The 60,948-nt window shown below is 68.2% G+C and overlaps 6 protein-coding genes across 8 annotated transcripts; 3 read left to right on the forward strand and 3 right to left on the reverse strand.

Annotated features, from left to right (window-relative positions):
* Nucleotides 1–9,260: 9,260 nt before the first annotated feature.
* On the reverse strand, nucleotides 9,261–14,537 carry C2CD4C (C2 calcium dependent domain containing 4C). 2 transcript variants are annotated; one of them, XM_070058434.2, is made up of 2 exons: nucleotides 11,826–14,537; nucleotides 9,261–11,584 (listed from the first exon to the last, which is right to left on the reverse strand). In XM_070058434.2, exon 2 carries the CDS (start codon nucleotides 11,568–11,570, stop codon nucleotides 10,317–10,319), a length of 1,254 nt encoding a protein of 417 aa, XP_069914535.1. In that variant the 5' UTR covers nucleotides 11,571–11,584; nucleotides 11,826–14,537; the 3' UTR covers nucleotides 9,261–10,316. The 2 variants fall into 2 exon arrangements, with proteins under 2 accessions (XP_069914535.1, XP_069914534.1); XM_070058433.2 differs by having other exon boundaries at nucleotides 11,896–14,535.
* A 1,119-nt stretch (nucleotides 14,538–15,656) lies between these two features.
* Nucleotides 15,657–30,660, reverse strand: SHC2 (SHC adaptor protein 2). Of its 2 annotated transcripts, XR_011382808.2 has the most exons (14): nucleotides 29,306–30,660; nucleotides 26,533–26,603; nucleotides 24,749–24,809; nucleotides 24,199–24,318; nucleotides 22,790–22,843; nucleotides 22,647–22,698; nucleotides 22,441–22,567; nucleotides 22,064–22,220; nucleotides 20,221–20,287; nucleotides 19,045–19,191; nucleotides 17,834–18,129; nucleotides 17,215–17,348; nucleotides 16,646–16,758; nucleotides 15,657–16,208 (listed from the first exon to the last, which is right to left on the reverse strand). XR_011382808.2 is itself a non-coding variant. In XM_070058435.2 (13 exons), the coding sequence occupies exons 1-12, from the start codon at nucleotides 29,759–29,761 to the stop codon at nucleotides 17,220–17,222; spliced, it is 1,737 nt and encodes a 578-aa protein (XP_069914536.2). In that variant the 5' UTR covers nucleotides 29,762–30,313; the 3' UTR covers nucleotides 15,657–16,208; nucleotides 17,215–17,219. The 2 variants fall into 2 exon arrangements, 1 of the variants encoding a protein (XP_069914536.2); XM_070058435.2 differs by lacking the exon at nucleotides 16,646–16,758 and having other exon boundaries at nucleotides 29,306–30,313.
* A 134-nt stretch (nucleotides 30,661–30,794) lies between these two features.
* Nucleotides 30,795–35,012, reverse strand: CIMAP1D (CIMAP1 family member D). The gene is made up of 4 exons (XM_070058438.2): nucleotides 34,776–35,012; nucleotides 33,121–33,228; nucleotides 32,618–32,731; nucleotides 30,795–31,794 (listed from the first exon to the last, which is right to left on the reverse strand). Exons 1-4 carry the CDS (start codon nucleotides 34,900–34,902, stop codon nucleotides 31,310–31,312), a joined length of 834 nt encoding a protein of 277 aa, XP_069914539.2. The 5' UTR covers nucleotides 34,903–35,012; the 3' UTR covers nucleotides 30,795–31,309.
* A 7,784-nt stretch (nucleotides 35,013–42,796) lies between these two features.
* Nucleotides 42,797–45,472, forward strand: MADCAM1 (mucosal vascular addressin cell adhesion molecule 1). The gene is made up of 5 exons (XM_070058436.2): nucleotides 42,797–42,948; nucleotides 43,037–43,309; nucleotides 43,453–43,770; nucleotides 44,405–44,974; nucleotides 45,241–45,472. Exons 1-5 carry the CDS (start codon nucleotides 42,888–42,890, stop codon nucleotides 45,354–45,356), a joined length of 1,338 nt encoding a protein of 445 aa, XP_069914537.2. The 5' UTR covers nucleotides 42,797–42,887; the 3' UTR covers nucleotides 45,357–45,472.
* A 611-nt stretch (nucleotides 45,473–46,083) lies between these two features.
* Nucleotides 46,084–49,076, forward strand: TPGS1 (tubulin polyglutamylase complex subunit 1). The gene is made up of 2 exons (XM_008253863.5): nucleotides 46,084–46,469; nucleotides 48,348–49,076. The coding sequence occupies exons 1-2, from the start codon at nucleotides 46,099–46,101 to the stop codon at nucleotides 48,883–48,885; spliced, it is 909 nt and encodes a 302-aa protein (XP_008252085.3). The 5' UTR covers nucleotides 46,084–46,098; the 3' UTR covers nucleotides 48,886–49,076.
* A 2,843-nt stretch (nucleotides 49,077–51,919) lies between these two features.
* CDC34 (cell division cycle 34, ubiquitin conjugating enzyme) lies at nucleotides 51,920–55,215 on the forward strand. Its single transcript, XM_051830593.3, has 5 exons — nucleotides 51,920–52,335; nucleotides 53,562–53,648; nucleotides 53,714–53,811; nucleotides 54,048–54,182; nucleotides 54,903–55,215. Exons 1-5 carry the CDS (start codon nucleotides 52,159–52,161, stop codon nucleotides 55,114–55,116), a joined length of 711 nt encoding a protein of 236 aa, XP_051686553.2. The 5' UTR covers nucleotides 51,920–52,158; the 3' UTR covers nucleotides 55,117–55,215.
* The last annotated feature ends 5,733 nt before the right edge of the window (nucleotides 55,216–60,948 follow it).

Here is a 60,948-nt window from a genome sequence, read left to right on the forward strand (position 1 = left end):
TCTGCCTTCCTCATGTCCAGCTCTGCTTGGGAGGGTCACTTCCTTTCCCTCCTGGGGGGGACCCACTGAGTAGCTCGGGGCAGCCCTGCCTGGTCCTGCTGGCACCTCACTTTTGGAGGCTCAGCCAGGGAGGGGCGCATGCCCCTGCACATCACGGCTCCTGAGCTGGACCTGTCAGAGGACCCCTCTTCTGGTGGGGTCCAGCTGCAGGTCCCCACCCTACCTGAGAGTCATGGGGGGTTTTCCCAGCAGTGTGCCTCAGGTTCTCCATCTGTGAGCAGGAGGACAAGTGTCCAGCATAGTGCCCTTGCCCCACAGGGGTCAAGGTCAACTTTGTCCGTGGGTCAGATGGCCAAAGTCCACCGCATTTGCTGGCCAAGTGCTCTGTGTGCCTTCCTCACGCTTAGCAGGGGGTGTCTAGGGGCTCCTGGGACTCCCACTCATCCCATGCCCCTCCCCGGGGCTGGCTGCAGCCCAGGCTACATGGTTGCTATGGCTCCTGCGTGAGCCGCAGCCCTGCCAGCCCCAGCAGGCGAGACCTGGAGGCAGACGCAGGAGGGGGATGAATGTCCAGTGGACACGAGCCCCCTTGTCCTGACGGCTGCACGGGCTCTCCAAGAACCCAGGAGTGTAGGGAGCTCATGGTGATGGCTTACCTGTGAACAGGCATCACAGCCAATGCGGCCTGAGCTGGCCTGGAGGAGGGGCAGGTGCAGGTGTGGGTGTGGGGCAGGTGCGGGTGCAGGTGTGGGACAGGTGTGGTGCAGGTGCGGGGCAGGTGCGGGTGTGGGGCAGGTGCAGGTGTGGGACAGGTGCAGGTGTGGGGTAGGTGCAGGGCAGGTGCCACCTGCCATGCACCTGCACCTGCCCCACACCTGCACCTGTCCCACACCTGCACCCGCACCTGCACCTGCACACACACAGGGAACAGGCACACGCAGCGGGAGGCCACCCCTTGGCGAGCCTTTAGGTGGTCCTGGTCCAAACCTGCAGCCTTCTCATGACGTCTGATTTACATCAAATCAAGCTAAGACCCCGACTGGCAAAGCCCCCTAACCCCCAGCCCCGCAGAGCCCTCGCCCTGCAGGTCCTAGCAGGAGCCTGAAGGGGGTGAGCAGTGGGAGGGAGGGTGGAGAATGAGGGATAAGCAGTAAGACGGAGTGAGCAGTGCGGGAGAGTGAGGGACGTGCCAGGGGGTTAGGAGTATGTGGGGGCTGAGCTGTGTATTGTGGGTGAGCAGGGTGTTGTGTGTGAGGAGTGTGTTGTGGGTGAGGAGCGTGTTGTGTGTGAGGAGCGTGTTGTGTGTGAGGAGCGTGTTGTGAGTGAGGAGTGTGTTGTGTGTGAGGAGTGTGTTGTGGGTGAGGAGTGTGTTGTGTGTGAGGAGTGTGTTGTGGGTGAGGAGTGTGTTGTGTGTGAGGAGTGTGTTGTGTGTGAGGAGTGTGTTGTGTGTGAGGATCGTGTTGTGGGTGAGGAGTGTGTTGTGGGTGAGGAGTGTGTTGTGGGTGAGGAGTGTGTTGTGTGTGAGGATCGTGTTGTGGGTGAGGATCGTGTTGTAGGTGAGGAGTGTGTTGTGTGTGAGGAGCATGTTGTGTGTGAGGAGCGTGTTGTGTGTGAGGAGCGTGTTGTGAGTGAGGAGTGTGTTGTGGGTGAGGAGTGTGTTGTGTGTGAGGATCGTGTTGTGTGTGAGGAGTGTGTTGTGGGTGAGGAGTGTGTTGTGTGTGAGGAGTGTGTTGTGAGTGAGGAGCGTGTTGTGGGTGAGGAGTGTGTTGTGGGTGAGGAGTGTGTTGTGTGTGAGGAGTGTGTTGTGTGTGAGGAGTGTGTTGTGAGTGAGGAGCGTGTTGTGGGTGAGGAGCGTGTTGTGGGTGAGGAGCGTGTTGTGAGTGAGGAGTGTGTTGTGTGTGAGGAGTGTGTTGTGTGTGAGGAGTGTGTTGTGAGTGAGGAGCGTGTTGTGTGTGAGGAGTGTGTTGTGTGTGAGGATCGTGTTGTGGGTGAGGAGTGTGTTGTGGGTGAGGAGCGTGTTGTGGGTGAGGAGTGTGTTGTGTGTGAGGAGCGTGTTGTGGGTGAGGAGTGTGTTGTGTGTGAGGAGCGTGTTGTGTGTGAGGAGTGTGTTGTGGGTGAGGAGCGTGTTGTGGGTGAGGAGCGTGTTGTGTGTGAGGAGTGTGTTGTGAGTGAGGAGCGTGTTGTGGGTGAGGAGCGTGTTGTGGGTGAGGAGCGTGTTGTGAGTGAGGAGTGTGTTGTGTGTGAGGAGTGTGTTGTGTGTGAGGAGTGTGTTGTGAGTGAGGAGCGTGTTGTGTGTGAGGAGTGTGTTGTGTGTGAGGATCGTGTTGTGGGTGAGGAGTGTGTTGTGGGTGAGGAGCGTGTTGTGTGTGAGGAGTGTGTTGTGAGTGAGGAGCGTGTTGTGGGTGAGGAGCGTGTTGTGTGTGAGGAGTGTGTTGTGGGTGAGGAGTGTGTTGTGTGTGAGGAGTGTGTTGTGTGTGAGGATCGTGTTGTGGGTGAGGAGTGTGTTGTGAGTGAGGAGTGTGTTGTGGGTGAGGAGTGTGTTGTGAGTGAGGAGCGTGTTGTGGGTGAGGAGCGTGTTGTGGGTGAGGAGCATGTTGTGTGTGAGGAGCGTGTTGTGTGTGAGGAGCGTGTTGTGAGTGAGGAGTGTGTTGTGGGTGAGGAGTGTGTTGTGTGTGAGGAGTGTGTTGTGTGTGAGGAGTGTGTTGTGTGTGAGGAGCGTGTTGTGGGTGAGGAGTGTGTTGTGTGTGAGGAGCGTGTTGTGTGTGAGGAGTGTGTTGTGGGTGAGGAGCGTGTTGTGGGTGAGGAGCGTGTTGTGTGTGAGGAGTGTGTTGTGAGTGAGGAGCGTGTTGTGGGTGAGGAGCGTGTTGTGGGTGAGGAGCGTGTTGTGAGTGAGGAGCGTGTTGTGTGTGAGGAGTGTGTTGTGTGTGAGGAGTGTGTTGTGAGTGAGGAGCGTGTTGTGTGTGAGGAGTGTGTTGTGTGTGAGGATCGTGTTGTGGGTGAGGAGTGTGTTGTGGGTGAGGAGCGTGTTGTGTGTGAGGAGTGTGTTGTGGGTGAGGAGTGTGTTGTGGGTGAGGAGCGTGTTGTGGGTGAGGAGTGTGTTGTGAGTGAGGAGTGTGTTGTGTGTGAGGAGTGTGTTGTGAGTGAGGATCGTGTTGTGTGTGAGGAGTGTGTTGTGGGTGAGGAGCGTGTTGTGTGTGATCTGTGTGTGGTGTGTGAGGAGCGTGTTGTGGGTGAGGAGTGTGTTGTGTGTCAGGAGCATGTTGTGTGTGAGCTGTGTGTTGTGTGTGAGCTGCGTGTTGTGTGTGATCTGCGTGTGGTGTGTGAGGAGTGTGTTGTGAGTGAGGAGCGTGTTGTGTGTGAGGAGCGTGTTGTGTGTGATCTGCGTGTGGTGTGTGAGGAGTGTGTTGTGAGTGAGGAGCGTGTTGTGGGTGAGGAGTGTGTTGTGAGTGAGGAGCGTGTTGTGTGTGAGGAGTGTGTTGTGTGTGAGGAGTGTGTTGTGGGTGAGGAGTGTGTTGTGTGTGAGGAGTGTGTTGTGGGTGAGGAGTGTGTTGTGTGTGAGGAGTGTGTTGTGAGTGAGGAGTGTGTTGTGGGTGAGGAGTGTGTTGTGTGTGAGGAGTGTGTTGTGTGTGAGGAGTGTGTTGTGTGTGAGGAGCGTGTTGTGAGTGAGGAGCGTGTTGTGTGTGAGGAGTGTGTTGTGTGTGAGGAGCGTGTTGTGAGTGAGGAGCGTGTTGTGTGTGAGGAGCGTGTTGTGAGTGAGGAGCGTGTTGTGGGTGAGGAGCGTGTTGTGGGTGAGGAGCGTGTTGTGTGTGAGGAGCGTGTTGTGTGTGAGGAGCGTGTTGTGAGTGAGGAGCGTGTTGTGTGTGAGGAGTGTGTTGTGTGTGAGGAGTGTGTTGTGGGTGAGGAGTGTGTTGTGTGTGAGGAGTGTGTTGTGAGTGAGGAGCGTGTTGTGTGTGAGGAGCGTGTTGTGAGTGAGGAGTGTGTTGTGTGTGAGGATCGTGTTGTGGGTGAGGAGTGTGTTGTGAGTGAGGAGTGTGTTGTGTGTGAGGAGTGTGTTGTGGGTGAGGAGCGTGTTGTGGGTGAGGAGCGTGTTGTGGGTGAGGAGCGTGTTGTGGGTGAGGAGCGTGTTGTGGGTGAGGAGTGTGTTGTGGTGAGGAGTGTGTTGTGGGTGAGGAGTGTGTTGTGGGTGAGGAGTGTGTTGTGGGTGAGGAGTGTGTTGTGGTGAGGAGTGTGTGGTGTGTGAGGAGTGTGTTGTGGGTGAGGAGTGTGTTGTGGGTGAGGAGTGTGTTGTGGGTGAGGAGCGTGTTGTGGGTGAGGAGTGTGTTGTGAGTGAGGAGCGTGTTGTGTGTGAGGAGTGTGTTGTAGGTTAGGAGTGTGTAGTGTGTGAGGAGTGTGTTGTGTGTGAGGAGTGTGTTGTGAGTGAGGAGTGTGTTGTGGGTGAGGAGTGTGTGGTGTGTGAGGAGCGTGTTGTGGGTGAGGAGCGTGTTGTGTGTGAGGAGCGTGTTGTGAGTGAGGAGCGTGTTGTGTGTGAGGAGCGTGTTGTGTGTGAGGAGTGTGTTGTGGGTGAGGAGTGTGTTGTGTGTGAGGAGCGTGTTGTGAGTGAGGATCGTGTTGTGAGTGAGGAGTGTGTTGTGGGTGAGGAGTGTGTTGTGGGTGAGGAGTGTGTTGTGGGTGAGGAGTGTGTTGTGGTGAGGAGTGTGTTGTGGGTGAGGAGTGTGTTGTGTGTGAGGAGTGTGTTGTGGGTGAGGAGCGTGTTGTGGGTGAGGAGTGTGTTGTGAGTGAGGAGCGTGTTGTGTGTGAGGAGTGTGTTGTAGGTTAGGAGTGTGTAGTGTGTGAGGAGTGTGTTGTGGGTGAGGAGCGTGTTGTGTGTGAGGAGTGTGTTGTGTGTGAGGAGCGTGTTGTGTGTGAGGAGCGTGTTGTGTGTGAGGAGTGTGTTGTGAGTGAGGAGTGTGTTGTGTGTGAGGAGTGTGTTGTGAGTGAGGAGTGTGTTGTGTGTGAGGAGTGTGTTGTGAGTGAGGAGTGTGTTGTGTGTGAGGAGTGTGTTGTGGGTGAGGAGTGTGTTGTGGGTGAGGAGTGTGTTGTGAGTGAGGAGTGTGTTGTGTGTGAGGAGTGTGTTGTGGGTGAGGAGTGTGTTGTGGGTGAGGAGTGTGTTGTGTGTGAGGAGTGTGTTGTGGGTGAGGAGTGTGTTGTGTGTGAGGAGTGTGTGGTGTGTGAGGAGCGTGTTGTGGGTGAGGAGTGTGTTGTGTGTGAGGAGTGTGTTGTGGGTGAGGAGTGTGTTGTGAGTGAGGAGCGTGTTGTGTGTGAGGAGTGTGTTGTGTGTGAGGATCGTGTTGTGAGTGAGGAGCGTGTTGTGTGTGAGGAGTGTGTTGTGGGTGAGGAGTGTGTTGTGAGTGAGGAGCGTGTTGTGGGTGAGGATCGTGTTGTGGGTGAATCGTGGGTTGTGGGTGAGGAGTGTGTTGTGTGTCAGGAGCATGTTGTGGGTGAGGAGCGTGTTGTGTGTGAGCTGCGTGATGTGTGTGATCTGCGTGTTGTGTGTGAGCTGCGTGTTGTGGGTGAGGAGCGTGATGTGTGTGATCTGCGTGTTGTGTGTGAGCTGCGTGTTGTGTGTGAGCTGCGTGTCACTAGTCTTTTCTGTGCCCATTCTAGGTGTGTGCATTCCCAGCTCTGGCAGGCGTGAGCAAGCCTGACCTGGCTTCAGGGGTCTTGTGGGCGCGGTGCACCCACGTTGCCAGACGGCAGGGGGGTCAGGATCCAACCACAGACCCTGTCCTGGGCGGGTGTGTGCTGGGCAGAGAGAGACAGTGACAGGCCCTCGGCGGGTGTGTGCTGGGCAGAGTGAGGGACAGGCCCTGGGCAGGTGTGTGCTGGGCAGAGAGAGACAATGACAGGCCCTGGGCAGGTGTGTGCTGGGCAGAGTGAGAGACAGGCCCTGGGCAGGTGTGTGCTGGGCAGAGAGAGACAGTGACAGATCTTGGGCAGGTGTGTGCTGGGCAGAGAGAATGGATGACCCTTTGACCGTCCAGGAGGCGGCTGGGGCCTCCCTCGCCTGGTGGGAGGTCCAGCTAGGGGCATCTGTGGGGACACCGGCCCCTCCCCCAGTCCTGGGCTCCTTGCAGCACAGCCAGGCTCCAGCTAGGAGTGGAGAGAGGGCCAGGTGGGACTGTCCGCACACGGGGACAGCTCGGCTCCCCCAGCCCCAGCAGGCCCCCAGGGCACCAGGATCGAGTGCCATTTGTGCTGGAGAGGACCATGTCACACACAGGAGCAAAGCCCAGGGCTGGCAGGGGATGGAGACCCGTGTGTGGGTACAGGTGCAGGTGCAGGGGCCGGTCCTCCTGGGGGCTCAGGGCCGGTCACTCTGTGCTCCGCACCTCTGCCTCCCCAAACCCAGAGACGAGGCCGTGACCCCCCACCTAGGGGCCGGGGCTGCAGCTTTGGTGGCTGCAGGAGGCCCGGGCGCCCCCTTCTCTCTGCTGAGCCAGCCCCACACAGCTCCCCCCTCCCACACGGAAAGGAGCCCGAAGAAAACAAAAGCTTCACTGAAGCCCACAGGAGGGGCTTCCCGCTGGAGGGAGGGGCTGGTGCAGGCTGCAGGCCACCCTGCTGGCCCGGGACCCCAACAAGCTCCTCCTGCACCTGGGGTGCAGCTGCTTGGAGGCAGGCGGGTGGTGGACAGGGTGGGGTGGGGGCTGGGAGCCAGCGGGATCGGGGCAGCAGGTGATTGCAAGGGTTCAGATGTGGACGGGTGAGACCCTCGGTCAGGGCTGGACTCGCAGCCTGCCCTGTCCCCTCCCTGCCTCCCCGCCTTAGTCAGGTCCTGCTCCCACGTCCGTGGGGGTCCCCTTTCCGCTAGGGTCTCCCCAGCCGGCCGCAGCCTGCACCAGCCTCAGCCCCAGCGCAGTCTTATCCGCTACTTGCCTGCCCCACACCCGCACCCGCACCCGCACCTGCACCTGCACCTGCCACACACCTGCACCTGCACCTGCCACACACCTGCCCCACACCTGCACCTGCCCCACACCTGCACCTGCACCTGCCCCACACCTGCACCTGCCCCACACCTGCACCCGCACCTGCCCCACACCTGCACCTGCCCCACACCTGCACCTGCACCTGCCACACACCTGCACCTGCCCCACACCTGCACCCGCACCTGCCCCACACCTGCACCTGCCCCACACCTGCACCTGCCCTGCACCCACACCTGCACCTGCCCCACACCTGCACCTGCCCTTCACCTGCACCTGCCCCACACCTGCACCTGCCCCACACCTGCACCTGCCCCGCACCTGCACCTGCCCTGCACCTGCACCTGCCCTGCACCTGCCAGCCGGGGTGCCCAGGGCAGCCCTGCTTCTCCTTCCCACTGGAGACGTGGGCCTCCATGGCCTGGCAGAGAAAGGACCACGTGGGCCTCAGAAGGGCACGGCTGGACCCACACGTGTTCCCTGGGGCCCCTGCTGTGATCTGCACCAAGTCAGGGACCCTGATGCCCACGGCTCAGAGGCTCGGGGCGGTGGCCAGGCTGCAAGGACAGCACACACTGCCTTCCTCCTTGCACAGACCCCAGCTGGGCTGCTGTGGCACAAACACTGGATTCTCTCTCCGGGACCCCTCACAGGGGACGCACAGGGCCCCCCGAGGAGGGGTGGGGAGGCAGCGGGGCCCAGACAGGAAGGCAGGGTGCGCAAGGACCTGGCAGGGCAAGGAGGGCACTGGAGGAGGAGGACCATCCTGCTGGGGCCCCTGGGTGCTCCCTGGGTGCAGGAGGGCCAGCAAGGGCAGGCACAGGGACACACAGTGACACACGGGTGCACACGCCCCCACAGACCTGTAAACACACATGTGCATACACCAGGCAACATACAATGCACACCCAGCCACGTGTGCATGGATGCATTCTCATGGTTACATGCTCACACTGACATGCACCTACTCGCATGCAGTTCCATGTGCACACATGTACACACGATGCAAACACGCATGCACGCACGTGCACACAGGCAGCCCAGGGATGAGCCGCTGGTGAGAACAGTCGAGACAGTGCCTGGTTGCCCTGGCAACACATCCTGGGACCCAACCAGGCCTCGTTAGCATGGCTCATCTGCGGCTCATCTGGAGGCTGCGCCAGACCCCAACTCCACAAAGGCTCCTGGTCTGGGCCCCATGGGGAGAGGAGAGAAGACAGCCCAGTCCTGCAGGGTCTGAGGGGGGAGGCAGCACTTGTCCTGAGGGCTCCTGGGGGACAGGGTCTGAGGGGGAGGCGGCACCTGTCCTGGGGGTTTCTAGGGGACAGGGTCTGAGGGGGAGGCAGCACCTGTCCTGGGGGTTTCTAGGGGACAGGGTCTGAGGGGGGAGGCAGCACCTGTCCTGGGGGGCTCCTGGGGTGCAGGGTCTGAGGGGGGAGGCAGCACCTGTCCTGGGGGCTCTTGAGGGGGTCAGGCCTGTGGAGGGACAGAAGGGGTCACGCCTGCCCTGAGGGGCTCTGATTTGAGGGGACCCAGCTCATTGTCACCGACTAAAGGCCAGCACACGCCCCGTGTGCCCCGGGACCCTTGCACCTTTAGGTCCAGGTTTGTCAGGTGGGCCCTGCGCAGGGGCTCGGGAGGAGGAAGCCAGGAACAGGTGCAGCCAAGGCCACGCCCCCTGCAGCAAGCCGGCTGTTTCCTTGTGGGAAGAGCAGGGTGCAAGCAGAGGACCCCAAATCCCATTCAGGGCTGCTCTGTGCCTGCCCGCCTGGCCCTCCCAGGGCTCAGCAGCATTGGGCAGGGGGCTTCCGGGCTCCCTGGGGTTGGAGACAGACCAGTGTCTGTGGTGGTCACAGGCCAGCACACGGGAGAGGAAGCTTCCCGGAGGAGGTGCCACCCCAGCCAACCTCTGAGGCCTCCCCCTGCCCCCGGGGAACCCAGGCCTCCCAAGGCTCCAGGTGGGGCGACAGGGCAGGGGAGGCCCCGGCCCCTGCCTGGTCTGAGGGCTGCCCCGCTGGGCAAGCACAGGAGGGGCAGGCCCAGCACCTGTCTCCTGGCTGGTGAGGGCCGGCCCCACCCTCGGTCCCACCGGCTGCTCACTGCCCTGCGGCCCGTGGGGACCTCCCGGCTCCCACTCCGTGGCTGCTGTGCAGATGGGGCACAAACCCGCTTGGTACACTGGTGGCCCTGGGGTCTCCCTGCCCACCTGTGTCCCGGACCGCACAGAGAGCAGGAGAACCCGGAAAAGCGCTTCTCCGAGGACAGCCCCGGCGCCTGGACGGCGAAGCAAGCGTCTCCACCCCCGCATTCCAGAGACACCTTTATTGCACTAAAAACAGCGTTTATAAACAAACACGGAGGGAGAGGTGCCTTCAAGGTTCACCACGTCAACTCCAAACACAAAGATACCAAACGGGCTATAAAACGGGGGTGTCCCCGCCCCGGGAGAGCAGAGGTCAGAGCTCGTGCAGGGCCCGCGGCCGGCAGCCCAGGCCCCGTGCAAAGCCTAGGGTCGCAGGCGTGTCTTGTGGGCTGGGGGTGGCAAAGGCCACAGACGGGCTCCCCCGCAATCCTGGGGACACCCCCGGGAGTCCACTCGGAGGAACAAGTTGTGGAGGGGAAAGTGAGCAGGGAGGAACGCCGTGCTCGGCTGGCGGGCAGCCTGCTCCGCTCTGGAGTTCCATCAAACACTCACGGAGCCACACGGCCAACACAGCAGAGGCCCCTAGTGACCCCACCCTCCACCAGCTGGAGCAGCCCAGCCCACAGACGGTGGGCCGGCCTAAGGGAAGGGGGCACGGGCCCAAAGGAGGGAAGCCACTCTCTGGCACCCCCAGGCAGTGGCCAGGGCTCCAGGCACCCCGGCAGGACTGGCACACAGGCTCCAGGGCCAGAAGGCAGTGGCACAGTGGTCTGGAGACCCCCATGCTGGCTCCCGGCCAGTCCTCCGCCTGCTCCACATGGCCCTGCTCCAGGCGCCCTCGGGGGCAAGGTTGGGCAGTTCCCCGACCCCTCTCACCCCCAAAGCCCAGTGTCAACCCGGCCTGGGGAGGGGGCTTAGTGGGCAAACCTGGGTCTAGGTCTGTGGTCACCGCAAGCTGGGGACAGATGCCTACGCCCAGCTCCTCCTGGTGGCAGAGAGGCTGGGGGCAGGGCCACAGGAAAGAGAGACACAGAACCAGTGACCTCCCTGTGTGTGGCCCTGCCTTGCCCGGGGCCCCTAGGAACCGCTCTGGAGGGGACACAGGGGCTTTCTGCCCAGCAAAGGCCAGAGGGGGCCATCCCACAGACGCAGCCAGAGCCTGCAGGCAGCCCCGGCCGGACCCCAGCCCGCGGCGCCTGCGCCCGCTCTCACAGGACCGGCAGCAGGGCCGTCAGGGGCAGCTCCTCCTCGCCCAGCAGCGTGTCTCGCTTGAGGCTGCCCCCCTTGTTGACCACCTTGACCCTGAGCGCCAGCTTGCGGACGCTGGCCGGGCCCAGGCCGTCGAAGAAGAAGTCCTCGTTGAAGATGGGGTGGCGGCTGTTCTTGACGATGGTGCTACGCTGCTTCTGCAGCTTGCCCGGCACCAGGCACAGCCCCACGCAGCAGTTGATGCTGCGGGCGTCACACAGGTGGTCGTAGAGGCCCTCGGCGGCCAGCAGGCGCACCCGCAGCCGGGCCTGGGCTGCCTCGTACTCGGCCAGCAGGCGCACGCTGCCCCGAGCGCCCAGCCGCACGGTGCGCTCTGCGCGCGGCGCCGCGCCCGACTCTGGGCCGGGTTCCTGCGCGGCGCGGCGGGTCAGGCGCCGCCGGACGCCAGGGCTGGTGTCCGGCGTGCTGTCCTCCGCCGACAGGGAGCCGTGGCGCCCGACCGAGTGCCGGAGCTGGCTGACCTTGGCCTGGCCGTCCTGGGCGAAGCCCTTCAGCAGCGACACGGAGCGTGACAACAATGGGGACCCGAACGGGGACGACTCGGCGGAGGACCCCGTGTCGCTCTCCCCGCCGCTGAAGTAGCGGCCGGGGCTGGCGAGGGCGCCCCCGGCCTCCCCGGGGCCCCCGGCACCGCCGTTGGCCTGGGCGCCCGCCCGGCGGCGGCCGGCCCCAGGGGAGCCCACCTGGGCCAGGGCACCGTGCTCGCTGTGGAACAGGGACTCCTTGCGCCGCGTGTGCGGGCTCTCGGCCAGCGCGGCGACGCCGTAGGACGTTTGCGCCTTGGGGACGGAGGGCAGGGACTCCGCGCCGGCGCCCGCGGCCTCCTCGGCCGGCCAGTCCTCTGCGCTCTCGATCTGGATAACGTGCCGCGTGGCCGCCTTCAGCAGGCTCCTGCTCTCGGCCGCCAGCTTGGCCGGCAGCCGGGGGCTCCGAGGGGCGCGGCGCGGCGCGGCCGAGGCCGGGCTCTGCTCCGACGCGGCCGGGCCCGGCTCCGCCTGCCCTTCGGCCTCCGGGGGGCCCGAGGGCAGCTTAGGGGGAATGAAGAAGTCGGGGATCTTGTCGGGGGTCAGCACGTTGCTGTACAGGGGCCCCCTGGAGGCCCGGTCCCCGGCCTCCCCGCCAGCGCCCCGCGCAGCCCCGTTCTCCCCGGAGCCCCGCAGTCGCTCCAGGAACCACAGGTTGGTTTTCCTCATGGGGGCGGCAGCGTCTGCGGAGAGAGGCAAGCGGTCAGGGGCCCCAGGCCCGGCCAGCGCCCTCCACCCCCCTCCCCTCCTGACCGCGCTCAACTTCCTAGCGCCCAGCCAGGGACCGGGGTTGGGGGGGGGGGGTGGCGCGGTCCCCGCCGGACACTGGGGGTCGCCCGCACACGCCCCCAGAGGGCCAGCCCCGGGGAGGACCCGAGCAGCGGCCGCCGCGGGCGCCTCAGTCCCGCCCTGAGCTCCCCCCACCTGTGGATGCTCCCAGCGGGGTCTGGGCTCCGAGCTGGGCCGGAGCGCGCGGCGCGGTTCCGGGGCTCACCTGCCCAAGAGGGCGTCGGCCGGAGGCTGGGGCTCCGCTGCGGGCGCGCGGGGGCCGGGGCCGGCTTCCAGGCGGCCGCCGCGGCGCAGTCGGGCTCCGGGCTCAGCGCAAAGCCGCCCAGCCCCGCCGCCGCCGCGCGCCGTATTCCTCCTAGTACGGCCGCGCGCCCGCGCGCCCCCGGGGGTCGCAGGGCGGAGCCTGGAGGACCGAGCGGAGACGCGAGCAGGGGGCCCGGCAGCTCGCGGAGGGCCGGGGCGATGATGGGCTCGGGGCTCGGCGTCCGGCGGTCACCCCAGGATGTGGGCGGCCGTCTTCTCCCCGCCAGAGCCGGGTGGCTGCCGCCTGCGCCCTCAGCGCAGCCGTGGACTGAGCGCCTACTTGCTGTGGGTAGACACCCGGCGTCCAGCGGGAGGAAGGACAGCAGAGAGGGGCCCAGGTGAGTCACAGAAGTGAGGAAGGGGCAGGGCTCCTACCGCCTCCGTCCCCAGCCTCTGTTGGAGGCCAGTGTCACTGGCCAACTTGGAGCTGGCAGGAGCCCAAGACTTTCTGACACCACCGATGTCCCCGGCCACAGGGATCACACCTAGGGTGGGCGGGGGCTGCACAGGGAGGCGAGGGGTGGGGGGGTGCAGTGTCAGAGCCGAGCTGTGGGTCAGAGCGGTGGGGGTGGGAAACAGGATGCCCCCAGAGGCCTCACCCAGCAAACCCTGAGGAGCCCCACCGTGGACACCCGTCGGGAGGCTGACACAAAGCCTGTGTCAGTTCTGGCCAGCGACACCCTCCGCTGAGGGCCATGGCCCCTGCTCGGGGCGCACGGGGTGTGGACAGCCCAAGCATGACTCCAGGCCCAGCCGGGTGCACTAAATACTACCAGAGACAGGCAGGTAAACCCCACGGCGGAAGCCGGCCCCTGGAGCAGCGCGCACCCCAGTGCCAGCTCTGCTGGTGGCAAAGCAGCCCGGTGGGGGCCCACCAAAGTCAGGCAGACAGCGGAGAGACTGGCTCCTCCCAGCCGGCTCCTAGAGCTGCTTTGTCAGGGTCCACTCCCTGCTGGGCGCCTTCAGGCAGCGTCTACACCTCTCTGTGCCTCAGTCTCCTTGGCAGCCCCTGCACAACAGCATCAGGGCAAGGGGTCAGCAGGGCACTGTGCAGAAAAGGAAGAGGAGCCCCTGGCCCTGGGCCCACCAGCGCTGCCCCTCAGCCCCATCAGGGCCCTGTGGGCCTCCTGGGGCGGCCACCAGGCCAGACCCTCCCAGCCGGTTTGCTCTGCATTGTCCCGGGGAGACAGGAGCCACTACTGGTCAACAAAGCTGTCTGCCTCCCTCCCACCTGGCGGCGGTGGGGGTGAGGGTGGGGGGAATCCCGGCTGTGGCCTTCCTGGAAGGAGGTCGGAGTGGCCCACTGGCCCGCTGGCATCGGCAGGCTGTGGCCCTCGTCGTCCACCCGCGACACAGGTGCTGCCCAGAGGTGGGCCTAGCCCTCTGCTGTGCCCAGAGGCCTCCGGCAGAGCAGGGAGGCGGCAGAGACTGAACACAGCTCCGAGCAGGCAACGTGTGCCACGCGACTGGAGGTAGTTCTGTGACCGGCATCACAAGCTCCCAGCAGAACAGCCTGGAGCTTCCCTGTCTCGAGCCCAGGTCAGGCAGCGGAGGCCTAGGGACATCGCCACCGCCTGGCTCAGTGCCAGCAGAGGCTGGCGCCGCGGGCTGCACTCACTCTGCCCGGCCACAGTGCCAGCACAGCCCCTCCAGGCTGCGCGACCAATCCACGCGTCAGATTTGAACCCGGGTCTCCCCCACCTCTCACCCGAGGCAAGGTTGGGGCAGGAAGCGTTTGTCGACCGAATGATTGAAGACAGAAAGCAGCAGGAGCCAGGCCTCTGGCGTCCTGCTGCCCGGCTCCCGTCACGCTCAGGGAACCCCAGCTCGGCCAGTGTGGACAGCAGAATGGACCCAGCTCTGCCCCTCCCGGGGGTGTGGCCGCAGCTGTCCCCACACTCGCAGCCTGCGCGCCCTCGTCTGCAGGGTGCGCAGCCAGAGCTCCCAGCGATGGTCCCTGTGGGTGCCAGGCCGGTAGGGCCTCCGAGATGGTGGGCGGGGCCCAGGACGATGTTGGAGGGAGGTCTGGATCCCAGGGCCGCCTCCCTGCCCTCCCCATCGCCGTCCTGTCCCCAGCAGCACACTTCCTGCTTGGGCAGCTCCTCTCGTGACTAATGCCCACCCCGGGCTGAAAAGACCGTGGAGCGGCCGCCGGCGCCACGTCCGGCCTCAGCACTGCCCTGCACCCCCGCCCTGTGCCCCCTGCGTGCCTTGCGCTCCACACGCCGCCGGGCTCCCGCACACCAGGGCCCCCACCTCGTCCTCTGCCCACACCCCCAGACACCCTCTTGTATGACTCCTTGCACGGCTGTCATCCTACCATTAGTGCTGTCCCCAAGACCATGTCTGGCTTGGCCACTGCTGCAGCCCTGCTGCCCACCAGCTGTTGCTCAACAGGCAGGTTAGAGGTGTTGGGTAGAGGCAGCAGGCGGGTGCATGGACACTGAGTGGATGGGCAGGTGAGTAGGTGGAGGGTTGGGTGGATGGCCACAGGGGCCGTGGTCGCATGGAGGGACGGACAGGCAGGGAGGTGGGTGGATGGAGGGACGGACGGCGGATAGATGCGTGGATGGATGGACGGGTAAGTGGATGGACAGATGGGTAGACGGACAGGTAAGTGGATGGATGGGTGGACGGGTAGACAGGTGGATGGACAGCGGGCTGGGGGGTGATGGGTGGATGGATAAAAGGTGGGTAGCTGGATGGATAGATGGGCCAGTGAGTGACACAGCATTAAAACGCTCCTCTGACAGGTGTACCTGAGTGGGATCGAAGCCTGTGGAACGCACGGGGGAGGGGCGGGGGGGGCTGTGGGGAAGTGACTTAAGCTGCTGCCTGTGACGCCGGCATCCCATAATCCCATATGGGCACCGGTTCAAGTCGCAGCCGCTCTGCTTTCCGTCCAGCGCCCTGCTAATGTACCTGGGGAAGCAGAAGCCGTTGGCCTGAGCGCTTGGGTCCCTGCACCCACGTGGGAGACCGGATGGAGTTCCTGGCTCCTGACTTCCGTCTGGACCTGCCCTGGCCATTTCAGCCATCTGGGGAGTGAACCAGCGGATGGAAGATTTCTCTGTCTCTTCCAGCCAGTCTGCCTTTCAGATAAAATAAATGGAAGGAAGGAAGGAAGGAAGGAAGGAAGGAAGGAAGGAAGGAAGGAAGGAAGGAAGGAAGGAAGGAAGGGAAAGGGAAGGAGGGAGGGAGGAAGGGAGGGAGAAAAAGGCACAGGGATTGGTGGCCCCAAGGCCATGGGCTGAGGCTGCTGGCCACAGGAAATGTGCAGCCCTTCCATGGAGACCCAGACCTGGGCAGCCTTGCCCTCAGCACCAGTGGGCGTTCTTTAGCGGGGGTCAGGAGGGTCCCGGGTCCCTGGGGGCTGTCTAGGAGGCAGCGGCTCAGGTGACCGGAGCTGAAAGCACATTTGGACGCGGGTGGGCGGCCAGAGGGTGAGAGGCCGTGGCCAGGGGTGTACGAGGGACATCTCGGAGAGAGGAGCAGGGAACAGCTGCCGGTAAGTCAGGGAGGTGGCGAGGGTGTCTGGGTGCTCCTTGGATGGACACCACAGGTGCCGCCCCCTCGGCGCGGTCCAGGCCCCATCCTCGGCTCAGCTTCCCACCCCAGAGCTTCCTCCTGGCCCCGCCCTTGATGTGCACGGCTCACGCTCCGTGGGCATTCCCAGGTTTAATTACAAACAGGTCAGCATCCAGTCCAGGTCGGGGGAGGGCGCCCTGGGCACAGCCTCCTGTCTCCAGGGTGGGCGGGGCCTTGCAAGTGTCCCCCAGGTCAGGGACGTGGTATGGCCTGGACGCCTCCATCCCCCCACCTCCTTGGGAACCAGAAGCACCCCAGCTGCTCCCTGGGCGAGAGCTGCACCCCCAGTTCTCGGGCGGGAGCACAGAGCCCAGCCCAGGCAGGAGCCGTGTCCTGCCCAGCGAGTGAGTGGCACCCGACCCCTGCAGGCCCTGCGGCCGCCCCCAGCAGGCAGCTGCCCCGGGGATGAGTTCTCTTCCAAGGAGAGGGAAGGCTCCATCTTTGGTGTGTGCGCTGTCACTCCAGGTGAGTGGCGGTCAGGCAGGAGGCTCCTGCAGGAGCCGGGGTCCTGGGCCAGCCGGGGGCGGCTGGAGGCCGGCAGATTCCAGGGATGGAGGAAGGAGAGGCAGCAGTGGTTCCGTGGCTCAGCCCTGGTGCGGGGGCAGCAGCGGGAGCGGGCGGCCTCGTCTGCAGGCAGAAGGCGCCAGGGGTCAGGGCACTGAGCCACGCTGGGTCTGCCCCCGCTCCTGCTGTGTGATGCTGGGCCACGCTGAACCTGCAAAGCGAGAACGCCAGGGCCCGGCAGGGAACAGCCGTGGCCGTGGGTACCGGCCCAGCAGCTTGGCCCTCGGGGCCCAGCCCCCAGCTCCCTGTTCCACTGCCCCCTCCCCCCAAAACTGCTCTTCCTGGGGCGCCAACCCCCCACCAAAGCCCCACTCTCTCTGGTCCAGACCGCCCAGCCGCCCCTCCCGGAGCTCCTGAGTCACCCAGAATTCTTGTGCTGCCCCTCAGTCCCCAGCAACAAGTCGGGCAGGTGGACGGTGGGTGGATGGACAGTGGGCGGATGGACAGTGGGTGGACAGTGGGGGTGGATGGTGGGTGGATGGATGGCCAACTCCACCCACCTCACCGTCCACTGCGGAGTGGCCAGACGCCACCTCTCCAGGAGGGAAGCCTGACCCAGCAGAGAACTTAACACCGGGATTCTGGTCACTGGCTGGCCACTGTGTCACCACTCCTGGACAGTGAAGACACACACCCACACCAGCCCGTGCACGGACGCCCTCAGGGGTGAGTGCTCACACATGGCATGGACCCCCCCACCCCCGGGGCATCACACAGCCAGAGCAGGAGTGAGGCTCTGACATGCGCCACGCATGCAGGACCCTGAGGACGTCACCCAGGGAGAGACGCACACACGGAAGGCCCCACGTGTGGGCTCCACTGACGGGAAACGCCCAGCACAGGGGCTGGAGGAGGAGAGGGAGTGGCTTCCTGGAGACCAGGGTTACTACTGGGTGAGAACGTTCCGGAAGCAGACAGAAGCGAGGGCTGCCTGACCATGAGGATGTGCTAACACCCACCACGGCGAATCCTCCAAACGGCCGATCTGCGCGCTGCGGGGCGTGTAGCTCATCTTTTGGTAAGGAGAGCAAACAGCCTGTTGCCTGGGCAAGCAGCAGGTGACACACACCTGGCTCAGGGCTCCCGGGTGACCACCCCGCGCAGGTGCAGCTCGCTCTCGGCAGCCACGATGGGCTGCCCGTTCTGCAGGTGGTAGCTGATGAGGTGGCTGATGCTCTCGAACAACACATCCTTCGTCCGCACCTGCAGGGCCAAACACAGCGTCCGCGTCACAGAGCGCGGCCAGCAATGTGCCTCCACTGACCCCGGGGGGAAGTCCAGCCTGCGCCTCCTCTGAGCACCCCCGGGGCTCCTGGCCAGCGAGGAGTCCACTGCCACCGCCCCGGGCTGGTCCTGCACCTGCAGCAGCTCAGCACCACACCTGAGCGCCTGGTACGAGAGATCTTGCTTGGAAAGCCCGACTACACGTGGCTGAGAAAGCCGTGTTTTCGCCCAAAGACATCGGTGTCTACTGGAAGGTGCTGATGGCCGCGGGAGGAGAGCGCATCGGACCCAGGTGACCCGCGGTGCCTTGCACATCCGGAGACTGAACCGCGGAGCACTTTTGTGAACCACAATTCGGGAGCCCTGAGATTCCTGCCAGCTTGCAAAGCACTGGGGGATGCTACTGCGGCCGGAAGGGCGTGGCCTGGACGCCTCCAGAAACCCGCCCGCCCGCGCCCGCTTACCACGCCCTCGGGGTCCACGAGGAGCAGGTGCTTGGGCTGCCCGGCCTGCATGCCCGAGAGGACGTACTGCCCGGGGTTGGTGACGCTGTCGCGCACGAGGAAGTCCCCGTCGGCTCGAAGCAGCTTCTCGGCTGCGCGGCGGCTCATGCGCCCGTGGTACCAGGGCTCCTGCCGCAGCTGCTCCTCCGTGGGGGCCACGGGGGCCCGGCGAGTGGGCGGGCTGGGCCACTGGTCCTCCAGGGGGAGGGGGGCTGCCAGGGTGCACTCGTGGAGCCTGAGCGCATCCTCAAAGGGCCCTGCGGAGGGAGGAGAGGGGTGGGCGCGGGGCCGGAGCTGGAGGGCGGGCGGCTCCCCCCAAGCTTCCAGGCGGCGCGCGCACAGCCTGGCGCCCTCCCCGGCCTCGGCTTACGCAGCCCAGTGCAGTCCCTTGGGCTTCCTGGGCATCCACAAGGCGACCACACATCTGCCTCCCCCTGGTTTCCGGCTGCCCCGCGCCCTCCCTCCCAGCGTGGGCTCTCGCGGGTCACTGCTGGTCCTACAGCACTGGCCACGGCTGGCGGCGCAACACTGCTCCCCCCACCCCGGACACCTGCCATCGCCACTGCCCACCAAGAAGAAGTCCCTCCGCGTCCTGCTTCCAGCGGGGACCACTGTGGTTTGGACACGCCCCTCAGAGCCAGCGTGCACCCAGCCCTCACCGCCCAGCCCCGGGGCTCCCTCCCCTTACGCCAGCGTCCCCAGGCCTGGCAACAGTCAGAAATCTTGGGGTCGGGTGACATGGATGGGGGCTTCCAGCAGCATGGGAGACCCTAGGGGGCAGTCCTGAGGGACCCCAGCCCCCGCCACATCCAGCAGCAGTGTGGGGTTGCTGGGTCGCTGGGACTGAGCCACTTTGGGTATAGGAAGGCAGGCCCCATCCACCAGATAGACCTCCACCATCAGACTAGTCCCTTCCCGGAGGCGTGGGCCAGGCCGCCCTCATCAGACTGGGGAAACCAGAGATGGGGAGCCACGCCTCCCCAACAGACAGGGCGGGGGTCCAAGCCAGGTTTGGGCACCCCCAGTCTGGGGCCCGTGCACCGTGAAACGCCATGGGAGCGTGCCACAGCCTCTCCCACCCAACTGCAGACTCCCACAGGAGATCCCAGAGTTCCTCTGTGGGAGCCCACCAGGCCTCCCCCGTCAGACAGGGCCCCCCAGGCCCCACGTACGCATGTCGAACAGGTCCTTCTTGGGGCTGTCCTCGGCTGGGTCCTCAGGCTCTGCGCTGTCCAGCCCCTGCGTGTTGACGTACAGGTGCTCCTCGTAGTCCCGCGGCCCCTGGGCGTCCGCCTGCACGTAGCCGTCCCCCGGCGGCGCTGGCGAGGGAGGGGAGTGCTGAGGTCAGCGGGGATGTGGGAGGGGCTCTGGACGGGGGGAGGCCGCCCCATCCGCTCGCAAAGGCCCAGGCACAGTGGGCTGGAAAGCCGCACAGGGGCCTGAAGTGACCGGAGAGGCCCAGGTGCCGGGGGGCCCTGAGCTCCTGTGGTCCGCCACTCCTGCCTGACTCCCCCACGTTCTCTCTGCCGTCTGCGGGCGTGGGGCCAAGGCGCAGCTGCATGGCCGGTCTCCCTGACCCCTGACTGCCGTGGGGGTTGCAGGAAGAAGGGGTGCATGGGCAGGGCCTTCATCTATACAGCTCATGTGTGACCACTGCCGTGTCCCCAGCACACGTGTGACCACTGCCATGTCCCCAGCACACGTGTGACCTGGCTGCTGTGTCCCCAGCACACGTGTGGCCTGGCTGCCGTGTCCCCAGCACACGTGTGGCCTGGCTGCCGTGTCCCCAGCTCACGTGGGACCACTGCCGTGTCCCCAGCACACGTGTGATCTGGCTGCTGTGTCCCCAGCACACGTGTGGCCTGGCTGCCGTGTCCCCAGCTCACGTGTGACCACTGCCGTGTCCCCAGCACACGTGTAACCGCTGCCGTGTCCCCAGCACACGTGTGACCTGGCTGCCGTGTCCCCAGCTCACGTGGGACCACTGCCGTGTCCCCAGCACACATGTGACCGCTGCCGTGTCCCCAGCACACGTGTTACCTGGCTGCCGTGTCCCCAACACACGTGTTACCTGGCTGCCGTGTCCCCAGCTCACGTGTGACCACTGCCATGTCCCCAGCACACGTGTGGCCTGGCTTCCATCCATGCATGTTCTGGGAGCTCCCCGACCAGGGAGGGGGGCGGGAGCAGTGAGCGACTTCCTGTGAGGCCTCCACCCTCCTGGGTGCCTGGAGCCATTTGACACAGGGACCCCAAGGGACCTGGGGGCTCAGATAGGAGCAGGGCGCAAAGCTGGGCTGAGGGGCCCCTGGCGGCCTTGCGGGGTGTGCGGGTTCACCCAGTCCTACCTGCGCCGCAGGGCCAAAGGTCCCACTGCAGGCCACGGGCCTCCCTCCGGGCAAGAGAGGACGTTCCCTGAGAGAGAAGCATGGGGCCCCTCAACACCCACACACCCTGCCCAGCACCCAGCCTCCCTCCTCCCAGGGACACTGGGGGTCTCCGCCCTAGACCCTCCCTGGGCACCCAGAGCCCACCGGGGTCTGCATGGTGCCCACCACCCACCCTTCACCAGCCTTCTCCCCATGCAAGGGCAGCCCAGCCCTCCTGCCAAGCCCACCCTGGCCCCTCTGTCCACCATGCTGGTCACTCTGTCTGCCACCTGGCCCTCTGTTGTGCTGGCCCCACTGTCCACCACCCTGGCCCCTCTGCCCACCACCCTGGCCCCACTGCCCACCACCCTGGCCCCTCTGCCCACCACCCTGGCCCTCTGCTGTGCTGGCCCCTCTTCCCACCATCCTGGCCCCTCTGTCCACCACCCTGGCCCCGCTGCCCACCACGCTGGCCCCGCTGCCCACCACCCTGGCCCCGCTGTCCACCACCCTGGCCCCGCTGTCCACCACCCTGGCCCCTCTGTCCACCACCCTGGCCCCGCTGCCCACCACGCTGGCCCCGCTGCCCACCACCCTGGCCCCGCTGTCCACCACCCTGGCCCCACTGTCCACCACCCTGGCCCCTCTGCCCACCACCCTGGCCCCGCTGCCCACCACCCTGGCCCCACTGTCCACCACCCTGGCCCCGCTGCCCACCACCCTGGCCCCGCTGCCCACCACCCTGGCCCCGCTGTCCACCACCCTGGCCCCTCTGCCCACCACCCTGGCCCCGCTGTCCACCACCCTGGCCCCTCTGCCCACCACCCTGGCCCCGCTGCCCACCACCCTGGCCCCTCTGTCCACCACCCTGGCCCCTCTGTCCACCACCCTGGCCCCGCTGCCCACCACCCTGGCCCCTCTGCCCACCACCCTGGCCCCTCTGTCCACCACCCTGGCCCTGCTGCCCACCACCCTGGTCCCGCTGTCCACCACCCTGGCCCCGCTGCCCACCACCCTGGCCCCTCTGTCCACCACCCTGGCCCCGCTGCCCACCACCCTGGCCCCTCTGTCCACCACCCTGGCCCCTCTGCCCACCACCCTGGCCCCGCTGCCCACCACCCTGGCCCCTCTGCCCACCACCCTGGCCCCTTTGTCCACCACCCTGGCCCTGCTGCCCACCACCCTGGTCCCGCTGTCCACCACCCTGGCCCCGCTGCCCACCACCCTGGCCCCTCTGTCCACCACCCTGGCCCCTCTGCCCACCACCCTGGCCCCTCTGTCCACCATGCTGGTCACTCTGTCTGCCACCTGGCCCTCTGCTGTGCTGGCCCCACTGTCCACCACCCTGGCCCCGCTGCCCACCACCCTGGCCCCGCTGTCCACCACCCTGGCCCCTCTGTCCACCACCCTGGCCCTGCTGCCCACCACCCTGGCCCCTCTGCCCACCACCCTGGCCCCTCTGCCCACCACCCTGGCCCCGCTGTCCATCACCCTGGCCCCGCTGCCCACCACCCTGGCCCCTCTGCCCACCACCCTGGCCCCGCTGTCCACCACCCTGGCCCCTCTGCCCACCACCCTGGCCCCTCTGTCCACCACCCTGGCCCCGCTGCCCGCCCTGCTGGCCCCCACACTGCTCTCCCAGGCCCAGCCCAGAGGTTGCTTCTTCAGGAAGGGCCCCCCCCACCCCCCACCAGTCCTGCTGTGGGCACAGCCAGGATGAAGTGGACACGGGAATGACGGAGCCCAGCTCAGGAAAACTGAGCAGATGGAGCGACAGGGGCACCTGGGGGTCGGGTCAGGGGTTCAGGACACAAAGGCTGACCTGGCCGAGGGTCCCGAGGGCGCAGGGCTGGGCGAGGGCCAGCCTGGAGTCCACCAGCCCCCCCAGGGGCGGCTCCTTGCCTGGGATACTGTTGTAGTAGCTGTGCTCCGGGGGCTCCTCCTCCTCTCCCCAGGCCGACTCCTCCTGCCCGGTCAGCCTGGACAGAGGACACTGAGCTCCCAGCACAGCCCCCACGCAAACACACAGGGTGGGGGACCACGTGCCCCGGGGCCCCCTCCAGAGCCAGAGCCCAGGCACCCACACACTTAGGGCGCCCTTGGTCTTGCAATGCAGCCCACAGCCCTGTCCGGCGGCCGTCCTCCCAGCAGACACGGCCAGCCTGCAGCCAGGAGACGGGAGCCCCGCCGGTGGCTTACCTGTCCGGGGGCGCGCCCACCTGCGGGGGGCTGTGCAGGTACTGCTTGAAACGCAGCTCGAAGGCCTGGCCCACGGTGCTGATGACGCGCTGTGCGAGCCCCTCACAGCACTCCAGGATGTGGCAGGCTGGGGGGCACAGGCGTCAGGACCCAGCGGCCGCAGCCCCTGCCCACGCCCCCCGCTGCAGCCATGGCCGCAGCCTCACCTCTCTGGTTGACTGGGTCCTTGGCCACGTAGGCCACGTAATCTGTCATGTCCTGGGGGGGGGCAGTGGGAGCAGTCAGCGGGGCCATCTGGGACCCCGGCGTGGGCAGGTGCTGCAGGTTTGCCCCCCCAGCCTGGCCTTACCTTGTCACCGCCGGACGCAAAGGAGATGGACTGCATGTGGTGGCTGGCGATGGTCTGTGGCCGAGAGGCACAGGTGGTCACAGGGGCCCCGGACAGCAGGGACCAGAGGGGAGACAGGCGGTCACAGAGGCCCCAAAGCAGGGACCAGGGGGGAGACAGGCGGTCACGGGGGTCCCAAACAGCGGGGACCAGAGGGGACAGGCCCTGGGCCAGGCTAGCCAGCACACCTGAGCATCCAAGGAGCTGGGGACCCAGGGGAGGGCAGGACTGGGGTTCCAGGTGGTGCGCACACCCCCCAGTGGTGGACTGTCTCCCAGTGCAGCACTTGGACACTCCCATACAGGTCAGCATCCCCGGATACACAGACACAGGGAGACACACAGACACACAAACTCACACACACACACACACAAGCTACCCCTGTCGCTCACTCCCCGGATACACAGACACAGAGAGACACAAAGACACACACACAAAGACACAAGCTACCCCTGCCGCTCACTCCCCACATACACAGACACAGAGAGACACACACACACAGACACACACACAAGCTACCCCTGCCGCTCACTCCCCTGGCCTGGCCACCTGTGTGCTCATTTGCACGCTCATCTGCATGGCCCCACTTCATGCTGCCCTCACCCAAGCCCCCACTCCTCACTGTGTGGTCTCCACAGGGTTCTGAGGCTCTGCCCCAACCCCGCTTGGCACAGAACATCTCCCAGCATCCCCTGCACGGGGTCGGGGAGATGCAGAGACGCTCCCATCCCAGCCTCCCACTGTCTCAGCCCCCCAGCCCCAGACCCCCATCCTGGCCTCCTGTCTCAGACCCCCGTTCTCAGCACCCCCACGCTGGTCCCCCAGCCCAGCCCGTCTCAGCCCCCCTGTCTCAGCAACGCCCCGGCCCGGCCCCACGTCTCAGCGGCCCCAGAGGCTACGCCCCACGCCAGCCCCGTTCTCTCCAACCTCCAGGACCCTGCTCTTGGACACCCCAGCCTCCGCACAGTGCTGCTCCCTTGTGCACAGGGAGACCCCTCCCCTCTGCCTCCGTCCTCAGAGCCCACGCCCCTCTAGGGCCCCGCCGTGTGCTCTGGGGGTTTGTGAGGCCCCCTCCTTCTTGCCATCACCCTGTTTCCACAGAAGACAGGAAGCCAGGACCCAACCCGACACTGGACACTGGGATGGGGCTCTGGGGGGAGACGTCCTGAGCTCTCCTACCCCACGCCCGGGGCACTGCTGTCGTCATGACAACCGTGGGGGGTGCCCGGGAGCCCCACTCTGTGCTCACTGACGTCGCCCCTGGACCCCTGGAGGTGGCTCAGGTGCGTGCTCCCTGCACCTCCCCCACTCATCCGGGCACCTGGACGCTGGACGCTGGCCCTGGGGCCTCCCAGTGGGGCCAGACCCACCTGGCGCGTGGCCGGCACCGAGAGGCTGAGGCCGTCGATGGAGATGTGCACCGAGATGCTCATGCCGGCAAAGCGCAGGTTGCTCTTGCCCAGGATGGAGGCCAGAGCCTTGTTGGGGGCCTGCGGACAGAGACCGGGCCTGCTGTGGGGGCGTGGCCTGAGGCAGAGGTGGGGCCTGCTGTGGGGGTGTGGCCTGGGGACAGAGACCGGGCCTGTGGTGTGGGCGTGGCCTGAGGCAGAGGTGGGGCCTGCTGTGGGGGCGTGGCCTGAGGCAGAGGTGGGGCCTGTCTGTGGTGTGGGGCGTGGCCTGAGGCAGAGGTGGGGCCTGCTGTGTGGGGTGTGGCCTGAGGCAGAGGAAGGGCCTGCCTTGTGGGGGGCGTGGCCTGAGGCAGAGGCAGGACGTCCTTGTGTGGGCGTGCCTGAGGCAGAGGCGGGGCCTGCCTTGTGGGGCGTGGCCTGGGGCAGAGGCAGGGCCTGCCTGTGGGGGCGTGGCTTGAGGGCTCCCCATGGGCCTGACGGCACCCCCTTGGGGACCACACGGATCACCCACCTTCTTCTTCCAGGAGCCCCGGACGCCAGGCACAGCCTCGTGCAGGCGGTTGATGGCCTCCCTGTGTCAGAGAGAGGGGGGCTGCAGGGGGCAGAGGTCACAGGGAGGGGCGCTGGGGATGGGGCTCAGGATGGAGCAGGACAGAACACTGGGGGAGGGGCTCCAAGAGGAGAGGGCTACAGGGGGCAAGGGGCAAGGGAGGGAGCAGGGCTGAGTGGGGGGGCTCAGGGGGCGGGGCCAGCAGGGCCCCTCACAGAAGCCGATCCTAGACCCCAGGAGGGAACCTGGGGCACCCCCATCCCTGACGATGCGGCAGGCCCACGCTGGAAGTGTCGGGGTCCTGTGGGGACTGCACCCTCCCCACACTGGGTGGAGTTCGGGGGCCGTCAAGTGCAGGGTGGGCGTGCAGGAGCAGATGTGTGCGGAGCAGTGGGGGGTCCAGGGGCGGGTGTGGGGGCTGCCACGTGCAGGGTGGGGGGCAGGGGAAGCAGGTGCGGAGGCCACTGTGTGGGGCAGCCATGTGCAGAGCGGAGTGTGGGGGTGGAGCCACTGTGCGCAGAGCGGGGGGGGGCTGCAACTCCACCCACACTGTGCGCCCCAGTGTTTTCCTTTAACACCTGTGGACACGCACGTGTGCATGGGCACCTGCAGCTCGTGGTCTGGACTGTCCCGGGCAGGGGACAGGGCAGGGTCAGTGCAGAGGTGAGTGGATACACGGTAGGGGGGCACAGGGTCGGTGTAGAGGCGAGTGGACATGTGGGGGCAGGGCACAGGGTCCGTGTAGAGGTGAGTGGACATGCAGGGCACAGGGTCGGTGCAGAGGTGAGTGGACGTGTGGGGGCGGGGAACAGGGTCCGTGTAGAGGCGAGTGGACACGCAGGGCACAGGGTCCGTGCAGAGGCGAGTGGAAGTGTGGGGGCAGGGAACAGGGTCGGTGCAGAGGCGAGTGGACACGCAAGGCACAGGGTCCGTGTAGAGGTGAGTGGATACATGGTGGGGGGGCACAGGGTCGGTGCAGAAGCGAGTGGACGTGTGGGGGCGGGGAACAGCGTCCGTGCAGAGGCGAGTGGACACGCAGGGCACAGGGGTGGTGACAGGGTCCATGCAAACGGTGGACACACGCAGCGCGGTCCATGCACACGGGGAGCACCACAAAGCCAGAAACAGGAGCAAGGCTCTGACACGCACCACAGGTGGAGGGACCTGAGGTCGCCAGGTCCAGGGAGACACAGACAGACACGGGCACACTGACAGGACACATCCAGGACAGGGGACTCCACGGGGACAGGAGGAGACACGGGGTCGCTGGGGCTGGGGGCGCGTGTGGGGTGTTAAAGAGGTAGGTGTTGCAGACTGGAAGGTTCTGGAAGGGCTCAGTGTGCTCTGGGCGGGCGCCCGGCAACAGGGCTGAAAACTGGGTGCAGAAATAAGTGTTCCCATCCAACAGACGTCCCCCGCACATGCACACGCGCGCGCACACACACACATGCACCCATGATCCATGTTCCCACTCGGAACACAGAACAGGGACAAGGGGCCGGGCCCTCCCAGTCCCAGCCTGGATCACAGGAATGGCCACAGCCGCACCTGCCGTTCCCACCAAGGGCAGTGCCCACACCGCACCTCGAGGGGCCGTCTCTGCTGTCCACTTCACAGAGGAAGAGGGGGCGGGCGGCGGGCACTGGGGACAAGTGTGCCGCCCTGGCCGTGCCTGACCCGCTGGGCGAGATGCAGGGGGTTTCTTCATGGATGTCAGCCAGGGCCACCCCGTCCCTGAGGCTCACCTGGTGACCTGGGTGCGAGTGTGGAAGTCCAGGGAGCGCATGGAGCGGAGGACCTCGATGCAGCCCATGTACTGCGGGGAGAGAGCCGAGTCGGCTGGCGAGGCCAGGGCACCGGCCGGAGGGGCCCACCCGCACAGAAGAGCAGCGAAACACTGTCCCTGGCCCCTGGGCGTCCCCTCCTGGCTGCACCTGCTGCCCCGCCCTGCCCCGCCCTCACTTGTTCACGCAGCTGTGCCCTCCCGGGCTCGGGCTCAGACACCGAGGCCACGCCCCCAGCTCCGAGGGTTTTCTGTCTGCCAACCCCATCCCTGTGCTCTGGCCCTGACCGAGCCGAGTTCCTTGCACAATCTCTCAGAGACTGAGGGACGGGAGCATCTAGGAGCAGGGGCCCCTGGGCCAGTGCAGGTGCAGGACACACCACAGGGGCAGGCAAAGCTGCCGTCTGCAGAGCCGGCATCCCATGTGGGCACCAGTTCAAGTCCTCCCTTCCCATCCAGCTCCCTGCTAATGCACCTGGGAAAGCTGTGGACGAGGGCCCAAGTGCTTGGGACACTGCACCCGCGTGGGAGACCCACATGAAGCACCTGGCTCATAGCTTCCATCTGGCCCAGCCCTGGCCTTTGTGGACATTTGGAGAGTGAACCAACAGATGGTAGATGTCTCTCTATGTTTCCCTCTCTCTCTCAGCAACTGTGCATTTCAGATGAATAAATAAAACTTTTTTTTTAAATGGTGAATATTTCCTACTCTAAGTCCAAAATAGTACACAGAACACACCCTAAAAATTACTCGTGTTCCTTAGAAACTTAAGTCGACACAAAGGGGGAATGCTGTGGCACACAGGTGTGGCAGGACACGTGTGCAGGGGTGGAGCAGGGGTGGCAGGGTGCTGTGTTCCACGTGCAGGTAGGGGGCCAGGGTCGTGTCCCAGAGCACGTGAGGAAGGCCTGCCTGGAGCGGACGTGGGAGCTGAGGCCCGAGGGTGCGGGAAGGGTGTCCAGGCCAGCAGGGCCATTGCCAAGGCCCCATGGCGGGATCGCGCTTGGTGTTGCTGGCGGGAGCCGAGCCGAGAGCCCCCGTGGGCTTGGGGGTGGAGCCCCAGCGGGCTGGCCAGGGGGGTCGGCAGTGCAGACAATGGCTTCACAGACAGCACCACGGAGGGGAGGGAGGGGACCCCAGCAGGAGGGCATGGAGATGACAGTGGCCACGTGGAGCCCTCGGAGTTGCCCAGTGATGGGCTGGAGATGGTGGCCCCAGCCCCCGGCTCTGATCCTCTGGGAGCTGCTGCCTCCACACAGGGCCCAGGTGTCCAGACAGGGCCCAGGTATCCAGACAGGGCCCAGGTGTCCACACAGGGCCCAGGTGTCCACAGAAGGCCAAGGTGTCCACATAGGGCCCAGGTGTCCAGACAGGGCCCAGGTGTCCACACAGGGCCCAGGTGTCCACACAGGGCCCAGGTGTCCACACAGGGTCCAGGTGCCCAGACAGGGCCCAGGTGCTCACACAGGGCCCAGGTGCTCACACAGGGCCCAGGTGCCCACACAGGGCCCAGGTATCCAGACAGGGCCCAGGTGTCCACACAGGGCCAAGGTGTCCACAGAAGGCCAAGGTGTCCACATAGGGCCCAGGTGTCCAGACAGGGCCCAGGTGCCCACACAGGGCCCAGGTGTCCACACAGGGCCCAGGTGTCCACACAGGGCCCAGGTGCCCAGACAGGGCCCAGGTGCTCACACAGGGCCCAGGTGCTCACACAGGGCCCAGGTGCCCACACAGGGCCCAGGTATCCAGACAGGGCCCAGGTGTCCACAGAAGGCCAAGGTGTCCACAGAAGGCCAAGGTGTCCACATAGGGCCCAGGTGCTCACACAGGGCCCAGGTGCCCACACAGGGCCCAGGTATCCAGACAGGGCCCAGGTGCCCACACAGGGCCCAGGTATCCAGACAGGGCCCAGGTGTCCACACAGGGCCAAGGTGTCCACAGAAGGCCAAGGTGTCCACACAGGGCCCAGGTGCCCACACAGGGCCCAGGTGCCCACACAGGGCCCAGGTGCGCACAGAAGGCCAAGGTGCCCACACAGGGCGGAAGGCCACAGAAAGTCTGAATCCGCAGGTGGTGCGGTGCGCGGTATCACCCGGAACAGCGCTGGCGTCCTCGGGGTCCTGCGGCCCTGACTGCACACGGAGGCATCCCCGCAGCAGATCCCCGCATCCGGCGCTCCAGCCTTCCTCCCTGCACCCTGCCTTCCACCTTACAAACTCCCGGGCCTGGATCCGGCCGCCCTAACCCCCAAAGACTTCACGCCCAGCCCGCGGCTCAAAGCCCCAGGCCACGTGCATGTCTGCGGGGCTGGGGGCACACACTGGGCGGGGCGTCGGGGCCCGGTGTGCATGGACGTGCGCAGGTGTGGCAGGTGTGGTGCGGCCTCACGCCTGAACAACGGGGTCTGCCCGCGAACACTCGCCTCCCAAACGCCCCGCCCGCCACACTCCCCCTCCGGATCCCCGAAGGCCACCAGCTCGGCCGCCCGCCCCGGAACGGCGGGGGGGGGGGGGTCCCCCAGCTGCGCATGCGCATCCGCCTCCCACCTGCCATCCTCTCCCCGCCCCTCCCCACGTGACGCCATGGGAACTCGGACCCCGGTGCCTCGGGTGGGGCGTCCGCGGCGCGCGGGCTGGAGCCGGGGTCCGGGAGGCGGGGCCGGGGGTCTAGAGATGGAGAGACCCCCGCTGTCGTGCCCGGCGGTCGCCGAGGACAGCCGGGGCGGGGCACTCACCCGCACGATGTAGGAGACGCCGGGCCCCAGCACCCTGGCGTCGGGGTGCAGCCAGCCGTGCGCCGGCTTGTGGATGAAGCTGCCCTTGCGGATCCACTCGGCGTCCGCGGGCCCCGCGGCGGCCCGCTCGCCCCGCGCCCCGCGCGCCCCCGCAGCCCGACAGCGGCCGAGCGCCGGCAGCGGGCAGGGCGCGGCGCAGCGCGGCTCGCAGGCGCCCAGGACCGCGGCTGCCAGCGCCGGGACCCCCGCCGGGCCCTCGGGCTCCGACGGAGCGTGGGCGGTGCCCGCAGCCCCCGGGGTACGCGCCGCCGCGGGGCCGCGGCCCAGGAAGCCGGCGGGGGCCGCGAACTTCCACTGCGGCATTCGCGGCAGCAGCGCGCAGAAGGTGGTGGGCGCCTCGGGCTCGGGGGGCGCGGGGGGCGCGGGGGGCGCGCGCCCGCCCGGACCCTGCGTCATGGCGGCGGCCGCCCCACAGAGCCCGCCGGGCGCTGCGCCTGCCTAGGAGGCCCTGCCGCTCCTCCGCGGCTCCCGCGCCTCCGCGCCTCCCGCGCCGCGCTCCTCCCCGCCCCGGCCCGGTGATGTCATCCGCCCGGCCCAGCGCGCAGCCGCGGGGGGCTGCGCCCCTCGGACCCCGGCCCTGCGCGTCTTGGCGCCTGGCCGGGAGGCTGGGGAAACCCGGGTCCGCCCAGGCCGCGGGTACCGGCCTGGAACCCGGAGCCCAGGGAGGAGCGAGGTTCCGAACCCAAGGCCTCACCCGCGACCCCTGAGCCGGGACAGGCTGGCAAATTGCCCCCCTCTGCCCGGGACGGATGGAGGGGCGGTGGCGCCGCCAGGGAGGGAGACCCCTAGCCCTCGTTCCGGGATCCTGCCACGCCCTCGCGCAGGGTGAGCTGCGCTATGGGCGGCGGAGCGGGCCTGGGGAGCACCCCCCGCCTCCACGAGACCGCGGCCCCGGGGTGCGGGGGTCGGGCCTCAGTTTCCCAGGCTGAAGGGGCGCCTCGTCTGCACCCGCCCCCTGCGCGCGCCGGGCCCCAGGCAGAGGGCGGGGCGGCCGGAGCGATCGATAGATGGGAGAGTGAGATCACCGCCCGCAGCCTGCGCACTGCCCGAGCCGCGCCGGGCTTCGCGTGTCTGCTGCTGTCAGGGCGCGGCTCTGGGGGAGGGGCGCACGACAGCGTCCTCCTCCGTGGGCAGAGGGTGTGGGCTCAGGTGGGCAGCCCCAGGGGTGTGTCCGGTGGGAGTCCACACTGTTGGGCCCAGGTGCCAAACCCCCACCCCCACCCCGGGCCCCCTCAGGGTGTGGCAGGAGCAGAGCCCAGGCTGGGGTCAGTCCCAGCGTCAGTGGACACGGCTGTCTCTCCCAGGATCCTCTCCTGGCAGACGCTGCCGAGGGGGCACGGTGGGGGGAGGGGTGTCTGCGTCCACATCTGGACCCGGGGGCTCTCCTGAGCCCTCCCTTCGGTGTCCCCGCGAGGCTCCCACCTGGTCTGCCAGGCCTCCCAGGCCCTGGGGCCCCTCCAGAGGTCCCCTGCAGACCCCTGGGCGGGCAGAGCTGCACAGTGGGTAGACACACTCAGGAGCCGTGTTTGTGAGCCGAGCCCGCAGGTGTGGAGCGGAAATTTATTGGCGGCAGCTCTAGAGGGTGTGCAGGAACGGGATCTGTGTCTGGGCCCCGGGTGCCGCGGGGACAGACACCGAGTTCTGGGACACAGGAAGCCGTCTCCAGGCAGCCGCACGGGGTCAGGGTGTCCCTTTCCCCGCCTGGCCCGGCCTGGAGTGACCCAGGGAGGAAACTGGGGCATTGAGAGGAGACTTGCCCTGCACCCTGCCCGGCCACAGGGCCACAGGGCCACAGCCCCCAGGGGCCAGAGGATGGGAAACCGGAGAGACCTGGGGCAGGTCAGAGGATGGGAAGAGACGGCTTCTCCCCCGCGCCCGCCCGGCCCCTCTGAGCCCCCAGCCCCAGCCCGGCCCCCATCACAACGCAGAAGAGGGATGGGCCTGTCAGGGCGTGGTGGCTGCAGCCATAGTGGCCGCCCGACGTGAGTGGCGGATGCCCATGGTGTAGGCGGGGGCCCTGGCTTTGTTCACGGTGACCTGCTCGGGGCTGTGGCTGCCGGGGCCCGGGGTCTCCTCCGGGGGCCGCGGGGGGCGGGGCCTCCCCAGCATGGTGAAGGCCGGCGGGCGGCCCCGGTAGGTGCTGGGGTCTGGGCTGTCATACTGGCCAGGGCCGGGCGTGGCTGCGGGGTCCTGTGGGGGCCGGGCAGGGCGCGTGCGGCCCACCACCGTGTAGCTGGGACTGCTGGTCTTGGTGAGGACTTGCGAGCCCCAGAGAGGGGGCATGGTGTAGGCGTTGGGCGCTGGGGCCGCAGCGTCCAGGGGCCTCAGGCGGAGGCGGGGGCCCAGGGTGAAAGCTGGGGGTGTCCGCTGGCGCATAGGGGGCACCTTCTCGGGGCTGTAGGCCCCAGGGCCTGGCGTCACCTCCAGACCTGCAGAGTGGGGAAGGAGGGCTGGCCCTGGTCCCTGCGTGGCTCCCAATGCCCACAGCATCCTCCAGCTCAGGGCATCCCCTCTCCATCCTCCACGCTCAAGGCCAGTTCTCCAGGCCTGCGGCCCGAGCCCACCCTCAGGCAGGCCTCTCCCCATCCCTCCTCCAGCCCCCTGCTCCCCGGCTGCCTCCCCACACCCTCGCTCTGGACAGTGGTCCCAGCCCCTCCTGGGAGTGCCAGCCGGGCTCTTCCTTTTGCTCCAGACAGAACCACACTGAAGGCGGGTGGTCCCCTAGGTCTAACTCCACCACCGGGGGGTCCCAGAGATAAGGAGGACGTGTCCAATCCGCTCCGACTCCCAGCAGCTGACTGGGTGCACGTGTGTGAGTGGACGGGGGTGGTGGACGGATGGGAACGCAGATGTAGAAGTGCGTGGCTGGGTGGCTCAGCTCGTGCCCGAGAGGAGGGCGGAGGTGGGTTCCATCCGGTGGGTGGGTGGGTGGATGGATGATGGTGGATGGATGGGTGGGTGGGTGATGGATGGATGGGTGGGTGGATGGATGATGGGTGGATGGATGGGTGGGTGGGTGATGGATGGATGGGTGGGTGGGTGATGGATAGGGGGGCAGATGGGCGGATGACCAGGTAGATTCACAAATGTTTATGTGTGCACAGGGCTCTCACACCGTGGCCCACCCGCTTGCCCAGTCCGTGCCCACTCCTGCGGTCCTGGGGTCCCCTGTGGGCACCCGAGTTCCTTGTGGGTCCCTTGGAGGCTCCCCGGAACTGCAGAGGGGCGCGGACGCCGGGAGCGGGCACTCACCCCGACACCTGCCCCGGCCCTGCATGGAGTAGGCGGGAGCGCAGCTGCGGCCGAAGCGCGTCACTCTCGGGTCCAAGAAGTAGGCGGGCCCTGGGCTGAAGTCTGGGGGAGGTGCTGGGGAGAGGAGGGCGTCCTGAGGCGCCTGCGCGGTGGACGCCGACAGGACCGATGGCGGCTCGCGGCCCAGGCCGCGGTCGTGCTGACCCGATCACTGCCCGGGCCGCTGCCCCCGAAACGGCCTGCTGGGCGGGAGTGAGACCCCGGCCGTGCCCCAGACCCAGCCCACGGGGGAGGCTGAGGGAGGTGCAGGTACGTGCAGGTACGCCCGCACGTGCCGACCTGGATGGGGAAACTGAGGCAGGGCCTTAGCGGCTCCGCCCCCTCTCTGCCGGCCCCGCCCACTCCCACCTCACTCACCTGCTGCCTGGGACTCGGAGGTGAGGAGACCCAGAGAGGCCCACGGGAGAGGCCGCCCCGCCCCAGCCCCCCGCCCCGGGCCTTACCCTCACTGGGCCTCCCGGCCAGCGAGAAGGCCGGGCTGGCCGCCCTGGTGCAGTCGTGTTTGATGAAGCCCACGGTGGACGGCAGAACGTACAGTCCCGGCCCCCGGGCTGCAAGACAAGGCCCTGGTCACCCCTGGGCGGGCCCGGCCCCTGCCCAGGCTCCTGTCCTCCCCCCCAGGGCAGGGGGCAGTGGACATCTGCCCTCAGGGACAAACTGAAGCCCCCCATTGTGAGTCACTGTGGAGTCACAGAGAGAGGGGTGCAGTCTACACAGCAGCCCCTGCCTGGGGAGGTCGAGTACAGTGAGGGCTGTCAGGAAGGGAAACTGAGGCCCGAGTGCAGAGGGGTCCCCACGCACACAGACGACACCATCACTCACTGCCACTGTCACACACACAGTGTCACCATCACTCACTGCCACTGTCATACACAGTCACATCACTCAGACAACACCGTCACTCACTGTCACTGTCACGCACAGTGTCACCATCACTCAGACAACACCGTCACTCACTGCCACTGTCACACACACAGTGTCACCATCACTCAGATGACACCATCACTCACACACTGTCACATACTCTCACTCATTGTCACACACTGTCACCATCACTCACAGACGATACTGTCACTGCCATATACACTCTGTCACACTCACACAGATGCTGTCACACACACTGTCACCATCACAGACGACACTGTCACACACAGACACTGTCACCATCACACTCACACACACACACTGTCACACACACTGTCACTATCACAGACAACACTGTTACACACAGACACTGTCACCGCCACACTACACACACACTGTCACAACATGGTCACCATCACAGACAACACTGTCACACACATAGCGTCACCATCACTCACTCAGATGACACCATCACTCACAAAGACACTGTCACATACTCTCATTCATTGTCACACACTGTCACCATCACTCACAGACGATACTGTCACTGTCATATACATACTGTCACACACAGACGCTGTCACACACACTGTCACCATCACAGATGACACTGTCACACACAGACACTGTCACCATCACTCACACACACTGTCACAACACTGTCACCATCACAGACAACACTGTCACAACACTGTCACCATCACAGACAACACTGTCACACACACTGTCGCCATCACTCACAGACGACACTGTCACTGTCATACACAGTCACTCAGACACTGTCACTCAATAACACACTGTCACTGTCACTCACGCACTGTCACCCGCAATAGCCTGCCCCAGCTCCACGAGTCACAAAGCAAGGAGCTTGAGCAGGCCTGCTGTTTATAACGGGTACACTGAGGCCCAGTGGGTCCCCCTGCCCTGGCCCCTGCCTCTCGGGCTTCCTCTCAGCCTGTTCTCCCCAGCTCGGCCACATCACCGCCCACCCACTCCTCTTTGGCTGCTGCACCCCTGCCCTGACACCTGGGCAGCCCCACGATGCTACCTTCAGGCAGGTGGAGGCTGGGGGTTCCACTGCCGAGCCCACCCACTCAGGGGACAGGGAGCCTCGGGGCACAGGGGCCAGCCCCACACTCCTGCCTCCCCCTGGGAGCCCACAGCCCTCCAGAGACCCCAGCACAGGCCTCTGGAGCAGGAAGGGGTCCCCGCCCCCCCCACCCAGCATACGAACCATCCTGCTGCGTGCCCGGCTCACAGGGCGGCCTCAGGCCAGTCTCCGGAGTCAGGCGCTCGGCCAGCCGCCGGCACAGGGGTGCCGTGCACGGCCGCAGAGCAGGGTCACAGCCGAGGGTCCCCATCCTGGGCAGCAGCAGGCAGCACCCCAGGGACCAGCGCTGTCGTAGCTCCAGCGGCCACAGACCCAAGCCCAGCCAAGTCCTCAGCCCCGATCCACTGGGCAGAGCCGGGTCTCCCCACACCTCCTGCGCCCACACAGACGGCTCCTTGTGCCTCGGCAGGGCGTCCCAGGCCTGGCCAGGGCAGGCCTGGAAGTGGGCTGGGATCGGGTGTCGGCCAGGTGGCCGGAGGATCCAGGAAAGATCTGATGTCCACAGGGCAGGTCCCCTGGGAGCCGGCCTCAGGGAGCAGGAACTGCCACCCACCCCACCCCCCGCCTGTGGCCTTGCCGCGCGAGCTCACAGTTCTCAGGGAAAGCACAGGCTGAGCACCTACTGTATACCAGGCTGCTTGGGGCAGTGGGCCAGGATGGAGGGAGGCGGATGGGGCCGGGGTTCTCAGGAGGACGAGACGAAGTGGGTACAAACGCGGTCTGTGCACAGCCTCCGGGCCAGTGCAGGCCAGCTGGGCACTTGAGCCCCACGGCCCCCGCCTGTCTTATGGGGTGGGGGCATCGCAAGGCGCCGGGCAAGGGGGGGTGAGCAGGTGCAGCCGGCTCTCCAGGACCCCGCTGCCCCTGAAGCATGACACGGCATCCCTGCCTCCGCCGAGGGCTGCCTCCGGCTCAGGCACCAGGGCCTCGGCACTGCTGGGGGAGGTGCCGCTGAGACCACTCGCCCTCTACAGTGGGGAGCCCGGGGCTCCGGGGCCCCCCGGGAGACCCCAGCTTCAGGTTCAGCTTGTGGACGCAGGTGCCTCTCGGTGCTGACCAGACCCCAGCTTTCTGGGAAGCCTGGCCTTGGGACCGAGACGCAGCTCCCACAGGCCCGTGCTCTGGCCACACTGGCCCGGAGTCTGTCCCTGGAAGCCCCCGAGGCCCGAGCCCTGTGCCTGAGGCCCGGTCATGGCCCACACCCGTGCCACATGAGCCATCCACTCATTTCTGGAGCTGCTGCAGAGCCGGGCACCGGGGAGGGGGTGGGCAGACCCCGGCCAGCCTCTCCCTCCTGCCTGCAAGGCCTCTCATCGGCCGAGACCTCAGCCTTGGACACCAGAGCCAGGCAGGGGGATGAGGGCCTGCACGTGGCCCCGTCCCCCCGCGCTCAGGCCCTGGGCGGGGGACGCAGGACGCAGGGACTCCGCCCCCACGGCGCAGGCTCCCCCTCCTCATGTGCCGGGAGCCAGGACGGAGCAGCCGACACTGGAGGGGCGTGGGAGGCAGCGTGCAGCTGTCAGCACGGCCAGGCCGGCAGCCTCGCGGAGGCTCGCGCTGAGCTCCTGCGGCCAACCCCGCAGACCAGGGAGCGTTCTGGTCTCCGCACAGGGCTTCCCAGTGAGATGCAAATCTATGCAAACGCATGCAAAGAGCCGTGCAGTGACAGGTCTGGAACTGGCCTGGGGGGTGGGGAGGCCGGGTCTGGACAGCTGGGGGCCGGGCGCATGCTCGAGGGGCAGCACCACAGAGGCCGGAGCCCAGGTGCAGGGTGGCAAGCGGCAAAGGCAGTGTGGGGCGCTTCAGATGGGGACCGCCGCCACCCAGGACGGCCCGCGCCGGTGGGGAGGCCTGCGCGGCTGGAGGACGTGCGGGGAGGGCAGCGGGGGTCAGCACGGCCCTGGCCGGGGCACTCACCTCGAGTGAGGTGGGCACCACAGTGGGCTGCGGGGCAGAGCAGGGACAGCCTGGACGGTCGCTCCCCGGCGCCCTCTGGTGGCTGCAGGGAGCATGGCCCGGGGTGCGCGATGGAGGACGATGGGGGTGATGGAAGGCGATGGGGGTGATGGAAGGCGATGGGGGGTGAGTCACTGGCTTCAGCGGTGACAGCTTCCTTCAGGCCAGCGAGGCAGGTCCCGGGGTGGTGCAGGGGTCTGCAGCTGACGCTCTGTGAGCCAGTGGTTACAGTGGGCCCAGCCCCTCACCCCCGCTGGGAAACTCACCAACCCCATGTGTAACTTGGGATTTTCTGTTAGTCATACGGAAAACAGAAAACAAGCAAAATCGATTTTTTTCCCACAAGGATTTATCTGAAAGGCAGTTACAGACACAGAGAGAGAGAGGTCTTCCATCCGCTGGCTCCCTCTCCAAATGGTCGCAATGCCTGGGGCTGAGCCAGGCAGAAGCCAGGAGCCGGGAGCTTCTTCTGGGTCTCCCACGCAGATGCAGGGGCGCAAGGACTCGGGCCATCTTCCACGGCTTTCCCAGGCCACAGCAGGGAGCTGGATCGGAAGCGGAGCAGCCGGGACTCGAACAGGCACCCAGATGGGATGCAGGTGGTGGTTCTACCTGATACGGCACAGCACCGGCCCCACAAAATCAATTTTATTTACCCCATTATGTCCAAAATATTGTACTTTCAGCTTACAAAGTGACCGCTATGCCCACACTAAGTGTTCAGAATCAGGCATGAGCCCTCGGTCTGACAGTCTTGGTCAGACACCACTGACCCTCGCGCTCAGGGGCCCCGAGGGGACGGCCTTTCCACCCGGCACTGACCCCCAGGGGTCGCAGCCGGGGTGACTCCACCCAGGGACACCAGACTGCGGGCCCGAGACGGTGGGCGCTGCGGTCCTGCAGAGCCGCGGACACCAGGCCACACCCCCACGGTGCCAAGCGTGTGCAGGGGCGGTCAGCAGTGTCCTCGTGACAACCACATCACAGACCTGTCCCCAGTTCACGGAGGAGGCCGAGGCCCAGCAGGAGGCCCGCAGGGTGCATGCCGGCTCCCACGTGCTCGCCCCGTCCCCCGGCACATCTGCTCCGGAAGTGGCCGCTGTGGCACTGCTGCCGTGGCCGACCCGAGGCCCCGCACCCTGAGAGGCACACGCTGGCCGGGGCGGGGCCTCCCCTGGGACCCGGCTTCTCGGATGCCCTGTTGTTTTCCGTCCCTGGCACACAGGGGCAGCCAAGGCCTCCAGCCTCCCGTGTCAGCCCCCGCTCGGCCCCCGCGACACCGCGATCCGTCCCATGATCCGTCACGTCCCGGCTCCCCGGGGAGCATTCACACCGCCCCGCGCCTCCGCCGGCCCCTGACTCACGCTCACGCGCCTGTGTGGCCGCCAGGCTCCACAAGACAGGCTTGTTCTGCCCGGGCCCCCCCCCCCGCCCTCCCAGGAAGAGCCGGCTGTGCGGAGCAGCGGGCACTAAGGCGGCTCTCTCGCTGCACTGGGCACCCAGCCCAAGTCCAGCAGGTCACGTTCCATGGGCGAGAACACAGGGGACCGGGGGACAGCCTGGTCACTGAGGGTCTGGGGGACAGCCTGGTCACTGAGGGTCGGGGGTACAGCCTGGTCACTGAGGGTCAGGGGGGACAGCCTGGTCACCGAGGATCTATGGGGGACAGCCTGGTCACTGAGGGTCTGGGGGGGACAGCCTGGTCACTGTGGGTCAGGGAGGACAGCCTCGTCACTGAGGGTTGGAGGGGACAGCCTGGTCACTGAGGGCCCAGTGGGGACAGCCTGGTCATTGAGGGTCGGGGGGACAGCCTGGTCACCGAGGGTCTAGGGGGGACAGCCTGGTCACTGAGTGTCTGGGGGGGACAGCCTGGTCACTGTGGTTCGGGGGGGACAGCCTGGTCACTGAGGGTCGGGGGTACAGCCTGGTCACTGAGGGTCGGAGGGACAGCCTGGTCACTGAGGGTTGGAGGGGACAGCCTGGTCACTGAGGGCCCACTGGGGACAGCCTGGTCACTGAGGGTCGGGGGGACAGCCTGGTCACTGAGGGTTGGAGTGTACAGCCTGGTCACTGTGGGTCGGGGAGGACAGCCTGGTCACTGAGGGTCAGGGGGGACAGCCTGGTCACTTAGGGTCGGGAGGACAGCCTGGTTTCTGAGGGCCCAGTGGGGACAGCCTGGTCATTGAGGGTCGGGAGGACAGCCTGGTCACTGAGGGCCCAGTGGGGACAGCCTGTTCATTGAGGGTCAGGGGGACAGCCTGGTCACTGAGGGTCAGGGGGACAGCCTGGTCACTGAGGGTCGGGGGGGACAGCCTGGTCACTGAGGGTCGGGGGACAGCCTGGTCACTGAGGGTCATTGGGGGGACAGCCTGGTCACTGAGGATCGGGTGGACAACCTTGTCACTGAGGGTTGGGGGGACAGCCTGGTCACTGAGGGTCATTGGGGGGACAGCCTGGTCATTGAGGGTTGGGGGGGACAGCCTGGTCACCAACGGTCGGGGGGGACAGCCTGGTCCCTGAGGGCCCTGGGGTGGGGGACAGCCTGGTCACTGAGGGTGTGGAGGCCACAGGGGGTCCCAGCAGGTCCTCTGGTGCCTCCCCCTGCCCTTCAAGTGAGTGCCTGTGTCCACTGAGCCCGGGACCGCCCCCAGCCTCCGGGCTACCTGCTGCAGGTGCCCATCCCCTCGCTGCCCCTTCTCCCGTCCGGCCCCACCTCTCCCCTCGCCCACCGCCTGTCCCCGGCCTCAACAGGGCACTGAAGTGGTGCGTGGCAGCCGGCATGGGTGCTCACAGGGCCCTGAGGCTGGGCTGTGACCCTGCAGGGAGTGGCGGGGCCTGGGGCTGTGCTGCGGTCTCACTCCCCCACCCCACTTCCGGTCTGGGCTTAGGACTGCAGGTGCCCTCAGCAGGTGTCTGCGCACCTGGCTCTGAGACCTCGGGTCACCTAAAATAGGGCAGGACGCACGTGGGCACCCAGAGCAGACCCTCACCCGGAGCAGGGGCCCGACATGCCCGCCCCCACCCTCACACCAGGATGGGGGACCCGACATGCCCGCCCCCACCCTCACACCAGGATGGGGGACCCGACATGCCCGCCCCCACCCTCACCCGAAGCAGGGGGCCGACATGCCCGCCCCCACCCTCACATTGGGCTGGGGGTCCCGATCGGCCCCGGGTTGCGACCCTGCTTCCGAAGCGCAGTTGGAAGCCACAGGGCGAGGAGGAGGAGGGAGACAAAGCCCGGCGGAGGCACCGAGCGACCCCCGGACCCCGGACCCCGGACCCCGGACCCCCGCGCCGCCCAGGGAGGTGAACTGCGCGTGCTGCATTATGGGCCACGGGAAGGTGGGAGTTGCGGTCCGTGGTGCCGGGGGTGGGGGCGCCCCCGCCCCGCGAGAACTAGGCGCCAGAGGGGCCATGGGAGCACCGCCCTGAGGCCAAATGGGGGCGCGGGCCTGGCTGGGGTGCCCCGCCCCCATGCCCCGCCCCTGACAGGCCGCACCCACCCTCGACACCCCCGAGGTGCTGCTGACCGCTATCGGGACGCAGCTGCTCACGCCGCATGCGCAGTGGGTCCCGGAGGACGTCCCACCACGTAGAGTCCACGCAGGTCCTGGGGCCGGGACTCCCACACCTTCAGCGCCCCGGATTGTGACCTAACCGCTCCGCAGTGGACAGTGCGGACCTGGCCCAGCCCCTGGCTCTGCCCCTCCCCTCCCCAGGGCCCTGCACAGCTCAGGATGGGGCCCAGCTGCGGGTGGGCCCTGGCGGGGTCTGGAGGGGGGCGGCGTCTCTGGTAGGAGATGGGAGGAGGGGGAAGAGAGGTGCACCCGGCTGCCAGGTGGTGACAAAACTTTGGGTGTGAGGGCTGGGCCGTGGGCATGGGGGACAGCAGGCTGAGGCCATACCCAGGTACCCATCCCATCCCTGCACCCACTTGAACCCCGCCCTGTCCTTGTGGCGCTCAGGACATGGTGGCCTCAGGGCCCCTGGACAAGGCTGTCAGGCCCGCATGGCCAGACCCGCCCCCTGCAGAGGCCACTGTCCCAGCTGACCCTTCACCCACAAGGGCCCCCCAAGGTCCCTAGCTGCCTATCCACACCTCCCACGGGACAGGTATGTGGGCACCAGAGGCCAGAGCCGGCCACCAGCAGGCTTGTGGTCAGGGACCACTGAGCTCCCCTGGGCTAGATGCCCAGTGCCCGGCACCAGCCTGGTGGGCAGCCCCCAGGGCCTGCAGGGAGGAGCCCCCTGGGACCAAGGACTCCCTCCGGCCCAGGTGGCCGTCTAGGGTGCTTCCCCCAGAACCTGACACAGAGCCAGCCCAGCTTCAGCCAGCCCACTGACACCAGCGGCTGCTCCCGCGTCCTACGCTTCTAGCCACCCGTGACGCCTCCTTGGCTCAGACAGGCGCAATGGCCACCCCTGGTTTTGCCAAGGCACGTTAAGCGTGGCAGAGGGAGGGAGAGGCACCCAGGTCCACCCCACACACACACTGGCTCGTCAGACCCACGGGGCGTTGGGTGCCAGGGCGAGCAGGCCCTGCCCTCACAAGGCACCCGGCCACCCCAAAGCTGACCGGTGTGGGGGGGGTGACTCGCCAGGGCTGGAGGGGGCACACAGCTCCGAGGCCATGGGGGAAGACAGGATGGGGGTCTCCAGGGAGGCCTGGGGGCTTCCTGGGGCAGGACAATGGGGGAAGACAGGACGGGGGTTCTCCAGGGAGGCCTGGGGGCTTCCTGGGGCAGGACAATGGGGGAAGCCAGGATGGGGGTTCTCCAGGGATGCCTGGGGGCTTCCTGGGGCAGGACAATGCCAGGAAGGGGGGCCAGTGCCCTGAGGAAGCCCAGGTTGAGGCCCCCAGGTGCAGGCAGGAAGCGTGGAATAAACGCAGGCACAGAAGCACTGGGTTCCTCACCCCCCCCTGCCTCGCCCCTGCCCCTCTCCCCCCCTCGCCTCCACCTCCAGCGCTCCCCCATGCCCCTGCCACTGCCATGTACCCCGGAGGGCTCCTTGTCACGCAGGGCGCCCCTAACAAACCCCAGGAACCCAGACCTGCAGGGCACTGGGCCCGGGGACCCAGGGCCCAGGAGAGCTGGGGGCACGCCCTGCGTGGGCCTCGGCAGCCTGGCGCCCTGACCCTTCCCCGCCTGCCCCCGGGCAGCAGGAAGCAAGACAGGGGCTGGGAAGTGGCCCATTCACCGGCCTGCTGCCCCCAGCCCGGGTTAAGGGCCCAGCTTCCCGGGCAGGGCCCGCACCTCCGGCCCAGAGAGGGTCCACCTTGAGTCGGCCTTCCTGTGGCTGGCCTCTTCGTGTGGCCTTCCCGGCACCGCTGGGCACGACGGTGGGGGGGGGGGCCTCTGGTGTCCCTCCCAGCTCCCCCCCCTCAGCCTGGGTTCTGTCCAGAATCAGACGGCCATGCCTGGAGACTGCATCCCCCACCCCCACCGCCAAGGAACCAGAGTGCAAGCCAGGAGCACTCCCCTGGCTGCGTCCTGCCGGCCTGCTGGGGTGGCGGTGCCCCCGGCCTGGTTCAGGGCAGAGGGTACCTGTGACAGCTGACAAAGCGACTGGGGGCGACCACAGAGGGTAGGGGACACACGGGAGGGGGAGGTGACCCACAAGAGGGGCAGACAACCCGCAGGAGGGGAGCTGGGCGGAACCGGAGCGAGGCTGGAGCAGTCCAGAGGGCGTGGGCAGGACAGGGCCCTGGCGCCCCCGTGGCCACGCAGGGGTCCGCCTACCTCCAAGCCTGCCACGCAGGGCCAGCGCCAGCGGCAGGTGTGGGTCAGGGAGGGCTCCAGGCTGCCGCAGGAGCAAGCTCAGGGAGAGTGGTGACCCCCTTCCTGAGAGAGACCGCAGCCTCGGAACGCGCCCCCTCCCCGGGGGACGCCGCCCCGGGACTCTCGCCCCCCACCCGCCGAGCCCCGGCAGGGTTGCTCGCGGCCGCCCCCGCACGGCCACCCAGGGTAGTGCAGGCAGACGGCCGTCGGGGCGGCGCTGACCGCGGCGGGCCTCCAGCCCCCTCGGCCTTCCGCCTGGCGACCTCCGCCGCCCCCACCCACCGGGCTTCCGCTGCCTCAAAGCCACGCTTGGAGTCGCCCAGGCTTTCCCGCCCCGTCGGCTTGGACGCCGGCCCGGGCCCCCCCCCACCCCGCATCACTGGACCGCAGCCTCCAGGGTCGGGGGTCAGCCCGGGGAAAGCCCTAGGGGCGGAGGGCAGGAGCGTGGGGCGCCGCTATTTAAGGCAGGCCGCCCACGCCCGGGCACAGGGCCGCCATGGGGCCGAGCGCCGCCCTGCTGCTGGCGGGGTCGCTGGGGCTGCTGCGCGCGGGGGGCGGTAAGCGGGTCGGGGGTCGCGGAGGCGGCGGGGCGGGGGCGGGCGCGAGGGGCCTTGCGGCCCGAGCTCAGAGGCACCGTCGCCGCAGGCCAGCCCCTGCGGGTGGAGCCCTCGGAGCCCGTGGTGGCGGTGGCTGTGGGCGCGTCTCAGCGGTTCAACTGCAGCCTAGCGTGCGCCGACGGCGCTGCGGCCGACGTGCGTTGGCGGGGTCTGGACACCAGCCTGGGCGCGGTGCAGTCGGCTGTGGGCAGGAGCACGCTCACCGTGCACCGCGCCTCGCCCGCGGCGGCCGGCACGCACGTGTGCGTGGGCTCCTGCGGGGACCTCACCTTCCAGCGGACCGTGCAGCTCGTGGTTTACGGTGAGCGCGCACCCCAGCCCCACCCCGTGCGGGCCTGGCCCAGGGCCGGCTCCCCCTGGGAGCCCTCCGGGAGGCCCCTGCCTCCTCCAGGGCCGGGGCCCTTCCGCCCGGCACGGTCCTGACCTCTGGGCTCTCACCCACAGCCTTTCCCGACGAGCTGACCGTGTCCCCGCCGGCACTGGTGCCCGGGCAGGACCTGCAGGTGGCCTGCACGGCCCACAACGTCACCCCCTGGCACCCCGACTTCCTCTCCTTCTCCCTGCTCGCTGGGGGCCAGGAGCTGGAGGGGGCCGAGGCCCTGGGCCTGGAGCTGGGCCCCGAGGAGGAGGAGGAGCTGCTGTTCCACGTGACGGAGCGCTGGCGGCTGCCGGCCCTGGGGACCCCCGGCCCGCGGGCCCTGCGCTGCCAGGCCACCATGAGGCTGCAGGGCCTGGAGCTGAGCCGGGCCCGGGACATCCCAGGTGAGCCCGCCCGGGTTCACCAGGACATGGGCACAGCCTGGCCCTGCCCTGTGCCCAGCTGGGAAGTGCACGGGGCCCTCCTTGTAGCGCCCAGGGGTTGTGTCACCTCGTGTCCTCGTGGGGAACCTGTGGGGAGAAGGGACTGCAGCTTCAGTCTGCCCCTGTGGCAGCAGTGGGCAGTGGTCACCACGCAGCCCTCATGGCTCCCACCTGCCTCTGGCCAGAGCCCCTGCTCCGCGCCCTGGCTCTCCCCTCCCCTGGATGGGGGCCCTGGTTCCCAGCACAGAGCTCCGGCGAGGCCATGGGGAAGGGGCTCGGGGGACGGGAGGGGGACACAGGGGATGAGTGGGAGCCCCCCACCTCCTCTTCCCCCCACCCCCAGTGGCAAGGGCTGGCCAGGGCACAGCCCCTCTGCGCACAGGGAGGCTGGCCACTCTGGTCCCTTGTTCAAGGGAGGGAACTGAGGCCCGGGGAGACCAAGCAGCAGCCTGGCCCCCGCCCCCAGCCGGGATACCTGCGGTGGACCAGATGGTCCTGAGAGGAGCCTCCCAGGGATTTTGACCCAACCCCTGGCCCACACTGGGTCGCTGGCCTGGGGCAGCCGGGAGAGCAAACGGCTACTCTTTCTTTCCAGTCCTGCACGGCCAGACCACCTTGAAGACCCCAGGGCCGACCTCGCCCGAGCCTCCGGATCCAGGACCCCAGGAGCACCCCAACCAGACGTCCCGGGAGCCCCTCCACCCAATCTCCCCAAAGCCTCTAGACCCATACTCCCCCAACCCGACCCCTCAGAAGCCCCCCGACCAGACGACGTCCCAGGAGCCCCCCGACCCAATTTCCCCAAAGCCTCCAGACCCATACTCCCCCAACCCGACCCCTCGGAAGCCCCCCGACCTGACTTCCTGGGAGCCCCCCGACATGGCCTCCCCCGCAGGGACCTGCCGCCCCAAGATCCTCCAGGCGCCCCAGCCCTCGGCAGCGAAGGCGCACCTGGAGCTGCTGTGCGAGGTGGCCTGCGGCCCTGGCGTGGCCGTGCACTGGACCCTGGCCCCGGGGGGCCTGGCAGCCTACGAGAGGACCGAGGCTGGGGCCCGGGCCTGGCTGAGGGTGCCCCTGACCAGGGACAGCCCCGAGGGCTGGTTCCAGTGTCGCATGGAGCCAGGGGGCCAGGTGGCCAGCCTGTATGTCCGCGGCCGGCAGGAAGGTGAGTGCTGGCCCGGCAGTGGGGAGAGGGCGGCCAGGGAAGGGGCAGCCGGGGCCCTGCCGCTGACCAGGGCCGCCCCGAGAGCCGGGGAGCCGCGGGCTCTGAGCTTCGTGGCCGCGGAGCGCCTGCCCCTGCTGTCTGACCCCGAGGCCCAGTGCAAGGGGGCGGTCAGCTTCCGGGGAGGCTGTGCCCCCAGGAACCCCGGGGCGGGGGCAGAGGGGACGACGCGCTCCGCCCTGATCGACCCCTTTGTTTTGCTCCTGCAGCCGCGAGGCCGCCCCTGGCCCTGTGGACCAGCGGCCTGGCGCTGGCGCTGCTGCTGCTGCTGGCTGCCCTCGCCAGCCACCTGCGGAGACGCTGCCGCCGCCCCGCCCCGCGGTGAGGACCCCGCCCGCCAGGTCCTCCGAGGGCTGCGGTGACCCTTCCCCGGCGGCCGCGCCCGGCCTCCCCAGCTGGAATAAAGGCCCGTGGGTCCGGCCATGACGTCTCCTAAGGGTCTGGGGTCGCCAGGGGAGGGCACGCTGCAGCGCGGAGCGTGGTAGCCTGCTAGGCCGGGGCGGGGGGGGGGGGGGGCGCCAGCCTCGAGAGGACGCCCAGCCCGAAGGCTCCGGAGTCTACAAGAGTTAGGGTCGCAAGGAGCGCGGCGTGAGGGGCCCCCTAGGCGGTAGAACCTGGGCCAACATCCTGCCGGCAGCCGGGAGACTCCAGCGGACCCCCAGGCCCGCTGCAGGGGGCTGAGGAGGGCGTCCCCCCGGGGTGAGCCCTTCAGACGCAGGCACGGTTGGGCGAAGGTCGGCTGAGCTCGCCCCGAACACGGAGGCCCAGGGCCGCAGGCCGCACTCAGTCCCCGGGTTGGGGAGTGTCCAGTGCCCGGCTTCCCTGGGAACCAGCGAGATCGGTTGCTAGGAGACCCTGCCACTAAAGGGCTTGCCCCTCACCAAGATGGCGACCAGGCCGGCTTCATGCCAGAAATGAAGCCTTTCCCAGGAAGCCATTTTGGAATCTGGCAAGATTCATGTTGCGCGCCCAGAGGGGGGCGTCGTTGAGGAGCTGGGAAAAGCGGGGAAGCGAGCCTTCCGCCCTTAACAAAGATGGCCTCCCGGGGCTTCCGCGCTCTGTGAAACATGGCGGAGCTTCCGGTCCCGCTGCCCTCCGCGACCATGGCGGCGGTGGAGAAGCGGCGGCCGGCGGCATCGACGGCCAGTTTCGCGGACAGCGGCCGGCCATCGGTGTCCCGCGCGGCGGCGGCGGCCGAGAGCGAGGAGGACTTTCTGCGGCAGGTCGGCGTGACGGAGATGCTGCGCGCGGCCCTGCTGAAAGTGCTGGAGGCGCGGCCCGAGGAGCCCATCGCCTTCCTGGCGCACTACTTCGAGAACATGGGCCTGCGCTCGCCTACGAACGGCGGCGCCGGGGAGCCCCCGGGCCAGCTCCTGCTGCAGCAGCAGCGCCTAGGCCGCGCGCTGTGGCACCTTCGCCTGGCTCACCACTCGCAGAGGTGCGCGGCGGGCGGCCCGGCGGGCGGCCGGACTACAACTCCCAGGGTGCCCCGCGCGGCTCCCCCGCTCTGGTGGGCGCGCGAGGCGTGCTGGAAGCTGCTGGGGGTCGGGGTGGGTTTCGCCGTGTGTGAGGCCTCGTGTGGCTCAGTTTCCCCTTGCCCTTGGCTTTGAAGGCGGCCTCATAGCCCAGGGAGGGCGGGGCCCGGACGCCCCTTCCTGCGGAGGGGACGGGGCGGGGGGCCGGGAGGGTCCTGCCCCCCTGAGGGGTGCGGGGCCCGCAGGTGTCTGGAGTAGGTTGGGTGGGGGCGACGGCGCCGCCCGGTGTCCGCTGTCTGCTAGGGCCTCCAGGGGACCGACAGCTGGTCACTGCCAGGCTCCTGGGGACGGACAGCTGGTCACTGCCAGGTTCCTGGGGACGGACAGCTGGTCACTGCCAGGCTCCTGGGGACGGACAGCTGGTCACTGCCAGGCTCCGTGGCCCCCAAGCACAAGCAGACACCAGGTGACGCCCCCATGGCCACCAAGGGGCAGAGAGACGGCCCCTGAGGCCTTCCCGGGAGCCACGCGGGGACCCTGGTGAGGTCCGTGCCCGGCCCCAGGAGTCCCGGCCAGGGTCCCCCGCCTCGGCTCCTTCTCTGGGGCGGGCAGCGTTCCTGCCTGCACCCACCCCATGGGCACAGGGCCCACGCGCTCAGGGCGTCCTCCGCGGCTCTCCCAGGCGGCCAGCAGGGAGCAGCCGGGACCCCGGCCCAGAAGCGGCCCTTCCTAAACAGAGCAACCCCCCCCAAGCTGCTGCGTGCCCAGCTGACCCGCCCTCAGCAAGTGTCCAGCGGCCACTGTGCAGACGGGCACTAGGGCCGAGACTGGCACCCAGGCCTGCGGGGGCCACAGCTCGCTGCCTTGTCCCCCGGCCCGGGTCTCAGCCGGAGCCCCCAGCATGCTGGTCCCAGTGTCCGTGTTGGGGGGCGAGCTACATGCAGGAGGGCCCGCAGGGCTATCGCCCGGGCTCCTGGCCACATCTCCTTTGGGGGTGACTTGAGGATCCCCCGATGGACAGCGGCACTGGCTCCTGCCAGAGTGACCCCACAAGCTGGGGCAGGCGCTGGCCTCTGGTCTCACGGGGTGGCCAAGCCAGCGGGGACGCGTTGCCCAGCTGCCCCTGTCCCCGAGAGGAGGAGGGGTTTGCAGCCAGATGGGCCATCATGGAGGCCGGGCTGGGAGCCTGCCCCACGCCCGCGGTGCCGGTGGCAGGGAGGGCCAGCCCGGCATGGGGTGGGCACCTCCACAGGCCAGCCACAGAAGCAACCACAGGGCCAGGCGCATGGCCCCCGAGGAGTGGCTGTCCCTGCTCCCCGGAGCTGATCTCCCCACAGCTCCAACACCCACCCGGTCACTCCTCGGCAGGGTTGTCCGCGGGGCGGTGAGCCCGGCCTCTGCTTCCCCCGGGGCAGTGGAAGCGGCAGGGGGAGTGGAAGCGGCATCAGCTACTGAGCAGCCGGGAGGGGCCGGGCCTGGACGTGGTCGCCCCACGCGGGGGCTCATCCCAGCGTTCCAGACACAGCGCTGCGGGGCCGCAGCTCCGTGCCCTCCACAGGGGCACTCTGCACGCGAGGCTCACCCCCCGTGCACGGATGGGAGGGACCCCAGCCCTTGGGGGAGGGTCTGCGGGCTGGTGAGGAGCAGGCGCCCCCATAGACACCTGCTGTGCGCAGTGACTTGGCACCAGCTGTATGCGTCTGGCTGGGAGGAGGCGCTGCAGGGACGCGGCTAAGGGAAGGGCCTCGGGTACCACCCGGCCGAGTGCGGGGCGCGCGCGCGTGGGTGGGTGGGGGCGTGCGGGCGTCCCCGCCTCCCGTCAGCGCCCCGTCTGCCCGCAGGACCGCCTTCAACAACAACGTGAGCGTGGCCTACGACTGCCTGAGCGCCAGCGGGCGCAGGAAGCGGCCGGGGCTGGACGGGCGCACCTACAGCGAGCTGCTGCGGCGCCTCTGCCGGGACAGCGCGGCGCCCGAGGAGGCGCTGGCGCCGCTGCTGCGCAAGATCGAGTGCCGCGAGCACGAGGCCGTGCCGCTGGGCGTGTTCCGCGCCGGCATGCTCGCCTGCTTCGTGCTGCTCGAGTTCGTGGCGCAGGCGGGCGCCCTGTTCCGCCTGCTGGAGGACCCGGCGCTGGCCGTGGCGGACCGCCGCGTGGGCCAGGCCGTGCTGGACACCCTGGAGGGGGCGCTGAGCGCCGGCGATGGCAGCCCCGCGCCCGCGCACTACCTGGAGGCCGGTTCGCGCCTGGGGCCCGACAGCCTGGCCCTGGCCATGGACCGGGCCGCCGCGGGCAGGCGGCCCAGCTCCCCCATGACCCGGGACGAGTTCCTGGAGAAGGCGGCCGCGCTCTTCATCGCCAAGGTGAAGCCGGTGAGCTGAGGCCCCAGCTCAGCCCAGCTTCCTGCCCCTGCCGGGCCGGCCCCGCTGCTCCCCAGGGGGAACCAGGGCTGAGGACCGGCAGCGCCCCAGGAAGTGGACGCTGGCTCCCCACAGACCTTGGCTGTTCCCTGCTGGTCCCGCCCCACCGGCCCAGGACCCTGCTAGCTCTAATAAAACCCCCTGGAGGCTGCCCTGTGTGCGTGCTGCCCACTGCCCTGGCTGACCCTGCGTCTCCCTGTAACCCCTGGGGCGCCCTGGACTCCTGGAACCCTGCCAGCTGTCAGGAAGGGGGCAGCCAGGTGGTGGTGGTGCTGACGGGGACGGGCAGCGTCGTGTCCAGCCCAGTGCCCCACGAGGAAGGATGGGATCTGGGCCCAGGCCGCACCCCACGCTGCCGGCCGGGAGTCAGCCTGCCCCACCCCACCTGGGGAGCTGCAGCCCCTCCCTCTGGCCCTCAGGGGCCAGCCCCCCTTGCAGGCTCAGACCTCAAAAGATGGCTGCTGTTTTGTTTTTCCTTAACATTGATTTATTTGAGACAGAGGAACAGAGAGGGGGAGAGGGAGCTCTTCCGCCCGCTTGTTCCCTCCCCAAATGCCCACAGCAGCCCGGCCGGGTTCCTGGGACGTGGGTGGGGCCATCTTGGGCAGCGTGGTCACCAGGAGAGCGGCGGGGACTGGAAGTGGGCAGTCCCCGGTGGGGTGGGGCGTGGCCAGCGCCTGGGCACTCGCCGGCCTGGCTGCCCTGTCTGGAGCTGCAGAGCGCTCACACCGTGCCGCGAGATGAACCCGGGACCTCGCTCCGTGTGCCCCAAGCGTGAGGACTCCGTGAAGACGGCCAGGGGAGGCGGCGTCCTCCACACGTGGGGTCTGGGGGTTTCTAAACGCGTCCGTGTGTCTTCATCACACGCTCAGGGCCTGGACGCCTGGCCGTCTGCGTGGACGTGCCGCCAGGGCTCTGCTCCCTCGGCCAGCGCGTGACACCACATGCATCCCTTCCTCACCGGGCTGCGTGCCCCCGTCCACCTCTCCCCGCTGGCCGCCTCCTCCCAGGCTGAGCCAGAGAACAGAGCCCCCCGTCCACCTCTCCCCGCTGGCCGGCTCCTCCCAGGCTGAGCCGGAGAACAGAGCCCCCTGCCCTCTCAGTGTCCACAGCCGGGCAAGTGAGGTAGACAAACTACCCCTGTCCTGGAGGCCAGAACAGGAGGCTGGGCCAGCTGGCAGCCGGAGTGACGGACCAGGGCACCCCAGAGCTGACCCCTCTGCTCAGGGCCACTCACACCCCACCCGGCCAGGCCAGCTCTGCCCACGCCACCACCGCCACCCCGGCACCGAGCCTCTCCCTACTGCCTGCCCAGGAGCGGCCAGGCTGGGCCCAGAGGTCTGCATGTATCAGGGTCTTGGAGCAGCCCTTCCCGGCCGGGCCCCACGCCCTCTGCTTCCCTGCCTCCCTCTCACTGGGACCCATGGCTGGGGCCCTCACTCAGCTCCTCCCAGCCACACAGCCCCCCCCAGGAGCTCCCTCCCACCCTCTGGGAGGTGTAGCCCCCCCACAGAAGGCTGTCTCCCACTCTGGTAGGGGCGACACAGCCCCCCCATTAGTAGTCTCCCACCCTGAGGGAAAGTGTAGCCCCCCCATGGAAGGCTGTCTCCCACCCTCTGGTAGGTGTGCCCCCCCCCATGGAAGGCTCCCTCCCACCCTCTGGGAGGCGTGGCCCCCCCATGGAAGGCTCCCTCCCTCCCTCTGGGAGGTGTAGCCCCCCACAGAAGGCTGTCTCCCACTCTGGTAGGGGCCACACAGCCCCCCCACAGTAGTCTCCCTCCCTCTGGTAGGTGTAACTCCCCCCCATGGAAGGCTCCCTCCCACCCTCTGGGAGGTGTGGCCCCCCCATGGAAGGCTCCCTCCTTGGCTCTTCCCGAGAATCCAGCTAGGTGCTGAGCCGGCTTGACCCACACCTCAGCGCCCCCAGCCTCCCAGGAACCCGCTGGGGAAGACCCCCAAGAACGTCCACCCCAGGCCCCCCTGGAGGCCTCGGACCCGGGAAGCCCCTCCTCTTCCTATGAGAACCCAGGACCTGGCTGTCCCCTGCCCCCTCCCACGACGGCTTCACCCGGCCTCGGCGACTGGCTCGGGGCCACCACGCGACTCCGGCGGGCCGGTGCCGTCCCGGTCCTCTCCTCAACCTGCTCACCTGGGAGCCCAGCCGCCCAGCCGCCCAGGCTGCGGCTCGTACCCCTGCCGCGCCCCTTGTAGTGTCCGCCTGGGATGGCGCTGGGCCCCGGGCAACCCCAAGTCGTCCCCGCCCCGGTCCGCATCTGCGTCCCCTCTGCAGAGTCCCTCGGACCGCGGGAGTCAGCGCGGACCTCCTGCCCGGCCGGCCTCTCGCCCGCCGCGGGCCACGGCCCGGCACCTTCCGTCCGAGAGCTTCCGCGCCCGCGAGTCGGTGCGGCGCTCGTGGCCCGGGCTTGCGCTGGAGCGCGGTCCTCCCGCGAGCCCGCGAAGTGCCGCCGGCGGGCGCCGCGTGCGGGGCGCTTGCGGGGGGCCGCGGGCCCAGGACCCCCACCCACCGGCCACTCCCGGGATCCCGGCCCCAGGGGCTGCGGGGGTCCAACAGCGGGAACCGTCCGCACGGGGCGGGGGGACGCGGAGCGCGGCCCTGACCCCGGTGCTCCCGGGGCGCCCAAGGCGGTGTGCGGCGTGGCTCCCGCGGCGCGCCCCGCCTAGCGGGACGTCACAAAAACGGCCCGAGCAGCGGCGCGCGCCGCAGCCCTGCCCTGCCCGCCTCCCCGCGCACAGCGACCCGAGCCCCCGAGAGCGCGGTGGCCGAGCCGGCGGCGGCGGCGGCGGCGGGCACGGCCTCAGGTCGGAAGCGCCCAGGCGCCTGCGCGCCGCTCCCTCCCGGCGGTCGCCAGCGGGGCGGCGGGGACTCCGCTTCCCGGCGTGCCCCGCGGGCGGGCGCGCAGGCGCAGTGAGGGCCCGGCCGCGGCGCGCAGGCGCAGTGAGGGCCCGGCCGCGGCGCGCAGGCGCAGTGCGGGGCGGGGCGCGCGGGCCTGGCCGAGGCGAAGGCCGGCCGGGCGGGCGGCGGCGGCGGCGCCTGGGCGAGTGGAGCGCTCGGGGGCCCCGGGCGGCGGCGGCGGCGGCGGCGGTGTAGAGGAGGAAGGCGGCGGCGGCCCCGGCCCCGGCGGCTCCCCCGCGGCTGGCGCGCGGCCCGGCCCGTCCCGCGAGCTCGCGGCGGCCCCGGCCCCGGGCCCCTCCGCCGCCGCCGCCGCCGCCGCCATGGCCCGGCCATTGGTGCCCAGTTCGCAGAAGGCGCTGCTGCTGGAGCTCAAGGGGCTGCAGGAGGAGCCGGTCGAGGGCTTCCGCGTGACGTTGGTGGACGAGGGCGACCTGTACAACTGGGAGGTGGCCATCTTCGGGCCGCCCAACACCTACTACGAAGGCGGCTACTTCAAGGTGGGCCCCGCGCCCGCCTCGGCCCGGGGCCCCCGCAGCTCCCGCGCCCACCATGTGTCGTTGGGGCTGGGGTCGTCCTCCCTCCCCGGGGCCCCCGCAGCTCCCGGCCCCGCCGGGTGTCGCTGGCCTGGGGTCCTCCTCCCTCCCCGGGGCCCCCGCAGCTCCCGCGTCCACCATGTGTCGCTGGCCTGGGGTCCTCCTCCTTCCCCGGGGCCCCCGCAGCTCCCGCGTCCACCATGTGTCGCTGGGCCTGGGGTCCTGCCTCCCCTGCTGTGCGCGCCGCCGCGCCTCCTGCTGGTCCGGTTCCAGCCACCCCGCCCCCTCCCCGTGTCTGTGCTTGGCGCTACGGGGTTGGGGGGGGGGGGTTGCGACCAAGCCAGGGCAGGCCTGTGCTCCCCCAGACTCACAAGGCCGACCGGGGTGACGTGGAAGTATCACCCTCCCCACACACACACACACCGCCGTCAAGGCTGCCCCTGGCCGCTGCCCAAGGCCTGGACACTAGGCCAGAGGTCCCTCCCCCTCCGGTGGCCCTGGGGGCGAGGCCTGCGCTAGGTTCTGGGTGCAGCAGGGGGCGGGCGGGTCCCCGGGGATCCTCCATCCCCTGGGCGGGGTGACTGCGTGCTCACCGCAGGGGGAGGGTGCCTGTCTGCAAGGGATTGTGGGATTGTGGGCCCACCTCCACCTCCAGGAGGCTGGGTGGGGAGACCCCTGGTGTGGGAGGCCACCTGCTGTGTGCTGGGGGGGGGCTCACTGTCTCCAGGGCAGGGAGGCCCCACGTGGGCGTCGCAGGCTCGCTCTGTGCCCACCTCGGACAGGGTCTGTCCAGCGCCCCTGAGGCGGGGGCCTGGCCCCCAAGGCCTGGTGCCTGGTGCCGGCTTCCTGTACCTGCTGAGCCCAGGGGGACACGGCTGCCCCAGGCATGTGGCCAGTCCGCGCCTGGCGGAGGACCGGTCCTGCTGTGCTTCGGGCGACTGCCTCAGCCCCTTGGCCAGACCCCGGGGCAGGGCCAGCGCTGACTCCTCTCAGGGCTGGGCCCGCCAGGACGGCCTGGAGCCCCTGCGTGCCCCGAGCCTGCTGGAGGTGCCCCGTTCCCCAGCAGCCCCGGGGACTGAGGTGACTCGGGAGGGCTCCGGGCGGCCTGCGAGGGGCAAGCAGTAGGCCGAGCCCCTGCCCGGCCACGTGCGCGCCCGGCTGAGCCCCGCTGCCGCCCGCCCGCCCTGCAGGCTCGGCTCAAGTTCCCCCTGGATTACCCGTACTCCCCGCCGGCCTTCCGCTTCCTGACCAAGATGTGGCACCCGAACATCTATGAGGTGAGCGCCCGCGCCCCGCGCCCCGAGGGCAGGGCCTGGGTAGAGCTGAGCCCCTCTCGTCACAGACAGGGGACGTGTGCATCTCCATCCTGCACCCCCCGGTCGACGACCCCCAGAGTGGGGAGCTGCCCTCCGAGCGCTGGAACCCCACACAGAACGTGAGGTGAGGCCAGCTCCCGACCTCTGACCCGGGTCTGGGGCACCTGGCTCCCAGGGCCCTGGTCCCGCCAGGTGGGCGTGTCGGGGGGAGGGGGAGGCCCTGCCCGCTCCCCCGCGGTCCTGGGTCCACACAGCCCGCGTGCATGGCCCCGTGCCCGGTGTCCTGGTCCCGCCAGGTGGGCGTGTCGGGGGGGGGAGGCCCGCCGCGGCCCGCACCCTGCTGACCCGCGCCTCCCCCAGGACCATCCTGCTGAGCGTGATCTCTCTGCTCAACGAGCCCAACACCTTCTCGCCAGCCAACGTGGACGCGTCCGTGATGTACAGGAAGTGGAAGGAGAGCAAGGGGAGGGACCGGGAGTACACAGACATCATCCGGTGAGCGCGGGGCGGCCTGACCGGTCACCGGGGCTGTCGCGGGCTGGCTTGGGTCCGCCGCACACTGCGGGGGGGGGCCGTGTGGTTGTCGCTCAGCCTCGGCTTCACCCCGAGGCCGCGTCCTTGTGCTGGACGCCGCGGCCGGGCTGAGCGCTGCCCTCGCGGTCGGCGGTCGGCGGCAGGGCACGACTGGCCCCTGCGCCCGCCTCGTCCGCTGTCGCTCCCGAGCGTCGGTGACCTCAGGCTCAGTGCGACCTCCCCGTGCTCCCGGCACACAGCGGGGCGGGGGCCAGGCCGGCTGGGGTCCCCGGAGCGGTGCTGGGTCAAGTCTGGTGCTGCACGCTGCTGCCCACTGGCCCGTTGAGGCCCCGTGGCGTGGACACTGCCCTCAGCCTGGTCCCCTGGGCACTGTGTGTGCAGGAGCCTCCGAAAGCTGTGGACAGGTCCCTGGGCGGCCCGCCCTTCCTGTGAGGCGCACCACAGCCTGTGGCCTGGGCCGCGGGCAGCTCTGCCTGTGGGGCCTCAGCCCGCCTCCTCGCCTCCGCCCCCAGGCCCGCAGGAGGCCAGCAGTGCGGCAGTGCCGTGTGGCAGGAGGCCGAGGGGCCGCTCCGGAGGAGGCCGGGAGGGGCCAGTGCTCACGTCCTGTGGCCCCCCCGGCTGCCCTGGCCGTGCGGGGGCGGCGTGCAGGGCCTCAGGGGCGCCTCGCTGCCCTGTCCCCAGGAAGCAGGTGCTGGGGACCAAGGTAGACGCGGAGCGGGACGGCGTGAAGGTGCCCACCACGCTGGCCGAGTACTGCGTGCGGAGCAGGGCGCCGCCGCCCGACGAGGGCGCCGACCTGTTCTACGACGACTACTACGCGGACGCGGACGCCGAGGCCGAGGGCGACAGCTGCTTTGGGGACGAGGACGAGGACTCGGGCGCCGAGGAGTCCTGACCCGCCCGCCCCGCCCGCCCGCCCGCCCCGCCCCGGGGAATAAACTGCAGCGCCCGAGCCGCGGCGTCGGCGTCGGCGCCACCTGCTTGTTTGGGTTCAGCTCTGTTCTTTCTCCGCGTTTGTCCTGCTCCGGAGGAGGGGGCCCGGGGGAGCGCACACGGGCTGCGCCGGCCCGCGAGGACCACGCTGTGCCGTGGGGGCTGCGGCGGGAGCCTGGGGCCAGAGCCGGCTCTCCCGGGCAGGGGCCTGGCCGCCTCTGCCTCCATCTGTTTGGAAGCCAATAAAACTGCTTTGTGAGAGCCACGGAGCCGCTCCCTGGGACCTGTGCGTGGCAGCACCCAGGGCGGCCCCTCGCAGGCCGGAGGACACTGCCCACGAGGAGAGGCAGGCGAAGGGCGGGCTCGGCAGTGGCAACGCGGTGGCCAGTCCTGGGCGCCTGATCCAGCTGCCCACGGGACTGCACGGAGGCAGCGACCGCGTCCGGCACAGGCTGAGGACAGAGGAGCCTGTGCGTGCCCGTGGGCTGCGGCGCCAGAGCAGGCCAGGGCCCCCCCGCTCCACACACACTGGGGGGCTGCGGCCCCTCAGGACAAGCTGTGCAGGATGACCCGGAAGGGATGTCCGGGCGCTGGACAGTGACTCCCCTGTATACAGGTGTCACCCGGGTGCTGGGCTGTGACTCCCTGTATACAGGTGTCACCCAGTCCCCGGGCTGTGACTCCCCTGTATACAGGTGTCACCCAGTCCCCGGGCTGTGACTTCCCTGTATACAGGTGTCACCCGGTCCCTGGACAGCGACTCCCCTGTATACAGGTGTCACCCGGGTGCCCCGTGTGCATCTTCACTTCCAGGCACTCCCTGAACCTGGTCTGCTTCCTCTCGGGTTCTGGAACCTTCTGTGGGTGGGTCTGGCTGAGCGGGGTGTCTTGGTCCCCGACGCTCAGCGAGCCCACAGCCTTGTGCCCTCTCAAAGCTCCGGGAGGAAATGCTTGGTGGACCCACGTCCTGGGTCCTGGCTGCAGGGCGCAGTGAGTGAGGCTGCGTGCCTGGAGGGAACTCCTGGGAGCCCGACGCCCGGGCAGCCGGGAGCGGCGGAGGGGTGGGAGCCGTGGGTCTCGCCGCCCTGGACCTCAGGCCTCTGCTGCTGACCCGGCTCCTGGCTCCCGCGCCCAGGAGGCGGCCGCCTGGGCCCCGCGCCCGCAAGGGAGACCTGGTGGCAGGCAGCCGGCGTCTGCCATCACACACACAGCTGGGGCACATAGTTGGCATAGCCTGGGGCTCTGGGCGGGGCCGGCTGGCTCTGCACAGGAAGGGCAGGGAGAGGCAGGTGCTCCGGCCTTCTGCTTCCTCCCAGCCCTCAGCTAGAGTGTCCGGAAGCTTCCGTGAGCAGAGCTCTGCCGGGGGCGGCACCTGCTGGTGTCTGCCCGGAGCTGCGTCCACTCTGGCTGCCGTGAGCATGCGTGGCCTGCGTCTTCCCTCCGCTGAGGGTGTGGCTGCTCCGGGGCCTCCGCGCCCTATCCTGGACATCAGGGAGGCCAGGCCCGTGTAGCTGGGCTGCGCCCCGAGGCTGAGGCTTATCTCTGGTCCCAGGCTCCCGTCTCTGCCCAGAGCAGGGGCAGCCATCCAAGTCCCACAGTCCCCAGCTGGCAGCCACTGGCTCCACCCCCACCTGGAACCCGAGAGCCCCTGGTGAGTTCCAGTGTCGCAGAGGGGAGCCTGCGGCAGTGTGCGGCTGACTGAGCTGGGTGGCCACCCGGGCCCAGCCACAGGAACTGGTCCTGTTCTGGGGTGGGCGCAAACTGCCCCCAGCAGAGAGCCCAGCGGGAGGGGCCACCACGTCCCTGCTTCCTCCTAAGCCTCTGTTGGCTGGAGCCTTCAGGACGAACGGTCACCACGGAAAGGAGCCCCCGTGCCCTCAGCACACAGAGGTGCAGAGACCCCGTGTCCAGGACACCTGGCCCAGGGTCCCCCCCCAGCACCAGGACACCTGGCCCAGGGTCCCCCACCCACCCAGCACCCAGTACCAGGACACCTGGCCCAGAGTCCCCCACCCACCCAGCACCAGGACACCTGAGCCTGGAGTCCCCCCCCACCAGCACCAGGACACCTGGCCCAGGGTCCCCCCCCCAACCCAGCACCAGGACACCTGGCCCAGGGTCCCCCCCCAGCACCAGGACACCTGAGCCCAGAGTCCCCCACCCACCCAGCACCCAGTACCAGGACACCTGGCCCAGGGTGCCCCCCCAGCACCAGGACACCTGAGCCCAGAGTCCCAGCACCCAGCACCAGGACACCTGGCCCAGAGTCCCCCACCCACCCAGCACCCAGTACCAGGACACCTGGCCCAGGGTCCCCCCCCCAGCACCAGGACACCTGAGCCCAGAGTCCCCACCCACCCAGCACCAAGTACCAGGACACCTGGCCCAGAGTCCCCCACCCACCCAGCACCAGGACACCTGAGCCTGGAGTCCCCCCCCACCAGCACCAGGACACCTGGCCCAGGGTCCCCCCCCAACCCAGCACCAGGACACCTGGCCCAGGGCCCCCCCCCACAGCACCCAGTACCCAGGACACCTGGCCCAGGGTCCCCCCCCCCAGCACCAGGACACCTGAGCCCAGGGTCCCCCCACCCACCCAGCACCAGGACACCTGGCCCAGAGTCCCCCACCCACCCAGCACCCAGTACCAGGACACCTGGCCCAGGGTCCCCCCCCCAGCACCAGGACACCTGAGCCCAGAGTCCCCACCCACCCAGCACCAAGTACCAGGACACCTGGCCCAGAGTCCCCCACCCACCCAGCACCAGGACACCTGAGCCTGGAGTCCCCCCCCACCAGCACCAGGACACCTGGCCCAGGGTCCCCCCCAACCCAGCACCAGGACACCTGGCCCAGGGTCCCCCCCCACAGCACCCAGTACCCAGGACACCTGGCCCAGGGTCCCCCCCCCCCAGCACCAGGACACCTGAGCCCAGGGTCCCCCCACCCACCCAGCACCAGGACACCAGGCCCAGGGTCCCCCCACCCACCCAGCACCAGGACACCTGGCCCAGGGTCCCCCACCCACCCAGCACCCAGTACCAGGACACCTGAGCCTGGAATCCACCCAGCACCCAGTACCCAGGACACCTGAGCCCAGAGTCCCAGCACCCAGTACCCAGGACACCTGGCCCAGGGTCCCCCACCCACCCAGCACCAGGACACCTGGCCCAGGGTCCCCCACCCACCCAGCACCAGGACACCTGGCCCAGGGTCCCCCACCCACCCAGCACCAGGACACCTGGCCCAGGGTCCCCCCCAGCACCCAGGACACCTGAGCCTGGAGTCCCCCCCAGAACCCAGGACTCCTGAGCCCAGGGTCCCCCCCAGCACCCAGGACACCTGAGCCCAGAGTCCCCTCACACGCCCAGCACCCAGGACACCTAAGAAGAGCCCCCTCGCCCCCCACAGCTCCCTCCGACTCAGGGGGCTTTGCTTTGTCTCTGTGGCTGTGCAGAAGCTCGGTCCATCTGAGGGGAGACAATGGAGGTGAGAGGTGAGAGGTGGGAGGTGGCTGCCCCGCCAGCTGGGCGGGCCGCGGCAATAACACTGGGACAGCCGGTCTGTAACCGCCCCCTCCCCCTCCCCCTCCCCCACCGTGCAGGCTTGAGGTGCCTTCCTGCCCCCGACCCCCAGCTGGTGGGACTCCCACGGCTGCTGGCCCAGTCTGTGTCATTCTCACTCGGACACTGGTCCATCTGAGACCCTCACTTCAGTCACAGCCACGAAGACCCTTTTGCCAAGCCGTCACGATTTTGGGGGGCCAACTCCCCACACCCCAGCCCCCAGTCCTGCCTGGGCCCCCGTGCCTTGGGCTCCGGGAAAGAGGTTGCATTCTGGGAAAGCGTTCACAGGAATCAGGACCCTGGAGGGTGACAGGGATGGACAGCCCGGCCAGGGTCTGAGCGGGAGGCCAGCCGCGCAGCCCAGGGAAGGCGGGTCACACAGCGCCCTGGACAGAGCGCCGCTGCCCGGCCAGGCAAGCCTGGCGCTGGCCAGCACGCGGGAATGAGGTCCCCGCCCCCGACTCCCCACCCTCGCCTCCCTCTGGGACAAAGGGTGAAATTCCGCCCAGGGGTTTACAGCCCACGACCTCAGGGCAGAAGGGATTCCCGCTGGCAGCCCTCTGCAGTGGGCTGGATCCACAAGCGAGGGAGGGGTCCCGGCAGGGACCTGGGGGAGGGTAGGCCTGGTGAGGCTGGGCTGCGGGCCTGGGGGGCAGCGGGGAGGGCATGGCCTGGCCTCTCCCCCCACACACTGGAGCTCCAGGAAGACCCGGATGCTAGGGGGGAGAGACCGGCGCCGCCCAACTGGGCTTAGGGCTGGAGACCCCAGACTCGGGGGAAGGCCCTGGCTGCACGGCTGACTGCTGCCCCCTGCCACCCCAGACACTGCCTCTCCAACACGTATCCTGGGTTCTAACTGTGTAGCAGGAAATTGTACAGTAGCCTTGTCCCAAATACCAAAGAATACATTGTATACTAAAAAGTGGGCCCGCTCTTTGCTTTGTAAAGAAGTTTCTCTTTTCAGTGCTGTGGCCTAGCCCTTAAAGCTGCCGCCTGCAGTGCCAGTGCCCGCATCCCATATGGGTGCCCCTTCAAGTCCCGGCTGCTCCAGTTCCGATCCAGCTCTCTGCTATGGCCTGGGAAAGCAGTGGAAGATGATCCAAGTCCCTGGGCCCCTGCGCCCGTGGGGGAGACCCGGAGGAAGCTCCTGGCTTCGGATCGGTGCTGCTCCGGCCGTTGTGGCCAGTTGGAGAGTGAACCAGCAGATGGAAGACCTCTTCTCTCTCTCTCTGTGTAACTCTTTCAAATGAATAAATAAATCTTAAAAAAAAAAAAATTGTAGCATGGCAGGTAAAGCCAGTTCCTGCAGCACGGGCATCCCATGAGGACACTGGTTCGAGTCCTGGCTCCTCTTCCGATCCAGCTCCCTTCTAACATCCCTGGGGAAGCAGCAGACGGTCGCCCAAGTCCTTGGGCCCCTGCACCCACACAGGAGACCTGGATGGAGCTCCCGGGCCATGGCAGCCATCTGGGCAGGAAACTAGTGGATACAAGATCTCTCTGGTCTCTCTGTAACTCTTTCAAAACAAATAAACCAATCTTTAAAATACAATGTTTACTTATGTATTTTCATTTTACTTGAAAGAGACAGAGAAAAATCTTCCATCTGCTGCCTGCTGGGATCTGGGGGCTCCAGCCTGGTCCCCATGAGGGCGCAGGATCTGCTTTCTTGGACTGTGTTAGGAGCGGCTGGAGCAGCAGACCTGGGACTCGCTGGGGTGGGGGCACAGGAGACAGCGTAAGCACTGGACCAAATGCTGCTCCAAGTAACATCTCTCTTTTCTGTAATGCTATGCATTTCGTATATTCGAAGGGCAGAGCGATAGAGGTGGAGGAGGGGGAGAGAGAGAGAGAGGCAGGTAGGTCTGCCACGCTCTGGTTCACTCCCCAGATGGCTACGACACCTGAGGCTGGGCCAGGTGGAGCCCAGGAGCCGGGACTCCATCCGGGCCTCCCACTTCGGGGCAGGGCCGCCTTCTGCTGCGTCCCCAGGCCATCAGCAGGGAGCTGGACCGGACGTGGAGCAGCCGGCACTGGCACAGATGCGGGATGTGAGCCCACTTCCAGAGAGCCTGCCCTCGCCTAGCTCTTTAAAACCTGAAATTGCCTCGCACCAGCGAAGTCAGGTGACCTGGGAGCAGCTCCAGGAAGCAGAGGGCCAGGGCTGCGGAGAGTGGACCTGGGGGCTGGCCGGGGCTGGCGGGGCTGGCGGGGTGGGCAGGGCCTCC

The sequence above is a fragment of the Oryctolagus cuniculus genome, chromosome 16 (genome assembly GCF_051225735.1).
Source record: "Oryctolagus cuniculus isolate XC-2025 breed Fujian yellow rabbit chromosome 16, ASM5122573v1, whole genome shotgun sequence".
Classification (NCBI taxonomy): Eukaryota; Metazoa; Chordata; class Mammalia; order Lagomorpha; family Leporidae; genus Oryctolagus; species Oryctolagus cuniculus.

Coding starts and splice junctions, on each gene's coding strand:
- SHC2 (XM_070058435.2), bottom strand. CDS start 29,761: ATGACGCAGGGTCCGGGCGGGCGCGCGCCCCCCGCGCCCCCCGCGCCC. Junction 22,844..24,198: donor CGGTGCCGGCCACGCGCCAG/GTGGGTCTGGCC, acceptor TCTCGGCCACAG/ACCATCGCCAGCCACCACAT. Junction 22,568..22,646: donor GGACCCAGTCAACCAGAGAG/GTGAGGCTGCGG, acceptor TGTGCCCCCCAG/CCTGCCACATCCTGGAGTGC.
- CIMAP1D (XM_070058438.2), bottom strand. CDS start 34,902: ATGGGGACCCTCGGCTGTGACCCTGCTCTGCGGCCGTGCACGGCACCC. Junction 33,229..34,775: donor GCCGGGCACGCAGCAGGATG/GTTCGTATGCTG, acceptor CTTGTCTTGCAG/CCCGGGGGCCGGGACTGTAC. Junction 32,732..33,120: donor GGCCGGGAGGCCCAGTGAGG/GTAAGGCCCGGG, acceptor TCCTCTCCCCAG/CACCTCCCCCAGACTTCAGC.
- MADCAM1 (XM_070058436.2), top strand. CDS start 42,888: ATGGGGCCGAGCGCCGCCCTGCTGCTGGCGGGGTCGCTGGGGCTGCTG. Junction 42,949..43,036: donor GCTGCTGCGCGCGGGGGGCG/GTAAGCGGGTCG, acceptor CCGTCGCCGCAG/GCCAGCCCCTGCGGGTGGAG. Junction 43,771..44,404: donor CCGGGCCCGGGACATCCCAG/GTGAGCCCGCCC, acceptor CTTTCTTTCCAG/TCCTGCACGGCCAGACCACC.
- TPGS1 (XM_008253863.5), top strand. CDS start 46,099: ATGGCGGAGCTTCCGGTCCCGCTGCCCTCCGCGACCATGGCGGCGGTG. Junction 46,470..48,347: donor CTGGCTCACCACTCGCAGAG/GTGCGCGGCGGG, acceptor GTCTGCCCGCAG/GACCGCCTTCAACAACAACG.
- CDC34 (XM_051830593.3), top strand. CDS start 52,159: ATGGCCCGGCCATTGGTGCCCAGTTCGCAGAAGGCGCTGCTGCTGGAG. Junction 52,336..53,561: donor ACGAAGGCGGCTACTTCAAG/GTGGGCCCCGCG, acceptor CCCGCCCTGCAG/GCTCGGCTCAAGTTCCCCCT. Junction 53,812..54,047: donor AACCCCACACAGAACGTGAG/GTGAGGCCAGCT, acceptor CGCCTCCCCCAG/GACCATCCTGCTGAGCGTGA.
- C2CD4C (XM_070058434.2), bottom strand. CDS start 11,570: ATGAGGAAAACCAACCTGTGGTTCCTGGAGCGACTGCGGGGCTCCGGG.